Consider the following 72089-nt stretch of genomic DNA (forward strand, 5'->3'; position numbering starts at 1 on the left):
TAAATAAGCAGGGTGACAATATACAGCCTTTATGTACTCCTTTCCCTATTAGGAACCAGTCTGTTGTTCTATGTCCAGTTCTAACAGTTGCTTCCTGACCTGCATATAGGTTTCTCAAAAGGCAGGCCAGGTGGTCTGGTATTCCCATCTCTTTCAGAATTTTCCACAGTTTATTGTGATCCACACAGTCAAAGGCTTTGGCATAGTCAATAAAGCAGAAATAGATGTTTTTCTGGAACTCTCTTGCTTTTTCCATGATCCAGCAGATGTTGGCAATTTGGTCTCTGGTTCCTCTGCCTTTTCTAAAACCAGCTTGAACATCAGGAAGTTCATGGTTCACGTATTGCTGAAGCCTGGCTTGGAGAATTTTGAGCATTACTTTACTAGCGTGTGAGATGAGTGCAATTGTGCAGTAGTTTGAGCATTCTTTGGCATTGCCTTTCTTTGAGATTGGAATGAAAACTGACCTTTTCCAGTCCTGTGGCCACTGCTGAGTTTTCCAAATTTGCTGGAGGGCAAAGATGTGATTTTTTCCAAATACCAGATCATTTGTCTGGTCTACCACTGTATTCCACCAGGCTAACTGGCACACGGAAATCTCTCAATAGATATATCTAGAATAAATACATGCTGATACTCACAAATGAAGTAAGCATTGTTACTTTTGTTTTACAAATTTGTTGTCAAATAATTTCCCCAAACCTAAACAGTATGATACTGGTAGAGATGGGAACTGAACAAATCCTGTCGGGAGCCGCATTAGGCATTACTGACAAAATGGAGGCACGGTCCCTAGCCCCCTCTCCTCATTCCGCAGGCACAGCCCTGGGATGAAGGAGTTAGGCCTTGTAATTCTGACTTGTCTTTTCCTCTCTTTGGCTGAGTTGACTGAAAAGGAATATTAAGGTGCTTATTGTTCTTAAGAGGAGCATGAGAAGGCACAAAGCCTTCTGTAGCTGTGCTCAGAAAATAATTCATAAAGTTAATCATTGACATTTGTTCAAGGACTTTTACAAAAGAGTGTTCCAGGAGGAGCACATAGGCCGTAGCTTGAGGCCATGGGAGGGATTGCTATCTGAAGCCTATTTGTGAGGAGAATGTTTATGGCAAAGGAATTTACTGAATTTAGGGCTTAGAAATAATTAAAACAGTTAGTAAGATTTAAGGAATGTTGTAAAGTTAGCCTATTTTACTATGGCTTATAGAAGTTAGGAATTTTTAGAGACACTATAGCTAGAAGCCTTTTTAAGAGATAGTGAGCTCAAAATGTTTATATCTTTCCTTTTCTCCTTTGCTTTTTGCTTCTCTTCTTTTCACAGCTATTTGTAAGGCCTCCCCAGACAGCCATTTTGCTTTTTTGCATTTCTTTTCCATGGGGATGGTCTTGATTCCAGTCTCCTGTACAATGTCACAAACTTCATTCCATAGTTCATCAGGCACTCTATCTATCAGATCTAGGCCCTTAAATCTATTTTTCACTTCCACTGTATAATCATAAGGGATTTGATTTAGGTCATACCTGAATGGTCTAGTGGTTTTCCCTACTTTCTTCAATTTAAGTCTGAATTTGGCAATAAGGAGTTCATGGTCTGAGCCACAGTCAGCTCCTGGTCTTGTTTTTGCTGACTGTATAGAGCTTCTCCATCTTTGGCTGCAAAGAATATAATCAATCTGATTTCAGTGTTGACCATCTGGTGATGTCCATGTATAGAGTCTTATCTTGTGTTGTTGGAAGAGGGTGTTATGACTAGTGCGTTTTCTTGGCAAAACTCTATTAGTCTTTTCCCTGCTTCATTCTGTATTCCAAGGCCAAATTTGCCTGTTACTCCAGGTGTTTCTTGACTTCCTACTTTGGAAGGAATGATGCTAAAGCTGAAACTCCAGTACTTCGGCCACCTCATGCGAAGAGTTGACTCATTGGAAAAGACTCTGATGCTGGGAGGGATTGGGGGCAGGAGGAGAAGGGGACGACAGAGGATGAGATGGCTGGATGGCATCACTGACTCGATGGACGTGAGTCTGAGTGAACTCTGGGAGTTTGTGATGGACAGGGAGGCCTGGCGTGCTGCGATTCATGGGGTCGCAAAGAGTCGGACACGACTGAGTGATTGATCTGATCTGACCTGAGCTCAAGATGTTAGGGGCAAATAGGATTTAGGAAGATAAGTAGTAAACTGAGTAATGTAGCATGAGCTACAATGTAATCACAAGTTAACTATAGGTCACATTAGAGGAGGTAGATAATAGATGATAAGGCTGATTCCGAGAGAATCACTGAAGCAGGAACTCTGTTTGAAGAGCAACAATGATTTATGGAGATAATAAATCTGGGAGAAGGGCAACTGAAAATGTCAAACCTCTGGCCTAATGTTTTTGTAAAAGTATAAAAGAGAATCTTAAACTTGAAATAAACAGGCAGTCCAAGAAAAATGAGAGGCTGTCTCATTACTTGTCAACACTGTCCATCTCTTCAGGTTGAATCCCTGGCCGCTGGAGTTGGACTCCGGCAAAATCCATAGTGTTAACTTCCAGTGAGGTACTCCTAGAAGATTCTGAGACTGCAGCCTGCTGTCTTTGAGTATTGGAGCCTTAGGAGAAAGTAAGAGAGGAGTTAAAAATGTATTAGCTCCAGATGCAGACTTTCCTCTAAAAATTCAGAAAAAAAAATTTAATTGGACAGGGACTAACTTTTTAAAAGATATCAGTGTTATTTAATGCTATATCTTTAAGCCACTTACAATCATCTCCCATGCTACCACTTGTGTATCTTCCATGCTGGTCTAAGGCAGTAGATTTTACTCCCTATTCTGGGAGCCCAGGGATTTTCTGGGGTGAAGAGTGGCTGTGTCAAGATGGGGAAGTAGCTCAGCAGGTGGGGCTCTGAGGCTGCACCCCCAAGTTAGAGCAGCTCTGCTCTTACTCAGGGCTGTGAACATTTCATTTTTAAAAGAGTTACACTGCTAGAAAAGCAATACCTTGAAAACCACCAGCCTACTGAGTAATAGGGTCCACTTACTATATACCTGCTAGGGGCCAGGTCCTTTACATACTTTAAACTTCTCTCTACAAAGTAGCCTTTGTTAATAGATGAGGCAGTTGACAGTTGGAGAGATTCAGAAACCTACTCAAAGTCATCTGGATCATAAGAGAGAGAATTGTCATTCCCGCCTAGTCATTCTGCTCTCTTTCTGTTTTTATATCCTGCTTTGGAGTCCTTCCCATTCAACATATATTATTGAGAATCTACTACTTCACAAGGACTTGTTAGGTTCTGGGGAGAGAAACTCACAATCTATTGGAAGAGAACAGCATGTGAATAAATATCTACGCAGAGCATTTTGGAATGCGATGCTCCAGTGAGACAGGGGGTAAAGAGTGGTCACTTCTACCTGGGGGAGTGACAAGGTCATCATTTAGGTTTCTTAACAGTGGCAGTGCAGCAGTATCCATGACGATAGGAGTGGTGGAGAGATGACATTGGAGAGTTGGGGAGGCCAAATTTTAATGGATTTTGTGTGTCATGCATACAAACGTTCAGAGCCCTGTGTCTGGAAATTGCATCATTTAATTGATGGATAGTCCCCTAATCCTTAGTTGTTTTGAAAATTCCAGTCTTAGCTAAAAAAAAAAAAAAAAAAAAAAAAATTTGTAGATGAGATTTGTTGCCATTTTAGAAGGAAAATGGAAAGACAATCTGAGGAAAGAAAAGTATTTGGAGGAGGGGCCCCTCTCCCCCAAGGAGTATGGACTTTAGCTACTGGGGATCAGTGAAGGATTACAATGCTTAATTTATCATGCTGTGGCTCTGAAGTCAACGAGGGCCTCCTTGACCTACACATCCAGCTAAACTTGCCCTACACTTCCAGTTTCACAGTCTGTCTCTCCCAACACTTGTTCCCTGAGGACTTACTCTCTCATGGCCCATTTGAGTCTAGATTTTGTCTTCCTCCAGTCCTGTGTTGCATCAAGGATGACCCCAACCAGGCATGAAAGTCAACGTGCAAAAGAATTCACTCACACCAAAGCACATGAGCCTTGTAGATTTAACTAAAGATTTCTTAGAGGAGTTAAAGGAAAAATTTACAGCAGTCACACCAAAGTCCACTTTTAGACATTCCTGTTCTCTCCAAATTCCTCCTTCATGCAGTAACTGGCCTAAGGCACCCGTCCTCACTTCCTGGATCACCTGTTGAAACTTCGAATTCTTCTGTTAAGATGTTCCCCAGGCCCAGGAACAGAACTAGGCTGAGGTCCAGGGATTAAGATAGACTTCAAGCCCCAGGTGTTTAAAAAAAGCTTTTCCACCCCATATCCAACAACCTTCAGGCCAAAATACAATGTTCTTCATGAAAGGAATTCTAAAAATCCTAAATATCGTATGACATCCCTTATATGGGGAACCTAAAAAAAAAATGATACAAATGAACTGGGCTTCCCAGGCAGCTCAATAGTGGAGAGTCCACGTGCCAATGCAGGAGACACAGGAGATGCACATTTCTGGCTTGGGAGGATCCCCTGGAGGAGGAAATGGCAAATAAACTTATTTACAAAACAGAAGGAGTCTTAGAGACTTAGAGAACAAACTTTACAGACTTAGAGAACAAACTTATAGTTGGGAAGGTGGGGGGGGGGGGGGAGGGGGGTGAGGATGGGAGAAAGGGATGGTTAGGGAGTTTGGGATGGACCTGTACACACCGCTATAGTTAAAATGGATAACCAACAAGGACCTACTGTATAGCACATGGGACTCTGCTCATTGCTATGTGGCAGCCTGGATGGGAGGGGAGTTTGGGGGGAGAATGGACACATGTATATGTATGGCTGAGTCCCTTTGCTGTCCACCAGAAACTCTCACAACATTGCTAATCGGCTATCCTCCGAAACAAAATAAAAATTTAAAAAAAAAAAAAAAAAGGAGGAATCTTAGTGTATAGTTTCCCCTGTCTGGTTATAAAAGGATTAAGATAACAATAGACTCTTTGATCTGGAAGGATAAAGCCACACCAGTGTTTGTACTGAGATTGTACTGGGCAATCTCTCTTGAAGAATGAATCATCGTGTCAATCCTGGGCAGAAAATATGTGTCACAACCAAGCCAAGATAGGTATTGGAAGAGAATCTTTTTTGACCTTGTCAATGGGAAGAGTCAAGATGTTTAGGAGAAGATCCTAGGTGGTGGCCAGTATTACCCACAGGCAACAGGTGGGAGCTTTGAAGTGAGGTTGACTTCCCTGGTGGCTCAGACAGTAAAGCGTTTGTCTACAATGCAAGACACCCGGGTTCGAGCCCTGGGTTGGGAAGATCCCCTGGAGAAGGAAATGGCAATCCACTCCAGTACTATTGCCTGGAAAATCCCATGGACAGAGGAGCCTGGTAGGCTACAGTCTATGGGGTCGCAAAGAGTCGGACATGACTGAGCGACTTCACTTTCACTTTTGAAGTGAGGGCTTAGGCAGAGGATCTGGGAAGTGATGTCAGCCCTTTGGATGGCTAGCTCATTGACATTCACGGAGCTTGTATGAAACAGGAGCTTGTATGAAACAGGAAGAGGTAAAATCCCTGAGAACAATCCAGTTCAAGTGGAATCATCCTGTGCTTTGAAAATTGCATCATTTACTTGATCGATACTCATGTGTTTTTCTTTTGCTCTTCCCTAACCCTCGGTTGTTTTTGAAAGTCCATTTTAGCTGGAGAATCTGTGAAACTGACTTGTTGCCATTTTAAGAGGAAAGTAGATATTTGAAGAAAGAAAGAAAATGCTGGGGGAGCATCATTCTGTTGAGAGGGTTGGAGAGCTGTTGGAGAATGGAGGAAGTGAACAAATTGAGAAAATCCAAAGGGGAAGAGAACACTTAGAACCTAGAGGAACAGAAGAAGAGTTTCTAGGTCCAACTCCCATCCTTCCCCTTGAGGTCCTCCTTCCAGGCCAAATTTCAAGGATATGAGTTTTCTTTTATTGGGATAAAGTAACAGTAGATTTCTTTATCAAAATATGGTTGCTAAGCTGGGCCACTCTACCCCCTGTTTCAGACCCATAGTAAAGATATACATTTGTCAGTAAGGTTCCTGAAACTTGTGTACCAACACCTACTTTCAACCCCAACCACATACCTGCTCCCTCAAGGTGTACTTGAGGATGGAGGTGGGAGAGAGATGTTGAGATGTATCCTCTAGCTCACAGGTTTCAAATAATTGTTGCTAGCATTGGAATTCTTTCCCGAGTAAAACTGTAATTGCAAGCCACAAATATAGTGCAAATATAGTGCAATAAAATTAGACTGCTCTGGTTGAATTGCAACAGGGGGTTGGGAGCCCATCTTTCTTGCTCCCCCACTCCCACTTCATGCCAAGACTCCAAGTTTCCTCCTGGGAACTCTAGAGATGGAAGGAGTTCTTCGTGAAGGCCACCCCACTAGATAGCCATCCTCAAAGCCCTTGCCTCATGAATCTGGCTATTTCATGTGGGTAAAAGTTCATCTCAGTCCATTTGAACGTGCCCACTTTTCCCTGGAGACCCTTGTGTGTGCTAGGGGAGGCACAGAGTGCATTTGATCTGTGAGGTTACATGCCTGTGCTGACGTCTGCTGAGACGTCCAACAGCTCTTCAGGTCCTCAATCATCTATCCATCCAGGTTGCCTTTGAATCATTCTTCATTCACATCTGAAAGCTTCTTTTGTGTCTTTTGGCCTCTCAGGAATGATTCTCTAACTCCAGTGTCACACAATGACACAGGAAACTAAGTCTCTCTATAACTTCCAAAATCACTGCAGATGGTGACTGCAGCCATGAAATTAAAGGACACTTCCTTCTTGGAAAGCTATGACAAAGCTAGATAACATATTAAAAAACAGAGACATCACTTTGCCAACAAAAAGTCTGTCTAGTCAAAGCTATGGTTTTCCCAGTAGTCACATATGGATGTGAGAGTTGGACCATAAAGATGGCTGAGCGCTGAAGAATTGATGCTTTTGAATTATGGTGCTGGAGGAGACTCTTGAGAGTCCCTTGGACAGCAAGGAGATCAATCCAGTCAATCCTAAAGGAAATCAACCCTGAATATTCCTTGGAAGGACTGATGCTGAAGCTCCAATACTTTGACCACCTGATGCGAAGAGACAACTCATAGGAAAAGACCCTGATGCTGGGAAAGATCAAGGACAGGAGGAGAAAGGGACAACAGAGGATGAGATTATTAGATAGCATCACCGACTCAATGGACTTGAGTTTGAGCAAACTCTGGGAGATGGTGAAGGACAGGGAAGCCTGGCAAGCTGCAGTCCATGGGGTAGAAAAGAGTCGGACATGACTTTAGCAACTGAACAGCAACATAACCTGCATATAACAGGCAATCATTTCTTCTCAAACATCTTTCGAGATTTCTGGCACAGGTTTTCTTTATTCCTGAAACCTGCAAGCATTCTTATTAGGGTGTTTGAGGCTTCAAAACAGAATACCCAAAAGACAGTAACTTAAAGCATAAGACGAAATATTGTTTACTGGAACAAGAAGTCTGGAAGTGATGGGGAGTAAGAAGACTGACTCTTTTCAGCAATATAACAATGTCATCAAGGACCCAGGTACTTTGCATATTCCCCCCCACTGTGCCCCCCGCCCCTCCATTGTCAGGCTTGTTCCATGGTTGGAGTTGGCAGACACTGTCTCAGACATCACCTCCTTACACAACAATTCCAAAGACTGGAAAAAAGCCTCCCACATCTATCTTTATTTTTTAAATTGGAAAGTATAACAGACAGAACAGATTGTCGAGTAAGAAGATGATTTTATTCAAGCTATTGCAATAGGAAGAATGTTCATGAATGAGAAAGTTCTCTAAGAAAGGAAAGGGGGGCCTGGAATTTTAATAAGGGTAGGTCAGCAAAGGGGTCGTCCACAGTCTTATAAGAGTCATGAAGAAGACTAGAGATGAGTCTTCTTTTAGTGCATGGGAGAGCATTGCTGTAGCTGTTTCTTGGAATACAAAAAAGAAGAGAGATTTCAGAGGACAAATGTGGGGGGGAATTTCTTAGCCAGCTCTGTTTTCTTAGAGCACAGGCCTCAGGTAAAGTTCAACACTGCCTGCCCTTTTTTTGAAAAATGAATGAATATCACTTGTCACTGACCAACTCAGAAGTAATTTATAAACCCCTGAATGGAGTGAAGCAGAGTCTGAGAAATAGTCTCTTAAGGACTTTTTGTTGCTTCTATTCCTGCAAAACCAGTTCAACCATCTGCAGAGAAGTGGTGGCAAAGGTAGGTTATTTTAGGGTCCTGGAGATCAGGCATCTTAAAAGAAATATGTTTAAAGGGCTTCCCTTGTGGCTCAGCTGGTAAAGAATCCGCCTGCAGTGCAGGAGACCTGGGTTCGATCCCTGGGTTGGGAAGATCCCCTGGAGAAGGGAAAGGCTACCCACTCCAGTATTCTGGCCTGGAGAATTCCATGGACTATACAGTCCATGGGGTCACAGAGAGTCGGACATGACTGAGCGACTTTCACTTTAAAGTGAAAAAGGGAAAGAGTGATATAAAAGGTTGTATTAAAGAACCAGGAGTTGTACTCTAAGAGTAACCAGTCCAGTGGATTCCCACAGGCCAGTGGAGGAATACATCCAGTTATGCAGCACAGCTCCTTGAGTTTCTTGAAGTTCTTGAGCTAGAATGTCAGTGTTCTTGGTGAAATTGCTGTCCACAATCAAGGTCACCTCTCTAAGGGCATGCATGGCCCAAGCATTTCACCAGCCTTCCTTAGTAGTCCAGAGAGTGGCTTGTCAAGAGAGAATTCCAGCTCACGCATGCTCTGTGTGATGGATAGTGCTTCAAGCTTTATATCAAGCAATAGAGCTCCAGCTTCCAGACCTTCTTCAGGTCCTGGGGCCAATGGCCAGCTGCAAGGCAACCAAGAATCCCAGAAAGAATATGGACAGTGACGCTGTAGTTCTTAGGGATGCCACGAGGCAGAAGGCAGATAAATTGGAAAAGTTAGTTTGGAAGGTTGTAGCCAGATACTGAAGGAATCTGGAAGAACTGAAAATTGGGGGAAAACTGACTATTTGGGCAAGGTAACAGGATCTGGTTCAATTTGCAGGTACCCAGGTACCAAAACTGGTTTTTCCAGGAAGTCAGTTAATCTCTGCCTGACAAGACAAAGTTTGTGTATCCATTGTCTGCAGTTTATAGAGAGGTATAAAATAGCTCAAATACAATGACAATCTCATAAATAGACTCATTAAATGTAGCCAGCTCTGACCACAATTAAATCCCCTTTCAGGAACCTTCTACAACTTTCTATATCCATTGCATATCCTTTATTATAACTTCTCAAAGTGGCAAAACATAAACACATTTATTAACAGACCCACATAGCATATAAAAATAAGCAAAAGTATACAATCTAAATTATACTTAGTGACACCATTTCAGTATTCTGTCTTTTTAGAAATGATCTTAGTATCTAACATATTTATTAATGAAGTCAACTTAGTATCTGTCCAGGATTTTGAGAGTTGCCTAATGATCTTGGAAATTATCTTCAAGCTAACATACTAGAAAACATAATTACTATTGAAATAAAGCTTGTCAGAATGATTTGGTATGATTAAACAAATATTTGAATTAAAACATTCTAAAATTCTATATATTTAGTAGAAGTAATGCCAACTTAGAGCTTCCCTAGTGGCTAAATGGTAAAGAATCCACCTGCAAATGCAGGAGACTTGGGTTTGATTCCTAGGTTGGTAAGATTCCCTGGGAAAGGAAATGGCAACCCATTCCAGTGTTCTTGCCTAGGAAATCCCATGGACAGAGGAGCCTGGTGGGACTACAGGCCACCGAGTACAGAAGAGTTGGACACGACTGAGCCACTAAACAACAACGGCAACAACAAACACACACAGAGAGGGAGCCACCTCCAGCTTCAGTTGTAAATTTCAGCCATGGGTTAAACGGGTCCTCCTTTTTATACTCAGCCTTCTTTCTCATACTTGCACTTTGAAATCCTCCCTTTCCTCAAAGCTGATTCTCATGTGCCTCTCCCGTGAAGCCTTGCTTGAGCCCCCTGCAGGGGGTACTTTCTTACATACCCCTTACTCCTCCCTGACCACTTGAATCAATCAACCTGGATACGGTTATTTATGCATATTCCTCATCTTCTCTCTAAATCCAAACTCAGGGATGGCAAAGACCAGGTTATCTTTCCTTCAACAAGCATTCATTTTACACCCACTGTATTTCAGGTACTGTATAGGTACCTTTTAAACGACAAGTGACCAAAAGGTAGGATCCCTGCTTTCATGGGCTTCCAGTTTGGAACTGGATATATACATTTGCGTTCTCTGCAACATTTGCAGTGGTTTGTGGAATACATTAATAAAGGAATAGCTTTAGGCTTAGATTCACCCTGGTACTTGAAAGGGAAGTAACATTTTTTGAGGGGGGTGCCTATTATGTACCCTGAGCTCATGGGCACTTTGAACAAATCATTTACTTTGATCCTACTAATATCCAGAGTCTGAGTTGAGTGCTTTGTATACATATTTCTAATCTTTACATCAACCGTGTAAGGTAGATGATTTTTTCAGTTTTGTATTTATTTGGCTGTGCTGGGTCTTTGTTGCTGTGAATGGGCTCTGCAGTCCCTCTCTCGTTGTAGAGCACGGGCTCTAGACACACGGGCTCCAGTAGTTATGGCTCGGGGCTCCAGAGCACGGGCTTAGAAGTTGTGGCACATGGGCTTAGTTGCCCGCAGCATATGGGGTCTTCCTGGACCAAGGAATGACCTGGACCCGTGTCCCCTGCATTGGCAGGTGGATTCTCAACCATTGGACCACCAGGGAAGTCCCAGGTAGATGTTTTTTGCAGAGGAAACAACTAAGGCATAGGGAAGTTATCCCCCTTGCCCTGAGTCGTGATGATTGTAAGTGTCAGTAAGGAATTGGAACCTATGTCTGTCTGACTCCAAAGCTGCAAGTCAGACTACTGAGCTTAGTTGAACTGCCTTGCAGAAAGCTCAGGTTGTGTCTCCCAGAAGACAAGTCACAGGTTAAGTCCTGACTTAGGGAGCCTGTGCACAGCAGGCAGTTAAGGACAGGCTGGACCACACCAGTGACCCGAGGGCCCTTCCAGCCCACAGTCAGGTGAGTCCTGGTGGGAGCGTTGGCCAGTAAGTGGTGGCGTGGTTTGTGCAGCTGAGGCTGAGGCTCCCAGGGGGCAGAGGGCTCTCTCACTTGGGACTGCACCCCACTGGCAGTCAGGAGCCAGGAGCTACTGAGGAACAAGAGCTGTTCATGCCAGAAGCACACCCTTCCCACTGAGACCATACATCACATTCCTTGTTTTCAGATGAGTGCTCAGAGCTGGCTTTTCATGGAAGAGATGCTGTATGCAAATGAGCTTGGTGCTAATCAGTACCAAATGCATTGTCACCCCTCAGGATCACAACAAGTGACTGCAGGCAGTCTAATTGATGTAATGTTGGGAAGGAGTGGGATAAGGGTTGCTGCCTTGACCTGAAGGATGAAGTAGCTCCCTCACTCCCTGCAGAAAACTAGGACCAGTAGTAAGAGCAAAGAGCTTTTAGGACACATTTACTATGAGTTTAGGGGCTTTACGGGCTTCCCAGGTAGTGCAGTGGTAAAGAATCTGCCTACCAATGCAGGAGACACAGGAGACACATGTTCGATACCTGGGTCGGGAAGATCCCCTGGAGAAAGAAATGGCAACCCACACCAGTATTCTTGTCTGGAAAATTCCATGGACAGAGGAGCCTGGTGGGCTACAGTCCATGTGGTGTCAAAGTCAGACATGACTGAGCACACTACACAGGGGCTTAACAGATATAATCGTATTTATTTATCACAGTCAACCTCATAAGGGTTGTGGGCACTGTTGTTATCCTTCCCAAATTACCAATGAGGAATCAGGCACAGAGAGATTTAAGTCTCCTGTCCTATGTTACAAGTCAACAGAAGCAGCAGGATTTGAAACCAGATTGTTTAAATCCATAGACTGTGCCCTTAACCACTACATTATATAGCACCTCCAGGCAAAAATAACACGGACGATTATTACAATAATAGCCACACATGCACCGCACCTCATGTGTCCACACCCCTTTGCAGTCTGTCATTGTTGCCTCTCTTATCGGGAAGTGGAATCTCTTGCTCCACCCTCTTTTTTTTTTTTTTTTTTTTTCTATCTAACCTGGACACAATTGAAGCGACTTAGCAGCAGCAGCAACCTGGGCTAATCGCATGACTTGCTTTGATTAACAATTATGGTTGAAGTGACACTGTGGGAGTTCCAGAGCCTAGAGCTCAGGAGGCTATGCAACTTCCACTCTTACCTTCTTGGAATTTTGAGGCCACCAAAATTCCAGGCTATCCCCTGGAGGATGAGAGGTCACGTGGAGAGGATGAAGGCTCTCCAGCCCACAGCCAGCACCAATTGGCAATTGAGTAAGACCCTTTTGGATATTCCAGCTACAGCTGACTCCCCTTGTCTGCAGCCATACCTGTGAGCCCAGGAGAAACCAGTGCAACCTCCCAGTAAATCCACTGAATCAAAAATAGTAAGCCGTCGTCTTAAGCCACTAAATTTTGAGGTGATTTGTAATGAAGCAATTGATAACTAAAATACATAGGTTTTAAATTCATTGTCTATCTTGGGCTAGCTGCTTTTTAGTAAGGGTTACATGAAAGAGAATTATATGGGTAGTTTGAGCTAGAGGAATGAAGACAGCATGTAATTAAACCCTTTTATTTTATAGAGGAAGAAACCCAGCCCAGAGAGGAGAAGTGACTTGTCCCAAACCACAGTTTTTATAGCCTGAGTCAAGACTAAACCCGTCTTCAGAGTTCCACATCTAGAATTCTCTTTGCTACATGACACTGTCCAACTACACTGCATTAAGAGAGTAAAAGAGCTATTTCCAACTAATTTTAAGAATAAACATGAAAAGCTGTTTATAGTACCTAGTGTTAAATTTATAGTCTTAAATTGTGACATCCATGCAAAGAGACCCATATGCCAAGGACCCATAAGATGCCAGGAAAGAAGCAATTACTGGAAACAAGGCTGTGAATTGTCATAATTGAATGTATATATATATTGTCTCTGGCAGGATCTGTGCATTTACGGATATGCCAACTTCTTGGTAGACCAGTTGTTCTCACCTTGGTTGCACATTGGAATCATCTGAGGAGTTTTAAAGATTGTCTGAGGCTGACCCAGGCCTCAAAAGTTTGAAAATTGGTTCTGAGTGAATCTGTTGCGCAGCTGTGGCTGTGAACCCCTGCTCTGGACTGTGCATTCCTGGAGGGGGCAAGATTTTTATCTTTGTACCCCCTGGAGTGCCATGCCAGAAAACAATTGTTGATTGAAATTGGGGACACAGTGCTGAAAGTCCCTACAGAGAGCAGCTGTGGCAGAGTGGAAAGTACATGGGCTTTGACATCAAAAAAATCTGTCTTTGCCTCTCAATTTTGCTTATTTAGAGGCTGTGTAACCTTGGATACAACAGGCTGTCTGAGGCATCTATAAAATGGATATAAAGATGATACTAACTGCCTAGGGATGTTATAAATTCCACTGAGGTTATTTAGCTTTCAAAAAGCTGCTTGATAACAGTAAAGATATTTCTATTTCTATTCAGAAAGGAAATAGAGAAACTTTTTAAAGAAAATAAAATGGTAAAAGCAATGAAAGATGATTATAATAATTTAAGCAATACAGAGAGTTATTTTAAAAAATCAAGTACAAATTACCTATAATTCCTCCATGAAAAGTGAAAGTGTGAGTCACTCAGTGTGTCTGACTCTTTGTGACCCACATAGACTACAGTCCACCAGGCTCCTCTGCTCAAGGGATTTTCCCAGCAAGAATAGTAGAGTGGATTGCCATTCCCTTCTGCAGGGGATCTTCCCAACCCAGGGATTTGAACCCTTGTCTCCTGCTTTGCAGGCAGATTCTTTACCATCTTCCACCAGTAGCTTCATAATTCTTCCATAAGTACACGTAAACATTTTGTTATTTCTCCTTCCAGGTGTTTTCATTGCTGTCTCTGTGTGTGCCTGCACACACTCAAACACATCCACAAAAACATGATTGGAAAAATACAGGAAGACGTTGTGTTCATTTTCCTTGTTAATAACTTGAGTTCTTCATATCCATGAATAGAGTAGTTTTTGTGATGTACTTCGAACCTAGTGACTTGATGAACAATTGAAAGAGGTAATATGGCTATGATGAAATGGAAACAAGAGCAAAGCCAGTGTAAATTTGCAGAAAATTTACACATTTGGGGTGCCTAATGATTGTTGAAAATTATTTCCAAGGTTCCATTGTGGCTAACCATTTTCTCCTATGAAAAGACTGAGAAGTGTTTTCGCTCAGTCGTGACTCTCTGTGACTTCGTGGACTGTAGCCCACCAGGCTCCTTTGTCCATGGAATTATTCAAGTAAGAATACCAGAGTGGGTTGCCATTGCTTTCTTCAGGAGATCTTCCTGGCCCAGGGATCAACCTGGGTCTCTGCATTGCAGGCAGCTTCTTTACCATCTGAGCTACCGGGGAAACCCTAAAAAGACTGATGCTTCCTACAAAAGCTTGGGAATTGGCATAAATAGTCTCTACCCAGGAGCCTTCCCTCTCTAGAAAGGCCTTAGTCATAGCCCCCAGATCCTTTCGGCCAGCAACCATTATTTACATGTGGCTTCAAAGCCAGTGAGGAAAGGAATGGAAGGAAGACCAGAAAGTGCTTATTCAAGTAACTATTAATTTGAGGAAAGCAAGTTTCATACCCTAGCCAAACTAAAGTTGATCCAAAAGTCAACAGTTAAAAAAGCCAGAGCAAACACACAGGTCAAATCTCTGAGGGCTATACTGTCTAGCAAGAGATCCAACTTCAGGAAGGACACACAGATGACTGACCCCTTTCTGGCTCAAGCCTCCTTTTTTTCTGGATGTAATGCCTAATAGCATCAGAGTCTCTCATGCGTCTGCCGGCTGGCAGCCTTGTCCCTAAGGAGGGTGTTTACAGAATCGATGAGGAACAGAGGAAGGGCATCTGTGTATCTAAACAAGAGGCCTCTTTTAAGGATGCTTCCAGCATGGGCACGTGTGCAAGTGGCTCCATAAAAACAAGGCATTTGCCAGAGCAATGCCTTGTTCTGCCCAGGAACCCCGCTGCTCAGAACAGCCTTGGAATTTTTCTTTGCAAATTTTCTTTGGAGGCCCACAAGAAAAACCTGTTTCTTTCTTTTTTTTTTTTTGTACCTTCTGATTTTTGTTGTTGTTGTTGTTATGTGGATCTTGTTTAGAATAAAAGGAACTAAACTTGGAGAAACCTATGTGTTAATTCCAATTAATCTACTAATTGGTTGAGTGTCCTTAGATAATCACATATCCTCTGTATTTCTTAATTTCCTTATTGATAATGAGAGGAGCATGATCATTACCTGCTTCCCATCACTTATCACAAGGGAAATTACCATGTTGCAGTGGTAGCCTCTAAGGTCACTACCGGGCCAACTGGTACACCCTACCTGAGGTCATGGAACAGAAAGGCTCACTAACCAAATGGATTACAGAATCATTGTAAAACACATAAAGGAAGCAAGAAGAAAGAGATGAGCACTCGGGTGCCGTGTGATCAGGGCAGAAGGACCACAGCACCAAACCATGGGGCGGGCAGTGTTCATCTGCCCACCTCACCCTCTACCACATCAACCTTCCCCCTTGGGGACCTTCCCCACTGATGGTTCGGTTACAGGATGAGAGTTGAGGTTTGAGCTAAGGGGCTCCCCAGTGGAAAGTTCACTGCCAAGAACACACAAATTGTTGGAGAGACAGCACAAGTACATCAGCACAATAGCTGTAGCTTGCAGCTCACCTGCTGAGCAGGCCTGAGTTTCAGCCATGAGGTTTTGCAGGGGGCACACAAGTCAGAATGGGTGTCAATCAATGTGTGGCTGAATTATGGCCTCATGGATATTGATTGCTCATGTATATGTAGCACACCCAGAACATCAGAACCTCACAGGACGCATGCATATTTATGTGTCACTTATATTTAGTGCACAGGTGCCTCAGGAATATTTAGTGCCTCCTAAAAAGTAGATCGGAGAAGGCGATGGCACCCCGCTCCAGTACTCTTGCCTGGAACATCCCATGGACGGAGGAGACTGGTAGGCTGCAGTCCATGGGGTCACTAGGAGTCGGACATGACTGAGCGACTTCACTTTCACTCTTCACTTTCATGCATTGGAGAAGGCAATGGCAACCCACTCCAGTATTCTTGCCTGGAGAATCCCAGGGATGGGGAAGCCTGGTGGGCTGCAGTCCATGGGGTCGCAAAGAGTTGGGCATGACTGAGCGACTTCACTTTCACTTTTCACTTTCATGCATTGGAGAAGGAAATGGCAACCCACTCCAGTGTTCTTGCCTTGAGAATCCCAGGGATGGGGGAGCCTGGTGGGCTGCCATCTATGGGGTCACACAGAGTCGACATGACTGAAGTGACTTAGCAGCAGCAGCAAAAAGTAGATATCTTTTTAACTTTCTATCTCTTTCTATCTATGGTTAAATATGCACATGTCATAGTTTCTGTAATAACATATTTTATGAATTTCATTTGTCTAGTTTTTTCCATTTCTGTTTCAGAATTGAGTATTTTCAAACCAAACAATGAATATACACATTACAGCATTTTATCAGCGGGCTCAAGTGAAAAAGCAACTTGTAAACTGTAAAGTCCTCCATGATTTTAAAGGATTATTATTATTCCTGTTATTTTGATTACAGCCATTTATAAAAATCAATTTTATCTTCAAAGGGTGAAGAGGAGGCAGTTTAACCCAATGACTAAGAGCCGTGAACTCTTCCGATAATTGGCTTTAATAGTTTTGGGGAAATTGCATAACCTCCCCGAGACGGTTTTCTTATCTGTGAAATGGGAATAACAGTAGCGACTTCATAATGCTCTAGTGAAGATCCAATGAGATGATGTGTGGAAAGCACTTAGGAAATCGCTTGACCCACAGGAATAATGATGTCGTCTAACCTCTATTGAATTGTGACTCTATGCCAAACCCTCACTGATTACGTGATTCTATAGGTGTGCTTATCATGCCCACTTTACAGATGAGGATTTTAAGATAGAAACAGAATCCGCATCCAGGCAATCTGACTACAAGCCCATGCTCTTGACCATTTTGTAACACTGACGCTCCCACAACAAATATTCAATGCGTGTTTTGTCATCGCGTTAGTAAAACTTCCCACTAGAGCAGATGCTCAATACCACATGCCACCGGTGTGGGTATTTTGAACTGACTCTCTCAACCACAATTCTACCTTCCATCTAGTTAGAGACGTTGTCAAAGGATACATGACATTTTCCAGAATCCTTGGTGTCTAGGGTTATAATGGAAATTCTGCTTTGAGGTTAAATGCATTGGTGAGTAACATGAGAGGCAGAAGCGAGGTGAAGCCATCCTCCTGCTGCTAAGGCTGCTGGCAAACAAGGTGTGGCGGACAGACTCTCAGATGGCCCCGAGATTCTCCCTGCTGACATTCACACCCTTGTGAAATTCTTTCTCCTGAAATATGGGCGGTAGGACCTGTGACTTCCAGCAGCCCCAGGGATTTATAGAAGACATTATAGATTTATAATGGATTTATAGAAGGGTTTCATAGAAGACAATTTTCCTATAAACCAGAGTGGGGATGGTTTGGGGATGATTCAAGGTTATTACATTTATTGTACATTTTATTTCTATTATTACCTCAGCTCCACTTCAGATCATCAAGAATTAGATCCCAGAGGTCGGGGACCCCTGTAATAAGCCATGGGATGTGGCAAGGTGATGGAATTACATATACATGATTATGTTGTATGAGACAGCATCATCCATCTTGCTAGGAGATGCTCTTTCTCTTACTGATTTTTGGGAAGCTAGTAGACATGTGGCAAGAGGTTGAGGATGCCCTCAGCTAATAATAATCAGTAAGAAACTGAAGCCCATTCTCTGACAGCCTGCAAGAAGCCAAATGCCACCAACAGCCATGTGAGCTTGGAAGCAGTTCCTTCCCTGGGCAGGACTCAGATAAGACTGCAGTCCCAGTTGACACCATGATGGCAGCTTCACAAGACGCTGAGTCAGAGGATCCAGGTAAGCTATGCCTGGATTCCTGACCACAGTAACTATGAGATAGTAATGTGTGTTTCTTTCAGCCCCTAGGTTTATGATGAAATTGTCATGCGGCAATAGAAGACTAATGTGTGTGCATGCTAAGTCACTCCTGTTGTGTCTGACTCTTTGTGACCCCATGGACTATAGCCCACCAGGCTCCTCTGTCCATGGGATTCTCCAGGCAAGAATACTGGAGTGGGTTGCCATGCCCTCCTCCAGGGGATCTTCCCGACTCAGGGAAGGAACCCACGTCTCTTATGTCTCCTGCACTGGCGGGCGGGTTCTTCACCACTGGCACCACCTGGGAAGCCCTTGGAAGCGAACGCGTGAGGTTATAGCTGGGAGATGATTTGGCTGTTGTGGCAGCAACAGAGCCTCCTGACGTGGGCAGCCACCATGGACTGGATGCCCTTGAACTCCATAGTCCGTGCTGGGCCTGTGACGTCCATTCTTCTAGCTCCTTTGGCAATTTTACTCCCCTAATATCCCACATTGCGAGCAGGAGGAGAAGGGGACGGCAGAGGATGAGATGGCTGGATGGCATCACTGACTTGATGGACGTGAGTCTGAGTGAACTCCAAGAGTTGGTGATGGACAGGGAGGCCTGGCGTGCTGCGATTCATGGGGTCGCAAAGAGTTGGACACGTCTGAGCGACTTAACTGAACTGAACTGAATATCCCCCGTTAAATCACTTTCTTCTTGAATTACTCGGAATGGTTTCCATTTCCTATACTGAATTTTAGTTCCTATCATCACCTTGCTTCAAAATCATGGCCTATCTATCCCAATATTTTATTCTTTCATGATCCAAAAACATTTTAGGAGAGAACAGAGTAGTTTGCTTTCAAAATGTCAAGGAAGAAAGGAAATGATAGGGCTTGAGCAAGTCTAAACTGTGAACAGCCACAGCAACCCTTTCTTAAAGAAAGGTAATATTTAAGTTCTTTAATTCTTATTATTCCTTTTTCTTAAGTTGAATTACATTTCCTTTTATTTATTTTTAATTGGAGTATATTTGCTTTACAATGCTGTGTTAGTTTCAGCTGTACAACGTGAAATACCTATACATATATCCCCTTCCTCTTGAGTACCCCTTCCCCCATCCCACCTCTCTAGGTCATCCCAGAGCTGAACTCCCTGTGTTACACAGCTAAGGAAGGTAATAGTAATCTCATTTTTTAGAGGAAAAAACTGAAGTTCAGACCCTAAATGACTACCTTTTAAGGATAGCATCCGTGAGATATAATTCGAGGTCGAAGGGACACCCGATTGCACATTCTTTTCACTGAACTGTGTTGTTAAGAATATCCCGGGTCCCTGTATATCCCTGCACTCACTCTGTGGTGCTCACAGTCCCTTAGGACAGATCACGGAGAAAACAGACCATTGCAGAGCCGTGCATCCAGTCCCGTGATGGAGCCTGGCACAGGATGTGGAGAGGAGAGTGGGGAGGGGCATCAAATGACCCGACTTGGGGGTCAGAGTCCCAGAAGGAGGGGTCCCACGGTGGCCTGGAATAACCTTCAGTGCAGGGACTTCATGGATCGCTGACATAAAGCTGTGGGAACTCCACAGAGTGGTGCCGGGCAGGGACACGGGCGGAAAGGCTTCAGTGACTCGGGGAGACCTGGGGTGGCCTTGACCGGCCGGGAGCGGATCCCGTCCACGTTCCTGAGCGCAGCGCGCTGTCCCTGGAGATGGTTCAAGCCCCAGGCTCGTTCTTCAAGGCTGACCTGCTGTCAAGCTCCAGCAGGCCACAGGCTTGTTTTCTTTAGTTGCTTGCTCTTTGGCACAAATGTATTTTCCATTAATTGCGGTTTTCAAAAATTAAGTTTAAAGCCTTTGATTGAGTCTAAAGATAGATCTGGCTCACTTTCATCAAAACTTACCCAGCTTTCCTGTCAGGAGAGAAAACAAAGTTTGAGAGCTTAAATCTCAGACAGCTTAGATTAGTTCGGATGCCAAAATAATCTCAGCTCTAAGAGCCCATAGGCGATTTTTTTGGAACCCTTCTGAACTTCATTTTCCGTATCAGAAAAACGGGTGAAGAGGGACGCCTGCCTGAGCGTGTGACTGTTTCTTCTGAGGATGAAAGGAAGGCCAGCGTCGCTGCCCCTGGCGTGCTGGTCCCTGACGAGGTCTCACGGCCCTCCCTGCCTGGCCCGGCCTGCCGCGGGCGGCCCCTGCATTTCCCACGACCCGCGTCAGCTGGCTCCTCTCCGGGTGTAGTCAATTCGAGGTGCTGATGGGAGGTTATCAGGTGGGGGAAGGGAGACGCGGGGGTATTCCTTCTCCCTCTGTCTGTGGGTGAGACCTCCAGAGCAGATGCTGCTTCTCAGCCTGTTTCCTGCAGGCACACCCACCGTGGTCGGGCTCTGCAGGGGAGCCCAGCACCTCCGCTGGGGGACAAGACTGCCTCCCTCCTCCTCTTCGTCGGAAACCCCCTAGGCATCACCCCCTGTGGTCTTCGTTCTTCTCCACAGCCATTTCCTGGTATTAGATTCCCTGTTTTCTTTTTTTAATTGGAGGATAGTTGCTTACAATGTTGTGTTGGTTTCTGCTGTACAACAACATGAGTCAGTCATAACTCTCTCTCTCTCTCTCTCTCTATATATAATACCTACATATAAAGCATCAGCGTAACCACATGCCCAGGATGGTCCCTGGCACACTGGGAATGATGAGATGCAAGAACAGTCCTGAGATGCATGCTCTGAAACAAGCCTCCCTCTCTGGTACCCTAATGCCACTAACTACATCTATCTATCTATCTATCTATCTCCCGGCCCTCTTGTGCCTCCCTCCCTTCCCCCATCCCACCCGTCTAGGTCATCACGGAGCACCAGGCTGAGCTCCCTGTGTTATACAGCAACTTCCCACTATCCCTCTGTTGTACGCATGGTGCTGTATGTATGTCAGTGCTACTTCCTCTGATTAAACACTTGGGAAGGTTCTGTTTTCTGTTTGAATTCTGACGGCTGCAGGGAGTGACGTGCACTTGCCTGATGGGGGTCTATTTTCTCAATGAATGATTAGCCAAGATACCAGGCGAGAGGAGGGCAAGCAAAGCCTGAAGCACAGAGAAGACTGGTTAGAGATGTTGGGGTGTCTTCACTCCCCCTCTGGTAAGCAGGAGTTCAATGAATGGGGCTGTGCTAGGAGGATCGTTCCCTTTCTGCCTATGGAGGGTACCGTGAGAAACACGCCTTTGAGCAGAACAGAAGGGTAGGGAGAGCTGCCACTTCCATTGGCTGTTCACAGCCCCCCGCCCTCCGCAGCCTGTGCCCTGGGCTCTGGTTCCCTGTGCTGGTGAGAGCTGGCCTGGCTTCTCAGCACCCAGGCTGTCACCATGGGGTTGCTTGGGAGAACTGCTCCCCCTCATGAAGAACGGATTTTTCCAGCCCCACAATCTGGGGCGAGAGCTCCTCTCACCCTAAGAATAGACTGAGAATGTCTGATTATTTGCCTGAATGTCTGAATGTCAAGAATATTTGCCACAGCTATTCAACCAAGATCTTACTTTCACATTCCCACTGCCAGCTTCCCAGCTCCACACCAATCTGTTGTTTACATCCCAGAGCCATTTTATTTTCATTCCCAGCACAGCGCGAGTCAGAGGCATCCAGAACGGGCCCCACCCAGAGTCAGGAAGAGTCCAACACAGGCTGTGCCACTGGGAAGGAGACGGGATGGTCACTGGACTGAGCCCACTGGAGGGGGTAGAGGAGGTGAACTCCATGCATCAGCGCAGCCACGTGCCCAGGATGGTGCCTGGCAGTCTGGGAATGATGGGCTGCAAGCACAGTCCTGAGATGCAGGCTCTGAAATCAGCCTCCCTCCCTGGTACCCTAATGCCACTGACTACCCGAGCCCCTCTGTGCCAGGTTCCTCATCCGCACCGTCGCTCGTGCTCACAACAACCCTGTGAGGCAGAGTTACCAAGTCTGGTTTGCACAGGATGACACTAAGGCTCAGAGAGGCTGAGCGATTTGTGCAACGCTGCACAGCTGGTCAGTGTCAGAACGGGTTCAGAGCCACACCTTTCAGGTTCCAAACTCATTATTTCAACAGTTTTATGCTGCCTCCCTGACATCTTCATGGCGGATGTAGATGGACCTAGAGACTGTCACACAGACTGAAGTCAGTCAGAAAGAGAAAAATATCACATATTAACGTATATGTGTGGAATCTAGAAAAATGGTACTGCTGCTGCTGCTGCTAAGTCGCTTCAGTTGTGTCTGACTCTGTGCGACCCCATAGACGGCAGCCCACCAGGCTCCCTGATCCCTGGGATTCTCCAGGCAAGAACACTGGAGTGGGTTGCCATTTCCTTCTCCAATGCATGAAAGTGAAAAGTGAAAGTGAAGTCGTGCAGTCGTGTCTGACTCCTAGCGACCCCAAGGACTGCAGCCTACCAGGCTCCTCCGTCCATGGGATTTTCCAGGCAAGAGTACTGGAGTGGGGTGCCATTGCCTTCTCCAGAAAAATGGTACAGATGAGTCTTATTTGCAGGGTAGGAATAGAGAACAGACATGTGGAATGGGAAGTGAATTGGGAGATGGGGATTGACATCTACACTGCCATGGGTAAAACACAGCTGGTGGGAACCTGCTGTATAGTAGAGGGGACTCAGCTCCATGATCTGGGATGACCTAGAGAGGTGGGATGGGGGAGAGGGATGAGTGGGAGGGAGGTTCAAGAGGGAGGGGATATATTTATACACAGAGCTGATTCACTCTATTGTGCAGCAGAAACCAACACACTATTGTAAAACAACTATATCCCCATTAGAAAAAAAAGAATACTCTGTGTAACCACACCACATATTTTGCAGCTGCCCTCACCAAAAGCCTGGGTGGAACCCAGTTGGCAAAACATGAGGGAGAATGACTGTGAACCCAGCGGAATCCACTGCAATCAGTCCCCAGGGTCTCTCCTGCAACTCTGAGGCTAAATAGCAGCCGTTACCTGGGAAACCAGAAGCCATGTGCAGAGGGCAGTGGCTGTGGAGGGAAGGTTCACTGGGATTACCTGAGATTAAGGGACAAAAAAAGAGATGGTGGATGAGCTGCCCAGTGGCTGGTGTGAGAAACAAGCTGTCGTTTGGGAAAGCAGTTTCCATTGTAGGGAGGAACCACTAAACCAAAGGAAGCCTTAATAACAAAGCAACAGCCAGAGATTACCTATTTGTTGAGGGTTGTTCCCAATCTTATAGGTCCGTGATCTAAACATCCCACGTGTTACCAAGGCAATCACATTTACATGAAGAACCCAAGTCTCTAGGTCACTGAGGCTCTACCTGTTAGAAAGTCAGAAGACCAGCCTTTGACAGAAACCCCTCCGAGACGTTTCTGAAAAGCCCCCGGAGTGCTCGTGTATCCACGAATCCGTGCTGGGTGCTGCTTGCCGAACGCGGCAACGGCTGCCACCACCCTCGTGAGCTAGCCCTGCCCCTCTCAAGGTGCCCCATCTCATTCTGCCTGGTGTAGGATTCCACCTGTTCTTTCGAGTCTTAGCTTCCAAGTCTGCCTCCGAAACGTTTTCCAGGACTATTCGAATCCTCCCAGTCACTCTGTGGCCTTGAATCCCCTCACCTGAGCACGTCTAGTTTTTGTTATTTTGTGTGTGGATTGCTGGCTTCCCAGGTGGCGTGGTGGCCAATGCAGAAGACCAAAGAGACTCAGGTTGGATCCCCAGGTCAGGAAATGGCCATCCACTCCAGTATTATTTGCCTGGAAAATCCATGGACGGGGGAGTCTGGCGGGCTGCAGTCCCCTTGAGGTTGCGGAGAGGTGGACACGACTTAGTGACTGAGCATGCGCACACATGTGGATGGCCAAGTCGTGTCTCACATAATATGGGGTGCAGGCTCTACAGGGAGGTTCTTGATGAATGAATGTGTCCAGATATGCATGAGACAAATTCCAAAAATGTTCAATGTCAACATACACGCTGTTCAGCCTTGTATTTATCTCGAACCGCTCCCCAAGAACTTTTTGCCAGGCCCTGCAGATACAAAATGGACTGAATGAGGCCCTTGTCTCAAGGGTTTGTGTGTTCCAGCTAGTTTAGATCCTTCCGGCTATTTGACTTTTGGAGGGTGGTGGGGAAGAGGGGATATATTGGCACAGTGTTCTTTTTTTTTTGCCCCCAAGTAAGTGATAAATAATTACCTAACTTTGTAAGCAAATAGCAAATTTCTGAGGAAGAGAAATCCTCAATGAAACACAAATCCTTAGTAAACAATACAATATTTATCCAATTATAGAGTACTTACTACACTCTGAGGCTTCCCTAGTGGCTCAGACAGTAAAGAATCTTCCTGCAGTGCGAGAGATGCAGGTTCGATCCCTGGGTTGGTAAGATCCCCTGGAGAAGGGAATGGCAACCCATTCCAGAATTCTTGCCTGGAGAATTCATGGACAGAGGGGCCTGGTGGGCTACAGTCCATGGGATCTCAAAGAGTCAGAAGCAACTGAGCTTTCACTTCAGTTCACTTACTACACTCTGGGCCATTTAGAAACAGCATCTCTCTTATTTCTCCATGCAACCCTTCAAGTGCATTATCATTTCTGCTTTAATGATGGGAAAAAGAAAATGAAGCAAGTGCCTTGCTCCAGATCCCATCAAATGTGATGCCAGGTTTCAAACCCAGGTTTGTGTAATAAGTCAGGCTATGTCCTCAGCTGCTGTTCTGTGCCACCATCCTGTCCCCCGACGGTCCTTCTGTGTCCAGGGTCAGATAATGAAATGAACAGTGATGAGTCACCAAGGGCAGGCAGCAAACGTGAGGACATGGATGAACTTGTTTTCAGTAAATGAAGCAGAGATTACAGAACAACTTTAGAATCTATTGCACAAAACCCCAGGCTCCCAGAGAGCCATGCAGAAAGCCAAGGTGTGTCATTGTTCTCAGAGGGGACCTTGGTGTCTGGACCTGCCTTCCCACCCATGTATTCTGGGGCTTTCTCTCCTTCAAGGGTGGTTCTCTAGAGGCAGTCCAGAGAATTCAGATTTAAAACTATTGTCCCCAGGGCTCCTCTGCCTGACTCATTGTGTGGTCTCTCACTGATGAGTCACCAATCTATGACTCAGTTTTCACATCCTACTCAGGGCTCAGAGTTTGGCTGTTGGGCTCCTGGGGTTGGCTTTATATGGAGGTAACAGAAGGTTAGCGATATGCTGGTAATCCAGGGATCCTGGGCTGTACTTCTTTCCTTTTGCTCATGGGAGCATCTTCTAATCTGTCAGAGGTGCTCATGGATGGGCTAAGACCAAGGGTGCTGAAGTGGCCTCGCCAGTGAGGTCAGCCTCCATTTCTGCTGCTGCTGTGTAGACGCTGACTGTGGATCCTCCACTCCGTGGGTGGCCTTCTGTGGCTGTGGTCTGTCAGAGGAAGACAACACCCTGTAGAGGAAGAAATCCTCTGTGTGAAGAAACATGGATTCACTTCAACCCTATCCTTTCTCAACTACACTGCTCAGAAAACTTCAGTCTGTAGCTTCCTGTTTTAAACCCCACCCTGAAGTCCTCCAGGTAAACTCTGGGATGGAAAAAACTCACCTGGGTTGTGAGTAAGGAAATCAGCCAATGAGGAGCCTCTTGAAAGTAACTGGGTCTTTGAGAGGTCCCCTACTTCTGCATCCAAGCAGACCATAGCTTGGCTGAGCATCCTGGGAGATGCCATGTCCAGATGGGCTGCTACAATGATGGGACATTAACAAGACATTGAAATGGGATTCTTGCCACTAGTTCTTGCCACTGAGACTTCATAAGATGAAATCAGGATCCAACAATGAGTATAACAGCATACCCCGAGATGCAGATTTTCAAGGGGAAGGGCTCATGTGTCTTTATTCTTCATCCACATAAAAGATAGGGGAAAGGGTCAGAGAGGGTGGAGAGGGGAGAGGGTGAGAGAAGAGATTCCTTTGAGGGAAGGAGACTCCTCTTTCAGGGGAGCGTGCAGATGCTGCCAGAGAATGCAGAGAGCTATTTTTTGCAGTAGGGAGACACAGGCACTGGTGACCTAGCCAACTGTGACTAGCACCTGGCTCCTCCCAAGAGGTAGAGAATGAAGGAGGGGTGACTTTCGACATAGATGCAAGAGGCAGGATAGAGTGCTGGAGGGGCTTAGACTGCACCCGCAGAGTTTTTCAGGGTAAAGGATGCAACTGTTTCCTGCCCATGAGATGTGGGTCATGCCAAAAAATAAGTGTGTGATTAGGTCCCCTTAGATCTTGTCTGAGAGTGCCTGAGGGAGGAGGGAATAGGGCAGGAAGGTGAGATGTGCAGGTCCCAGTGCCTCGAGTGGCTCCAGGAATGGAGTTGCATTTGTCAAAGTCAAGGAAACTGTAGGACGGAGGCCTCTGAAAGGGGTCTTGGGAGCATCCATGGCATGACCCCAAGAGACGAGTCCTGCCCTGGTCCAACCAGGGATTCTTCCTTTGGCCAAATCAAAGCTCTCCAATCTCTTTACCTTTCCTCTTGCTCATGGCTTTGACCTCAAACAGCAGAGAGAGAGAAAGAGAGAGAGAGAGAGGGAGGAATGGGGAAAAACCAGGACAGGAGGAATCAGCCAAAAAGTTGCATTTCTAACGTGCTACGAGTCATGTTTGTCCAACAGACTAGTTACACAAACCATACTAGTTCAGTTCAGTTCAGTCACTCAGTCGTGTCCGACTCTTTGCGACCCCATGTACAGCAGTGCGCCAGGCCTCCCTGTCCATCGCCAGCTCCCGGAGTTTACTTAAACTCATGTCCATTGAGTCCGTGATGCCATCCAACCATCTCATCCTCTGTCATCCCCTTCTCCTCCCACCTTCAATCTTTCCCAGCATCAGGGTCTTTTCAAATGAGTCAGCTCTTCCCATCATGTGGCCAAAGTATTGGAATTTCAGCTTCAGCATCTGTCCTTCCAATACACATTCAGGACTGATTTCCTTTAGGATAGGCTGGTTGGATCTCCTTGCAGTCCAAGAGATTCTCAAGAGTCTTATCCAACACCACAGTTCAAAAGCATCAATTCTTTGGCACTCAGCTTTCTTTATATTCCAACTCTCACATTGATACATGACTACTGGAAAAACCATAGCTTTGACTAGATGGACCTTTGTTGGCAAAGTAATGTCTCTGCTTTTTAATATGCTGTCTAGGTTGGTCATAACTTTTCTTCCAAGGAGGAAGCATCTTTTTATTTCATGGCTGCAGTCACCATCTGCAGTGATTTTGGAGCCCCCAAAAATAAAGTCTGCCACTGTTTCCACTGTTTCCCCATCTATTTGCCATGAAGTGATGGGACCAGATGCCATGATCTTTGTTTTCTGAATGTTGAGCTTTAAGCCAACTTTTTCCCTCTCCTCCTTCACTTTCATCAAGAGGCTCTTTAGTTCTTCACTTTCTGCCATAAGGGTGGTGTCATCTGCATATCTGAGGTTATTGATATTTCTCTCGGCAATCTTGATTCTAGCTTGTGCTTCTTCCAGCCTGGCATTTCGCATGATGTACTCTGCATATAAGTTAAATAAACATGGTGTAATATACAGCCTTGATGTACTCCTTTTCCTATTTGGAACCAGTCTGTTGTTCCATGTCCAGTTCTAACTGTTGCTTCCTGACCTGCATACAGGTTTCTCAAGAGGCAGGTCAAGTTGTCTGTTATTCCCATCTCTTTCAGAATTTTCCAGTTTGTTGTGATCCACACAGTCAAAGGCTTTGGCGTAGTCAGTAAAGCAGAAATAGATGTTTTTCTGGAACTCTCTTCCTTTTTCGATGATCCAGCGGATGTTGGCAATTTGATCTCTGGTTCCTCTGCCTTTTCTAAATCCAGCTTGAACATCTGGAATTTCACGGTTCATCTATTGCTGAAGACTGGCTTGAAGAATTTTTTTAAAAATTTTCTTAATTAATGATAAACACCTTCACCTTTCTCTCAGAGCCTGCCCTCATCTGTACCTTCCATTTCTTCTCTCTGTATCTCATCATATTTTGTAGAAGCCTCTGTGAGTGCACACTGCCCTGCCCTGTTTACCAGTATCCACCATATAAATGGGGCTTTCCAGGTGGCTCAGAGGTGAAGAATCTGCCTGCTAAGCAGAAAATGCAGGTTTGATCCCTGGCTTGGGAAGATCCCCTGGAGAAGAAAATGGAACCCACTCCAGTATTCTTGCCTGGGAAATCCCAAGGGTAGAGGAGCCTGGTGGACTAGAGTCTATGGAGTCATGAAGAGTTGGACATGACTTAGCAATTCAAACAACAACCATCTAAAAAGGTGAATTCTTTGTGGGCAGCAGCCGTATCTTCTTCATGGCAGTAGTTCCTGTAAAATAGCATCACGATGCTGTATGGTTGGTTTGCCCTCAGTTCTTGTTAAGTGAATGATTAAATGAGTGTAAGGATGGCAAAAGGGAGATGTGTTTATTTAGACCTTTGGGACCTTCTCAGAGCTCATCAGCTGGGCTGTGCCCATTGTTTCTACTTACAGCTCCTACCAGGTTCCCTGAAGACCCAGTAACTCTGTGCCCATTTGTACTTTTGAGGGCAATCCCAATTGTCCCCATAAGACAGCATGTCCCTGAGGAGAGATGGAGATGAAGAGGGCCAGCTCTCCATCCGGGGAAATCAAGGATGGGAGCTGAGCCACTCCTGCCCAATTTCAACAGAACCCTCTGTTGTACAGGGAACAGTGGAGAAATTGTTCATCCACATCTCATTGCTCATGGAAATATTCCGACTGCAAAGTCAGCATTGGCTTTGATTTCCTGCCCTGGGAGGAGGCCGGGTCAAAAGGTGCCAAGGAGGCCTGTGCAGAGTCAGAGGGCTCGTGAGATGGGGTGAGCAGAGACCCCCACACCCCATCTGTGTTCGGTGGTGGAACTTCTAGCACTGGGGGTGGTCAAGCCAAGCCAGCCCCATCCTCGCCTTCGGCTCCTCTGAGAGCTCCAGCCCCTCTTGGAACCACCACAGCCGGAAGTGCGAGGGTCAGAGCAGGCCTAAGGGTCTGTGCCCGGGGCCTGCACTTGCTTCCTGGAAAGAAACTGCACGGGGAGGGTCTGGAGTACTGGGCCTCTGAGGGGCCCGAGGGTTAGGGAACCAGAGGCAAACCCAGCCATCTGAGTCCCTTTAAAGAGGACACCAACTGAAATAACCCGGGAACGGCACTTCCAGAGCAAAAGTACGTCCAGTTGCTGTCTCAAAGCTAATTTTAAGAATGTCCTTTTCTCTTGAAATTTCATCACCATGACTCATCGCACTGCAGGCCAAGATTCTGAAGCTCTGAGTCAGACTGAGCCCTGAGAGCTGAGGCTCAATGGGAGTTTTACCTAAATAAAGCCTGCAAGCGGGCCTGCTGTGATAGATGCCTTAGAAATTTGCTAATTCAGCAATGCACACGCCCTTGTACCTCTGCTGTTCACACAGTTGCCCGCAAGTTCCTGGGGCCGTTGGTGTGACCAGGCTTCTCTCAGGTGTGAGAACTTCCTTCTTGCTTGAACCCTCAGCTAGTTTGTTTCCGTATCTTTCCTGCGAAGGTGGGTCCTTTCCTGTAGTCTGCTCAGCCCCTCTGTATGTGCCCTTTTGATGTGCTATGGGCTGTGCTCAGTCGTGTCTGACTCTTCTTGACCCCATGGACCATGCCCACCAGGCTCCTCTGTCCGTGGGATTTCTCAGGCAAGAAGACCAGAGTGGGTTGCCATTTCCTTCTCCAGGGGATCTTTCCCACCCAGGGATCGAGCCCATGTCTCCTACATTGGCTGATGGATTCCTTACCACCGTGCCACCTAGGAAGAGCCTTTTTGATATTTGCAGCCAAAATGGTATGATGATTAAGCACAAATTCCAGAAAGGATCCAGACAGGGTGACCTTCTCTAAACACCATACACAGGGAATGGCATCTACGTTGGGATTTTTGAAAGTCAGAACTGGAAGGGGCCTCAGCTCATCACCTTCCCTATCATTCTACAGACATCCACGTCACCCAGGACTCAGATCGACAGCTTGCCCAAGGTGACCCAGCCATTAGGAGGAGGATCCAGACCTGAAGCCAAGGTCTGCTCACATCTTAACCTCTTGACTCAACTATTTATGCTTTTGTTTACTCACTATCCAGATTAATCTCTAGACTCTACAAAGCCTACATCTGGGTGTTGGGGGAGGAGGGGACATAGAGGAAAGTGAGGAGGCCAGTTCAAGGCTGACCACCTGCTTTGGTGCCCCTTGAGCTCCAGGTCAGGGACCTGAGAGGATGGTGGCTGTAACCATGGCAACAGGAGGCCTGAAGAGTGACCCTGGAGGGGAAGCTGGGACTGCTGGGGAGTGGCCCAGAAGCAGAGGCCCGGTCTTTACTCAGGGATGGTGGCCATGGAAGGTTAAGAAAAGTAAGAGATTCATGGAGCTCGGCCCAGGGGACCTTTGGCTTCTCAGCTGTCCCTGGGGCACATGGTGAGTGGCGCCCTTATCGTGAATAAGGGGGTGGGGTATGCAGTCACGTAGAGTAAGCACAGCTTTGCAGTCAGGCTGTTGAAGTCAGAACTTTGGCGGGGGGTTGCCACGGAGGCCCACTCTCCTGAGGTAGAAAGGATTGTCGTGGGGTCCCAGAGACATCACAGGAACCCAAGTTGGGCACCATAATGCAGCCAAGACTCCTGGGGCCTAAAGTCGGGGCTTTGGCAGGAACCCGAGAGGCTAACCCCGGCTCTCTTCCCTTTGACTCTGTGTCCCCGCCCTGATCTCTCCATCTCTGTGTCTCTCTCTGATTTTATACTAACTTTCTCTAGACATTTGACATCTCTTCTTCTTTCTGTGCATCCATGCTGTTTTCCCCTCCCTCTGCCTGTAGTTCTCCTCACTTTTGTTAACATGTGACCCAGAATGGCTGCTCCTATATTAAGTGCATCTTTCCAGCCTTCAGCTCAGCTTCCATGATTTGGTGGCTGTAATTTTCTAGACTCTAAAATCTAAGAGAGGAGCCCGATGGGCCCAGATCGCATTTCTGAGCCTGGCTGCACAAGTCATAGGCTGCTGGCCGTCCCATGAATTAGCTGCTCTTGTCTCAGACGTCCAGCCTCATGCCATCACCTATCATGGGCGCAGTCAGTCAGCCGGGAGTGAGAGAATAGATGAGGGAAGGTTCCTGACCCACAGAGGATCATACACTCAACCGAGCCACTTCCAAGACACATGACTCTGGGCAAGGCTTCCTTCTCCTCTGAACCTTAGTTTTCCTTGTCTATAAAATGAGGGGAATAATACCTACTTCCTGGGGTTGTTAAGTGAAAACTGAAAGTGTTAGTTGCTCAGTTGTGTCCAACTCTGTATGACCCCATGGACTGTAGCCCTCCAGGCTCCTCCATCCATGGGATTTCCCACCCAAGAATACTGGAGTGGGTAGCCATTCCCCTCTCCAGGGGATCTTCCTGACCCAGGGATTGGACCCAGGTCTCCTGCATTGCAGGCAGATTCTTTACCATCTGAGCCACCAGGGAAGCCCACGGTTGTTAGGAAGACCAGATAAATATGACATGTAATCCAGCCATGCCAGGCCCATGGTAAATACCCCAAAAATTATCGCTATTATCCGCCGGAAGTGATTTAGAAGAGCCGGAGTCTTGGGTACCACAGGACATTCTGGCCTATGGGGCCTTCTGAACTCCTCCCCCTTTTGTCTTTCTCCATTTGGAGTCGCTTTCTGTTTCCCCTCTTGATGTTGGTTCATTTCTCCCTTGTTGTCAGTGCTGGAACCCGATGCTTGAGGATTTCACAACAGGATGCGCTGGAGCCAGTGTTTTCCATTTGGATATGACTTCCATGTTCTTGCCTTGCTGTTGTCAATAACTTTAAAAGGGTGGAGGGTGTGGTTTACTGTACTGAATAAGGCTGTGATCTGTGTTTTTGAAAATTGCTCGGGCAAAGGAAGGAAGTTGTCCGTGAGGACAGTGCTGGCTTGTATAACATAAATATGAAGCTCTGTGTTGTCGTTTGGCAAAACGCCCAAAATTTCCCTCGAGAAGCTCAGGCCAAGTTGAGAGTCAACTTCAGAGTACAGAGATATATTTAATAAAAAGCAAAAACTACTCCAGATGCCAGAGATTGTTATAAACAAATACCTTGCCAAACATGCACAGCCTTCTTTCTGTCTCCATCAGTTCCCTATCTGTACACATTGCATAGTCATTGACTGGAACATTGAATGGGTGAGCTGTGTTCCTGAGAATGTCAGAGTGTGAGGGCGGGTCTGGAGAGTGGGGTAGGTTACTGGAGGTTGGGGGGGGGGGTGGGGGTTGGGACAAATGAGGGAAAGGGTCAATAAATGGAGACCGAGTCCTAAAATGAAGACCATAGCATCCGGTCCCATCATTTCATGGCAAATAAATGGGGTAACAATGGAAACAGTGACAGACTCTTTTCTTGAGCTGCAAAATCACTGTGGATGGTGACTGCAGCCATGAAATTAAAAGAACCTTGCTCCTTAGAAAAAAGGCTATGACAAACCTAGACAGCATGTTAAAAAGCAGAGGCATTACTTTGTTGACAAGTATTGTCAAACTGGTTTTTCCAGTAGTTATGCACGGATGTGAGAGTTGAACAATGAAAAAGGCTTGAGCATTGAAGAACTGATGCTTTCAAATTGTGGTGCTGGAGAAGACTCTTGAGGGTCTCTTGAACAGCAAGGAGATCAAACCAATATCAATCCTAAAGTAAATCAACCCTGAATATTCATTGGAAGGACTGATGCTGAAGCTGAAGCTCCAATACTTTAACCACCTGATGCTAAGAGCTAATTCATCAAAAAAGACCCTGAGGCTGGGGAAAATTGAGGGCAGGAGGAGAAGGGGACAACAAAGAATGAGATGGTTGGATGGCAACACTGGTTCAATGGACATGAGTTTAAGCAAGCTCCAGGAAATAGTGAAGGGCAGAAGCCTGGTGTGGTACAGTCCATGGGGTCGCAAAACAGTCAGACATGACTGAGCAACTGAACAACAAGAAGTCCTAACAGCCATGGTCAAAGCAAGCCTGTACTAGGTTAGAGCAGGGAGATAGATGCGTTGCAAAAACAGAGGGAGAATCTGTGGTGAAAAACTAGGTCATTCTAAAGATTTCAATAAAGCCTGCAGGACCCGGACTGACTTCATGGGCGTGTGAGCTGTCGGGTTGCACGGGGTCCCACCCCCAGAAGGGCCCCATGCTTACCTAAGTGCTTTGCTGTTGCTGTCTTTATATTCTTAAGAAGTTTTAAACATGAGACCCTATATTTTAATTTTGCACCGGGCCTTGAAAATTATGTTGCTGATCCTGGCCAGGGAGCATTGAACCGAAGACTTATCTCCAGAAATACAAGCTGGCATAAACAAGAGAAGCATGAAGTAGTTACCCCTCCTGGTTATTAGGGCAGGGGACGGGGGCAGTCATCAAGTGATTTTAGAACCTAATATTTAGAACCAAACAGAGGTTAGGGACCCAGCTTGAATAGGCAAGGACCTTGGCGGCAACTGACACTGCAGTAGAACTGTGTCTTGAAGCATGCCTCGGGGGAATTGACGCACAGCGCACTGGGCTTAGGAAAGCCGCGCTGGTTTCAGGTGTGTATCCGCCAATCAGCTGTGGCCCCCAGCAGAGTCTCACGGCCACAGCCAATCAGCACAGAGGAAGAGGCCACAGCCAATCAGCAGAGAGGAAGAGTAGTACAGGCAAAGGAGGTCTCCCGTAGATGGAGCTACGTGTAGATGCTAGCTTTGCCACTTACAGGTGTTGGGCTTCAGGTAAGAAATGCTCCTTATTTCTCTGAGCCTTAACTTCTTCATCTATGGAATGAGGAAAACAATACCTATTCACAGTTGATGAGAAGGTTAGATGAGATACGGTATATAAAATTTCTACTACCTCGCCTGCACCAGGTAAGTAATCTACAGTTGCTCTTATAGCCTATTGTTAATTTAAGAGAGCCAGAGTTAAGAAAAGTAGGTTTTAATCCCACTGGCTGTGACCTTGGGCAAACCACTTTGCATGTCTGAATCTCAATTTCTTCATAAGTAAAGGGAAATAAAAACCCAATGCCTGAGACAGTGTCTTGGACATAGTAGGTACTCACTAAATGCATATTAGATGTTCTGCTGCACTGCAACAAAAGATATGAGAGCTATTTGCAAAGCTGCAAAGGGCTTTGCCACTGTATTATCTTTTTGTTGACTTTAGAAAATCAGATTTATTACTTGGCAGGGTAGGACTCAAATAAGGTTGAGATCACCTCACTCTGAAAATAAAATAACTTTCTGAGTGCTTGCCTGCCTTGGGATTTGGGTCAGTCTTTTGTTACTGGCATCAGCACATAGCTAACTAATCCAAATGTAACCAAACTGGGCTGGGAGTCTTTGCATTGCTTTTTTTCTTCCAAGTTTTTCTTTCTAGAATAAAAGGGAAATGGTATTATCACGTGGGTTACCACAAATCAAAAAGTATAATTAATGACAAGACATTCAATCTGCATGCACCTACATCAAATGGATTCAGAGCATGTCATTCCTTTTCACGACAGCTCATGAAGCATGAAGACTATTTAGAGAGGATGAAAAAGTCTCATTCATTAGCCTCTGGGATGCCAAGAGGGGAAATGACTTATGTACAAATGACACAAAGCACATATTTTTCTTGTTCTGAGTTTACATATTCCACATGGGATTAAAGGAAACCCGGTGTCACCAGACTACGTGCCTTGGATGAGGAGAGTTCTGGGCTGCAAGGATAGAATAACAACCTGAACACTGAGACACCAAAGGTCAGCCTCACTGAACTGAAGTGACCTTGAGATTGAAACGATTCTTAAGGCATTATATACCTTCTGCCTCAAATGATGGAATAATATGACCGACAATTGCTACTGAGACCAACATGGGTAGACTTCCACCAAAAATCTATGTTCCTCCTTTTATTATAGGCAGCTGTAGCTTCTCTATCAAGGGCTAAGTTTCCCAGTCTTCTAGCAGTAAGTGTGACTGTGTCGACAAGTTCTCTACAGTGGAATGTGTTGTAATTGATGTGTGTATATATCTTCTTTGGAGAACTGTGCATATAAATCTTTGGCCCATTGCTATTTGAATTGTCATTTTCTTCTTGAATTTCTGGTTGAGTTTGATCTTTGTATATTCTGATAATAGTTTTCTGTATATATGTTATTTTTCTCTTATCAGATATATGATTTGCAAATATTTTCTCCCATTTTGTGTGTTGTCTTCTCACTTTCTTGATGACATTTATGAAGCACAAAGGTTTTAATTGATGAAGTCCATTTTTTTCTATTTTTTCTTTGTTGTTTGTGCTTTTGGTGCCATAGCTAAGAAACCATAGCTTAATTCAAGGTCACGAATTTTACACCTATGTTTTTTTCTAAGACATTTTCAACTTTGAACTATTTGAGTTCATTTTTGTATATGGTGTGAGGTAGGAGTTTAATTGCTTCTAGGATCATTCAAACATTCTCAGAGAATTACAGCACGCCCTTTTAAGCCACACGGTCCATTTGTGTTTTTATGAGTTTTGACAGTCTATATAATCAGTCTGTGTGTGTATATATGTTTTCAAAGCTCAAGAAAAACATATCTTCCTTAGGGTAGCAAGTATTCGATGAAAACTTCTGTATCTGTAGCACTCAAAACAATAGTTTAATATTTGTATACTGTACAAGAATTAGTCAGTACCTTTTTCTCATCTATTGTGCTATTTTATTTTCACTTAAATCCTAACATAGGTGATACTCCTGGACCTAGAAGCTAAGAAATGTTAACATGGCCAAGATCACAATATTACTAATAAGTGAATTATAGACGTAAAACCAGGTTTCCAGATTATGTGCTCTTCCTGTTCTATATATTTATTACTGTGGTGAAATGGAGTGCTTTAAAAATAGTTTCATTAATTTATTCATATATTCCAGAAATATATAGTGAGCCTCTGTTATTTGCTAGGCATTGCGCAAAACACTGACAAGAAATGATGAGCAACAATGGACATAGTTCTTTTACTTTTGAGATGGACTTGATGGAAAATCAAATGGTCACACAAATACATACATAATTACAATTGTGACCAGTGGTAGAAGGTGGACTTGCATGCATCATTATAAGTAAATAATGAGGTGATCTGACTACTAAGATAGGTCAGGTGACGATTCTCTAGGAAGTAGTACTTCACTGAGATCTGAAGTTAATAGGAGCTAAGTGAAGAGCAGGTAAAGAGCATTTCTCACAGAAATAATAGTCTGTGCAAATGTCCTGTGGCAGCATCAGCCATCTGAGAAATCTAAGGATTTTGTCTACTCCATTTAAAATGTATTCATTAAAACAATATATCACAACTGAACAGGAAAATGATTCAGTGTACACAAAAAGGCAAGTTAACCCTAAATTCTTTAAGACCTAATTTATCCATCTCTTTGCTTTTAAGCACCTACATTGGAAAATAAAGAGGAGAACAAAAAAGGAAATGATATCACTGTATACCCCTAAATCCATGCAATTGATCAACAGGAGTGTTTGTTGAGTATTTCAAGGACATGAGGATGTTCTTCTCTTCTCTGGGATGGTCCTCAGAAGAATAAACATCCTCATTCCTTTGAGGGCTTGTGAGGCCTGTGAACTTGTGCGTGCGTGCTAAGTCACTCAGTCAGGTCCAACTCTTTGTGACCCCACGGACCACAGCCTGCCAGACTCCTTTGTCCATGGGATTTTCCAGGCAAGAATACTGGAATGGGTTGCCATTTCCTCCTCTAGGGGATCTTCCTGACTCAGCAAACCCACGTCTCCTGCATTTCCTCCTTTGGCAGGAGTGTCACCTGGTAGAAGCCTTAACGCCATCAGGGCAGTCCCCAGGGTCCTGTTTCCAGGCAGTGTAAGCTGCTTTGCTCCAGGGTTATCAGGCACGTTCCCATATGTATCCATGCATTAATCAATTCAAGTTCTGGATTAAAGGCAATGAATCACCTTGAGGATTATCTGTGATGTTGGTGCTTGCAGGAGTTTTAACAGCCAATTTGGAATCCAGCACTGTTGTTGAATTTAGAGGGGAAAAATATTCGCATTTAAGAAGCATACTTCACCCAAGGAGGATTAATCATTATTAAGAAGGAGGAGACCTATGATGACTGGCAGGGAAGGAATGTCTGGGAGAAATTGTGATCTGCTAATTTAATTAGTATCTGCACTTCTATTTGATTTCCTTCCTTGTCTAGGAATTTTGTTTGGTGTTGTATATGCTTAGTCATTTGGTCATGCGTCAGACACTAGGGATCCAAGCACTGATGGGAATTGGGCTACATAGAAGCCTAAGAAACAGGTCCTGCCTTGTAAGGAGTAGCCAGCAGAGAATCTGATCCCAAGAAGTGCTTTAAAAACATCAACTGAAATGAATAGTACTTCATAAAATTAAATGTGCTCATTGTTTGGGGGAGAGTGAAAAAAGTAGTTATCCTGTAATATAACAGCTTCATTTCCCCCTTAGAGATGCAGGGTTTTATAGAGATTAAGGGCTCTAGATTTAGAGAAATTGACATGAAACCCAGGCTCAAGTCCTGTTTCTGTCAACAGTCATCAGTGTGACTTTGAGCAAACTGCTTGACATCTATGTGCCAGTTTCCTCATCCGTCCAATGAGATTAAGGCTAGTACTTACCTCAAAATGTTAAAAAATTTAAGGCAATGGCACCCCACTCCAGTACTCTTGCCTGGAAAATTCCATGGATGGAGGAGCCTGGTGGGCTACAGTCCATGGGGTCGCTAAGAGTTGGACACAATTGAGCGACTTCACTTTCACTTTGCACTTTCATGCATTGGAGAAGAAAATGGCAACCCACTGCAGTGTTCTTGCCTGGAGAATCCCAGGGATGGGGGAGCCTGGTGGGCTGCCGTCTATGGGGTCGCACAGAGTTGGACACGACTGAAGCGATGCAGCAGCAGCAGTATATGTAAAGCATTTAGTCGTATGTTTGATACATATGTTTAATATTAAGAGCATTTTGAATTTCAAAGGATTTAAAAGAGCTCAAGGATCACCGAGAAATAAGAGTAGGAAGTTCTCCATTTGAATGACTGAAGATCCGGATATGGTTTGTGGTGGACATGAAGATGGATAGGTAGATAGATGGGTGGATGGATGGGTGGATGGGTGGATGGATGGGTGGATGGGTGGATGGATGAGTGGATGGATGGATGGGTGGGTGGATGGATGGGTGGGTGGATGGGTGGATGGATGGGTGGTGGATGGGTGGATGGATGGATGGATGGATGGGTGGATGGATGGATGGGTGGGTGGATGGATGGAGGGATGGGTGGATGGATGGGTGGGTGAGTAGGTGGATGAATGAGTGGATGGCAGGATAATGGCAGCATATGAGAGGGGTTAGCCCAGGGTCTGTTGTTCTATCTGGCCTCAGCAGAAGCTGTTTGCATGTCCTACTGGTTTTTATGTCATCTATAGGATGGGCAGGGTGTGGCAAAGCACCAGTGTGAGACACTGTCTTTCTTTACATTTCTGCACAACCCACCATGCATGATTCTGATACAGTGAAACATCAACATACCAGGGTTTGGGGGTTTGATGAGGGAAGGCCAGGTAGGGAAGCAGGATGGTCAGGGAAGGCATCAGTGGTGGTGGAGACATTCGAGTGTCTTGGAGCAATGGTCATCAGCAAGGAGGCTACTGCAATAGGACAAGTTTGGACTCGTTCTTAAGTTCTTACTAGACTAGTAATCTTGAGAAAGTAAGGGCTTCCCAGGTGGTGCTAGAGGTAAAGAACCTGCCTGCCAATTCAGGAGATGTAATAGGTGCAGTTCAATCCCTGGGTGGGGAAGATCCCCTGGAGGAGGGCATGGCAGTCCACTCCAGCATTCTTGCCTGGAGAATCCCATGGACAGAGGAGCCTGGCAGGCTACAGTCCATGGGGGTCACAAAAAGTCAGACAGAACTGAAGCAACTTTTGAGACCTAGGGACTCCGTCAAATAAGAGGGGATCTTTGAGGAAGAGTTGAGATCCTGCAGGTGGGGCTGTGAGCTTGCAGAATTTGGGTGCTAGTGCGAATTTATTCATTCTTGCAGTTTGCTTGGGCTTGAGGACATTTTGTTGTTGTTCTGGGTTATACTAAGTCTTTAGCATTCACAATTATTTCTTCCTTTTAAAGCTTCTGCTATGAATTGGAATCATCTTATTTACCACTTTCAGTGACAATTTGAGAAGAAAGAAAAATAACATCTAAGTGTCAAGGAAGACATATTTATCCTCTTCCAGCTTGGGTCTAGTGATTGGGACCTGCAAATTAACTGACAATAAGCCGATTAACAGGAGAAGAGAAAAGGTGTATTTACAGGGGGTTAATTGCAGCTGTGTTTTGGGGAGCTGCTTCAGTTAGATATGAAACATTCAGATAAGATTTCTTTCTGCATCATTTTAGCTCAGATGTTTTCACTTTACAATAATCTTTATACTAATTCTGATGTCTGTGCAGTTCCGTACATACCTTATCAGATACTGTGCTAAATTTAATTGTATGCCGTTACTTTTCACAGGTTTTTCTGTAAGATGTCTCTCTTTTATTTTATTTTATTTTTTTCACAAACAAACCTAGAATTGAGGATCACATAGGTCAAGTGACTTGCCCACTCTTTATTAAAATGATGATGAATGCTATTTGGTGTGTGACATGCTCCCATGAGTTACACATTTCTTGCATGCTATGTATGACATGACCCCTCTCTCTTTTCTTTTTTAAAAAATATTTATTTATTTGGCTGGACCAGGTCTTTGTTAGGGCATGTGGGATCTTTAGTTGAGGCATGCAGGATCTAGTTCCCTGACCAGCGATCCAGCCCAGACCCCTGCATTAAGAGTGCAGAGTCTTAGCCACTGGACCACCAGGGAAGTCCCACGACCCCTGTGTTTTGACTGAAGAAAGTATATCAGTAAAGAGTGTGTGACACTCATGTTATTATCAGTATAAGCAGGTGCTTATATCCTCTGTAATGTATTTTTAAAGACAATGACTAGCAAGCATCATTTATCTGTTTATTATTTCTAATAGGTGACTTGTGATGATATCCACAGGCTTCTCATCCACCTCTACGTCCTAATACCTCAGCCGAGAATGCTGTCCTGCCCTGCGCCATTGCCCAGGTGTATAGTAGAATGCTGAGACCCATCAAATTACCCACCCCAGGGTATCAACCAGACTCCCAGGTGTTGTTTGGAAAACCTCCTCCACAGCCAGTGGACTGGCGAGCATCCTTTGTCAACTGATGCCATGTTCACATTTCAGGTCCAGGGGTGGGTGGACCCCCGACAGTGGATGGCTACTTGGTTAATGAGTCCCCTCTGAGCAAATGTCCTTAAAGTCAGTTAGGTTAAAAAAAAACACTGTACTCTCCATTCACTACTGCCCAGAGTACAAGAAAAATAGATTTAATACATATATCCAATTTATTTCTGCCAATGAGCCATCCTTAGGAAAAGAATGCACAGCCTGAATATGAGTTCTCAGCTCTGGGATTTCCCTTCCCAGGTCCCTTTGTCCTCACAGGGAGTTGAAGGGCAGCAGAGAGCCCTCCTCCAATTTTCTCTTCAGTTTCTCACCCATCATTCTCTTAGTCTCTTTCTCCCTCCCGTCTTTGCTGGAAACATGGAAGAAGTATATCCACTGCATGTAATACATAAATCTCTTCTTGCCAGGTTATGTGTCTGTTGCCCCACTGAAGGAAAACAACTTGAAGGCAAACACTATATTTTTCATCTCTACCTTCAGTTTGTAGTAGTATTCAAGAATAAATTATGCTGAATAAATAAACCAGAATAGCCCTCTTTCCTCATTGTATAAACAATCTCCCATGGCAGGCAGGGGCTTATTTATAAGTCATATAATAATAATAGCAGGCATATATTAAGAACTAACCATCTGAGAGTTTTTTTATATATTGAGAAATCCTGAATTCCCAAGCATCACACATGTCAGCCAAATTCTAGTTACTCATGAGCCAGGGCTATCAGAAATAATGTGGACGTTATGAGAAACATGGGGACTAAACCACAACATCTATCATCAAGCAACTTCAACTCTGACATGAAAGTCTGAAGAAACAAAATGCCCAAATATTTTATTTAATATAAAAATTGTATATATGTAAGATGTAAAACATGATAACTTGATATACATATATATAATGAGGTATTTAAACACATAAATATGCATATATGTGTGTGTGTGTATATATATATACATATATATTAATGCATATACATACACTGCTCCCATGGTTACTGTTTTTCTCTGTGTGGTTAAAGCACCTAATATCTACTTTAAGTGTATTTCCAGTATTCAATAGTGTAGCTAGCATGCTGTACATTAGATTTCTAGACAGACTCATCCAATAAAGCTGTCACTGTGTGCTCTTCTCTGACCAGCATCTCCCCATTTCCCCTCTCCCCTTCCCCACCCCTGGCAGCACCATCTGCACTCTGCTTCTATGAGTGTGATCTTTTTTTTTTTTTTTTAAGATCCTGTATATAAGTGAAATCACACAATATTTGTCTACCTCTGTCTTTCACTTAGTATAAGGTTTCACCCATGTTGTTGCTAATGGCAGGATTTCCTTCTTTCTCATCGCTGAATATATGTGTGTGTGTGTTTGTGTGTGTGTGTGTGTGTGTGTGTGTACACAGCATCTTTATCCATTCATCCACCGATACCCAAGAATATTTTTAAGAGTCCTGCTTCACTATGGATATCTGATTGCCTTGCTTTCAGATGGTAATTGCAGCCATGAAATTAAAAGACGCTTACTCCTTGGAAGGAAAGTTATGACCAACCTAGATAGCATATTCAAAAACAGAGACATTACTTTGCCAACAAAGGTCCAGCTAGTCAAGGCTATGGTTTTTCCAGTGGTCATGTATGGATGTGAGAGTTGGACTGTGAAGAAAGTTGAGCACTGAAGAATTGATCTTTTGAACTGTGGTGTTGGAGAAGACTCTTGAGAGTCCCGTGGACTGCAAGGAGATCCAACCAGTCCATTCTAAAAGAGCTCAGTCCTGGGTGTTCTTTGGAAGGAATGATGCTAAAGCTGAAACTCCAGTCCTTTGGCCACCTCATGCGAAGAGTTGACTCATTGGAAAAGACTCTGATGCTGGGAGGGATTGGGGGCAGGAGGAGAAGGGGACGACAGAGGATAAGGTGGCTGGATGGCATCACCGACTCAATGGACGTGAGTCTGAGTGAACTCCAGGAGTTGGTGATGGACAGGGAGGCCTGGCATGCTGCAGTTCATGGGGTCGCAAAGAGTTGGGCACGACTGAGCAACTGAATGGAACTGAACTGAAGAAGGTATGTTGACTCTACGGTTCCTATGACCTTCCTCACTTTCCCCCACCATGAATTGTTGGCATATTGAACTAACGAAGAGGTTTTCATATCTAAACCAAACACATTGCCTAGCATGCCTTAGTAATGGTTTTTACTCATCTGAAGTTCACAACAACCTTATGAGGCAGGTACTATCATCACCCCCATTTTACAAGTAGGGGAACTAAGAAGCAAAGAGGCGTTAAATACTTGCTCAAGGATACAAATCTGTAATTTCAGCTGCTGTGCTTTTAACACCCACCCATTACACTCCCCAAGTTGGGTGCACTTAATATGCGGTGCAAAAATAATTGCTAACTAGAATAATTAAAGAAAGGATTGTTCTTATTATGTTTCTCAGGCAGACAGGGTTCTGCTCAAAATCTTTAAAACATTTAACTCTTATTGAAAGTAGCATCGACATGTATACACTACCGTGTGTAGAACAGATGGCCAGTGGGAAGCTGCCGTATAGCGCAGGGAGCTCGGCTCAGTGCTGTGATGGCCTGGAGGGGAGGGGTGGGGTGTGGCAGGGAGGGAGGCTCGAGAAGGAGGGGATGTATGTATTCGTATGGCAGATACACTTTGCTGTTCAGCAGAAAATAGCACAGCATTCGTAAAGCAACTATACTCCAATAATAAAATATTTTTAATAAAAATAATTTAAGTCTTACTTTAGAAAGCCCAGTGGAAATAGCAATGGATTCTTCAAAGAGAGACCAAGCTCTGACCACAACAGTTGGTCCCTTTATTTGCCCTATCCTTTTCCTCTCCCCTACTTTCTCTTCAGCCCCATTAGGAGCTCCAGCCCTATGACTGCTCCTCAAAGTGTCACTCTTGTTCAGATCAGACAGGAACCCCAGAGCGAATCACTAATAGCACTCTTGCCATGCCCTCTGTGTCCCAGCAGGCTTGTCATCCTCCAGTCCCCAGCTTCGTAAACCCCGAACTTCAGCCTAATCCTGTGTTTCACCTTCTTCCCTCTGACCCAGCTCTCTAAGTGTCCCTGGAGGGGAGCCCTGGCCATGCTGGTGAAAGAAAGAGAGAGAGAGAGAGAAAGAGAGAGAGAGAAAGAGAGAGAGAGAAAGAGAGAAGTCGCTTAGTCGTGTCCAACTCTTTGTGACCCCATGGACTGGGGCCCACCAGGCTCCTCCATCCATGGAATTTTCTAGGCAAGAGTACTAGAGTGGGTTGCCATTTCCTTCTCCAGGGGATCATCCCAACCTAGGGATCGAACCCAGGTCTCCTGCACTGCAGGCAGACTCTTTACTGTCTGAGCCACCAGGGAATCCCGAGCATGTGGTGGGCGCTATGACAGATGCACAGCCTGTGACTCAGCTGGAACCCAGGAGCGCTCTGCAGTCTTCCCTGTGTCCCTGCTTTCTCTCAGGGACTGTCCAAGCTCTGCTCCAGAGTTTCTAGTTCTGTTCTTACTTAGTTGAGGCACTTGGACCAATCACTCAAGAGCTTTATATTTTACTCTCTCCATTTGTAAGAAGACTGATTTCGATCAGTACTCTTCTTCTCCTTTTTTAGTTTTGGCTGTGCTGGGTCTTTGTCGTGGCATGCAGGCTTCCCCTGTTGCAGGGCAGGGGCTTCTCCTGTTGGGGAGCACAAGTCCTCGGGGGCGTGGGCTCAGCAGTTTCGCTTCCCAGGCTCTAGTGCGCACAGGCTCAATCACTGTGGCTCAGGCTTACTTGCTCCTCGGCCATGTGGGATCTTCCCAGATCAGGGATCAAACTCGTGTCTCCTGCGCTGGTAGATGGATTCTTCACCACTCAGCCACTAGGGAAAGCCTACCCTGGGTTTTAAAAGAGAACTTCCACCAGCTCATCACTCAAAAACTAATGAAATTCAGTGCGTTACCAGCTAGTTTGAGCTCTGATATGTTCAGGTTTCTCTTACACAATTGCCCAAGCTCAGCTACTCTTCCTCTGTGGGTAGAGGGCCTGCCCTTGCCTCTTGCAAATCTGAGATGCTGTTTTTTGCCACCAGCACTCTGCACCGTGATGGTGCCAGCTGCGTCTTCACCTCTCATTTGGGGATTGGCTTCTCTCAAACCCACTCTCAGCCTTGGGAGCTGGTTAGGGTATATTCTCTGGCCCAGCCAGTACTCTGCATACTGCGTCATCCTCTGCTAGCCGGGGAAAAGAATGTGATGGAAAGAGCAATTTTGGTCGCTGGAAACGGAGACAATAAAAGGATCTGGCCTTGGGCAGAAACAAACTCCTGATACTTACTGTGCAGTTTTAAACCTCTAGGATGCAGATTCCAGTGGCATGTTTTCCTCAACTTTGACATCAATTATCATGTAAGTGGTTGGGGCTGGAGGGCACGAAGGGTGTTACAGGGAAAATCTCCAAAGAAGGGATCACAATAGTAAGGCATTCATTTTTACTTGTGGTTCTTCTGTAGCTAAGTCATGTCTGGCTCTCTGTGAACCCATGGATTCTAGAGTGGACCCTGGAGGCAACCTCTGCCATTACTAGCCTGTTTGTTTGTTCAGTCGCTAAGTCATATCTGACTCTTTGCAACCCCATGGACTGCAGCACGCCAGGCCTCCCTGTCCACCACCAACTCCTCAAACTCATGTCCATTGAGTCAGTGATACCATCCAACCATCTCATCCTCTGTCATCTCCTTCTCCTCCTGCCTTCTCTCTTTCTCAGCATCAGGATCTTTTCCAATCAATCAGTTCTTCGCATCAGGTAGCCAAAGTATTGTAGCTTCAGCTTCAGCATCAGTCCTTCCAATAAATATTCAGGGTTGATTTCCTTTAGGATGGACTGGTTGGATCTCCTTGACCCCAGATCTTTTCAGTTCTCTTCTTTGCTCAGTAATAGGAGAGAAGAGTAATTTAAATGCTACACACATGCATTCATAGCACTGTTTCTTTCTTTCTTTCTTTTTTTCTTCTTTGGCTGCACCCTTGGGAATTTTAGTTCCCCAACCACAGATGGAACCCACCTCCTCCGCAGTGAAAGGGCAGAGTCCTAACCATTGGACCAGCAGGGCGTTCCCCACAGCATTGTTTCTTTTAAGATATGAAAGTATGTTCGGGACTTTTGTGCATCTTAATTGCTCACCTCTCTTGAAAGCTGGTTCTTCTTCACAGCTTTCCATGGTTTTTGATTTTTCACTATAGTTTTTTCTCCTCTGAAGGATCTATCACTGTCTATTGTAATTGTCCATCCACTGCAAGACTGTGAGTTCTGAGAACACCTTATGTTTGACACAGTCACAGGTTATCTCTGTATCCTGCATTGCCAGACACAATAGGAGGAGATGATTTCTTAGGATTTTCTAGACAAACAATCATGTTGCCTGTGAATAAACACAGTTTTTAAAATCTTTCTTAAAACTGAAATATAGTTAGTTTGCAATGCTGCATTAGTTTCAGATGTACAGCAAAGCATCAGTTATATATACTTTTTCCAGACTCTTTTCCGTTATGGGTTATTACAAGATATTGAATGTATTCCCCTGTGCTATACATAGGTCCTTGTTGTTTATCTATTTTATATATAGTAGTGTGCACATGTTAATCCCAAACTCCTAATTTATCTCCTCCTCCACTGCCACCCCCCTCCCCTAACTATCCTCTTTGGTAACCATAAGTTTGTTTTCTATGTCTGGAATCTAGTTTTACTTTGTTATTTTCAATTTTTATGACTTTTTTTTTTTTTTTTTGCCTTTGACACTGGCTAGTACCTTTTGAACAATACTGAATAAAGGTGGTAAGAGCAAACATATTTATTTTGTCTTTCATTACAGGGAGAAAGCATATAGCATTTCATCATTAATGCTATATGTAGTTCCTTATGTAGCATTAGTATCTTCCTTTTCCTGTTTTGCTAAGTATTTTGAAAATAAATGGATTTATCAATAGCTCTGTAACACAGGAAGTCCAGCCCTGTATGCTGTGATGACCTAGAGGGGTGGAGTGGGAAAGGGGAGGGAGGTGATATATGTATAATTATGGGTGATTTGTGTGTTGTATGACAGAAACCAACACAACACTGTAAAGCAATTTTTCTCCAATTAAAAACTAAATGGGTGCTGAATATTGTCAGCTGTCTTTTGGCATCCATTTCATTGGTCACATGGTGTTCTCCTTTATTTTCTTAATATATTATGTTGACTGATTTTTGAATCTTGAACTACCTTTGCACTTCTGAGATAAACCCTATTTGATCATTATGTATTACCATTTTAATAAATTGCTGTGCTTTATTTGAGAATGTTTTGTTAGAGATTTTTCATATATGTTCATGAGGGATATAGATTTTCAGGTGTTTTTTTTTTTAATATAATATCTTTTTGATATCTAGGCTTCCATGAATATGACGGGAAAAAATAACATAAATGACTTAAAATTTACATAAGTTACTAACCATTTAATGGTGCTAAACTCTAGTAGGTCTGTTTAGTTGCAAGTAATGAGAAGCAACTGGAGCTAGCTTAAGCAGCTGGCTCTGATCCCAAGGTCAGACATGAGATGAGTCCCCCAGCCTCTGCAAGGAGCTGGAGCCACAGACCACCAAGCCTCCCACCTCTATCACTCTCCCTGTTCCACAGCTTCATCCTTCCTACTTTTCAGACTTTCTCTCTCTCTGCTTCTCTGATTCTTATGGTAATTCCTAAACTTATTAATAATAAATAAGTACATATATAAGGCCTAGAAAGGTTCAGGAACATTTTTAATGCATCGTTAGTGAGATCCATGCACAATTATAAGGTAATACATTAATCTTAGTCTGAGAAAAAGGAAGAATGATAGAATCAATGGATCCAAGTGAAAATTTCATTAGTAATGATTATAGCTAACACTGACTACGTACATGGGCTTCCCTGGTGGCTCAGTGGTAAAGAATCCACCTGCCAATGCAGGAGGCCTGGGTTCCATCCCTGAGTCAGAAAGGTCCCCTGGAGATGGAAATGACAGTATTCCAGCATGGGAAATCCCATGGACAGAGGAGCCTGGTGGGCTACGGTCCATGGAGGTCTCAAAAGGGTCAGACATGACTTAGTAACTAAACAGCAACAACAACACTAGCAACTACTATATGCTGCTGCTGCTGCTAAGTCGCTTCACTCGTGTCCGACTCTGTGCGACCCCATAGGCAGCAGCCCACCAGGCTCCCCGTCCCTGGGATTCTCCAGGCAAGAACACTGGAGTGGGTTGCCATTTCCTTCTCCAATGCATGAAAATGAAAAGTGAAAGTGAAGTCGCTCAGTCGTGTCCGGCTCCCAGCGACCCCATGGACTGCGGCCTACCAGGCTCCTCCATCCGTGGCATTTTCCAGGCACGAGTACTGGAGTGGGGTGCCATTGCCTTCTCCGTGGGAGGTTGTTACATTGTAGTGCTGCTGCTAAGCTAGATCCCAGATAAGCACTTTACTTGCTGTATCTTATGTGATCTTAACCATTTCCTTATGGATGGAAGGCGTGTTATCTACATAGTTTCAAGTTGAGGCTTAGCTGAAATAACTTTACCTAATTCTCTCTGAATTATAAATTTCAATATTGCTACATCTAAATGCAGTGAAGGCCTCTGGGTAGGACACAAATCTTTTGAAAAAAGAAGAAACCATAATGTAAAAACTTCTAACCTTCATATTGTATATGAGTTTAATTTATTGCATTTATGGCAATATAAGGATGTTGCTTATATAGAGAAGGAAATGGCAACCCACTGCAGTATTCTTGCCTGGAGAATCCCATGGACAGAGGAGCCTGGTGGGCTACAGTCCACGGGGTCTCAAAGAGTCAGAGACGACTGAGAGACTTCACTTTCACTTTCAAGGATGTTGCTAGCAATATGCTACGGTAAGACTTTTATCAAATAGTGGTGCTGCATAGTCAAATGATAAGACTAGTATTTATTTTATTTTTAATTAATTTATTTATTATAATTGGAGGCTAATTACTTTACAATATTGTGGTGGGTTTTGCCATACATTGACATGAATCAGCCATGGGTGTACCTGTGTCCCCAATCCCAAAACCCCCTCCCACCTCCCTCCACATCCCATCCCTCTGGGTTGTCCCAGTGCACCGGCTTTGAGTGCCCTGTTTCATGCATCGAAGTTGAACTGTTCATCTGTTTCACAGATGGTAATATAAATGTTTCAATGCTATTCTCTCAAATCATCCCACCCTTGCCTTCTCCCACAGAGTCCAAAAGTCTGCTCTTTATATCTGTGTCTCATTTGCTATCTCACATATAGGGTCATTGTTACCATCTTTCTAAATTCCGTATGTATGTGTTAATATACTGTATTGGTGTGTTTCTTTCTAACTTACTTCACTTTGTAGAATAGGCTCCAGTTTCATCCATCTCATTAGAACTGACTCAAATGCATTCTTCTTAATAGCTGAGTAATATTCCATTGTGTATATGTACCACTGCTTTCTTATCCATTTATCTGCCGATGGACATCTAGGTCACTTCCATGTCCTAGCTATTGTAAACAGTGCTGCGATGAACATTGGGGTACACGTGTCTCTTTAAATTCTGGTTTCCTCAGTGTGTATGCCCAGCAGTGGGATTGCTGGGTCATATGGCAGTTGTATTTCCAGTTGGGCTTCCCTTGTGGCTCAACTGGTAAAGAATCCACCTGCAGTGTGGGAGACCTGGGTTCAATCTCTGGGTCGGGAAGATCCCCTGGAGAAGGGAAAGGCTATCAACTCCAGTATTCTGGCCTGGAAAACTCCACAGACTGTATAGTCCATGGGTTCACGAAGAGTCAGACACGACTGAGCAACCTTCACTTTCACTTTATTTCAAGGAATCTCCACACTGTTCTCCGTAGTGGCTGTACTAGTTTGTGTTCCCACCAACAGTGTAAGAGGGTTCCCTTTTCTCCACAGCCTCTCCAGCATTTATTGCTTATAGACTTTTTTGATAGTAGCCATTCTGACTGGCATGAGATGGTACCTTATTGTGGTTTTGATTTACATTTCTCTAATAATGAGTGATGTTGAGCATCTTTTCATGTGTTTGTTAGCCATCTGTATGTCTTCTTTGCAGAAATGTCCATTTAGTTCTTTGGCTCACTTTTTGATTGGGTCATTTATTTTTCTGGAATTGAGCTGCTTGCGCTGCTTGTATATTTTTGAGATTAATTCTTTGTCAGTTGCTTCATTTGCTATTATTTTCTCCCATTCTGAAGGCTGTCTTTTCACCTTGCTTATAGTTTCCTTCGTTGTGCAAAAGCTTCTAAGTTTAATTAGGTCCCATTTGTTTATTTTTGCTTTTATTTCCATTACTCTGGGAGGTGGGTCATAAAGAATCTTGCTATGATTTATGTCAGAGGGTGTTCTGCCTATGTTTTCTTTTAGGAGTTTTATAGTTTCTGGCCTTATATTTAGATTAGTAAGATCACATCTTGTCACATGTGTTTCCATACAATTTGTGTAATTATTTTTTCTATTTCTCTGAAAAATACCATTGGTAGCTTGATACAGATTGCATTAAATCTATAGATTGCTTTGGGTAGTATACTCATTTTCACTATATTGATTCTTCTGATCCATGAACATAGTATATTTCTCCATCTGTTTGCATCATCTTTGATTTCTTTCATCAGTGTTTTATAGTTTTCTATATATAGGTCTTTTGTTTCTTTGGGTAGATTTATTCCCAAGTATTTTATTCTTTTTGTTGCAATGGTGAATGGGATTGTTTCCTTAATTTCTCTTTCTGTTTTCCCATTGTTAGTGTATAGGAATGCAAGGGATTTCTGTGTATTAATTTTATATCCTGCAACTTTTTTATATTCATTGATTAGCTCTAGTAATTTTCTGGTGGTGTCTTTAGGGTTTTCTGTGTAGAGGATCATGTCATCTGCAAACAGTGAGAGTTTTACTTCTTCTTTTCCAATCTGGACTCCTTTTATTTCTTTCTCTTCTCTGATTGCTGTGGCTAAAACTTCCAAAACTATGTTGAATAGTAGAGGTGAGAGTAGGCACCCTTGTCTTGTTCCTGACTTTAGGGGAAATACTTTTAATTTTTCATCATTAAGGAAAATGTTTTCTGTGGGTTTATCATATATGGCTTTTATTATTTTGAGGTATGTTCCTTCTATGCCTGCTTTCTGGAGAGTTTATATCATAAATGTTTGTATCATAAATGGGTGTTGAATTTTGTCAAAGGCTAACTCTGCATATGGTTTTTATCTTTCAATTTGTTAATGTGGTGTATCACATTGATTTGTGAATATTGAAGAATCCTTACATCCCTGGGATAAAGTCCACTTGAAGACCAGTATTTATTATAGTAAAGAAGCTTTTGTATTCTCAATAACCAACGGAGCACTTCTCTAGCAGAAGAATATCAAAAAGAAAGGAAAATAACTTTGGTGCTAAGGAGGAATTTTACAGAAAAAAAAATTTTTTTTATGAGAAAAAAATGTTTTTTTTCCCTCATAAAATTACTACATTATTAAGAATTTATAAATACTAAGTGCTAGGTGCTCTGATACATGCTTTATTTTCATTGGCTTATTTTCTAGTCACAACAACCCCCAAGTAGGTATTATCAGCTCCATTTTAGAGTTTCAGGAACTTTCCCAGGAATCACAGCAAGTGAGCAGCCAATCCATAGTCTGTTAATACCTTGTGTGGTGGCAGAAATTACAAGAACACTGATGGAGTCTCCACTTTGGATTGGTTGTGGCCCATTCATTACAGTTATTTTCAAAAAACAAGACAAAAGAAAACATTGTCTGGAAATTTCTCAGAATTCCTTGCTGTGTTCCAGAGTAAGACAAGATGGTGAATCCAGAAGTTCTGAGATACTCTCATTAGCTGTGAACTCTGGACATTGCTACATTTCCTTGACCAGAAAAAAATACCAGCTTCTACAGCAGAGAGGCACAGGGCCTTTCCTAGTTTTCTGAAAGTGCTAAAGGCTAGAATGTAAATAGTCCTTCTGTGTGACATAGAGCAGGGCAAATACATGCATCCACCAGCTGGAAGTGGGCTGCGCACGCTTATCTCTTAATGCAAACACAGCAAAGCAAACATGGCACAGAGACAAGGAACAGGGGCTGCTGCGGCTGCCGGGAGTTCCCTGATCACACCCGGAAGTTTATCCGCCCAGGCATCTGGTGTCCTGGAGAGGGCCAGGGTGGAACCCGGGAAGCCCTCCTCAACCTCCTTCCATCACTCACTGCACTGATTTTGGCTTACAATTTGAGCAGCAAAAGTCATTTGCAGAGGCTTTGCAGAGAGGAGGGGTGGTGCATATCACAAGTTGGCATCCAAGATGAAAACATCTTGAATGTTGATACTGATCCCAAGTGGGTTTAACAAAAAAAAAAAAAAAAAGGCAAATGTCAAATCAAAGTGCTTCTAACTGCTGAGGTCCACAGGCAATGCTCAGAGTAGCTTGCTCTGTACTAATAAAACCTGGACAAATGGACACTTGGGGACTCTGCCCAGGGGCTTCCAAAAGTGAAGGCTGCCTATATCATATGAAAGCTCTTAAGGGGAGGAAATTCTCCCCTCTCCTTCACCAGTACACATCACCCCCATGGTCTTCACACCCACTCAAGCTAATAAACATATGAATACACAGATGACTTCTTCAGTGATTGTTAGTTAATTGACAGTAAAATCTTGAGGGTAGCAAATTGATCATTAAAGGTTAGAACCCTCATTCCTTATAGTTTTCTATTTACTAAAATAGAAAAGACATCATCCATGAATAGGTCAAATACATTTATAGGCAAGTCTGGAAAAAGCCCTTCAGATGAATGGCCAGTGTTACAAAAAGGTAAATTCCGTAGGGTACTGTGAGACAAAGGTCAAAGCTTTGACTATCGTTTTTCCAGTAGTCATGTATGGATATTACCATTGGACCATAAAGAAGGCTAAGCACTGAAGAATCAATGCTTTTGAACTGTGGTGTTGTAGAAGACTCTTGAGAGTATCCTGGACAGCAAGGAGATCAAACCAGTCAATCTCAAAGGAAATCAATCCTGATTATTCATTGGAAGGACTGATGCTGAAGCTGAAACTCCAATACTTTTGCCATCTGATGGGGGGAGAGCCGACTCATTGGAAAAGACCCTGATGCTGGGAAGGATTGAAGGCAGGAGAAGAAGAGGACAACAGAGGATGAGATGGTTGCATGGCATCACCGAGTCAATGGACATGAGTTTGAGTAAGCTCTGGGAGATGGTGAGTGACAGGGAGGCCTGGCATGCTGCAGTTCATGGGGTCACAAAGAGTTGGACACGACTGAGTGACTGAACAACAACTGTGAGACAAGGTGAAGATTAATAAACAGAGCACTATCTCACAGTTCTACTTGTCAGTCTGTCTGTCTTGAGAAGTAATGTGTCTCCAGGAAAGGCAGAGACAATGTGTGAAAATTGTCAAGGGAGTCAAGCTGATGATAAGATTTCAGGCTTCCTTCCAGATCAAGAAAACTGAGATCCAGTGTTTCTAAATCATTCCAAAATCATCCTTGAACTTCCTTTATATTGCTGGCACAGTGCTGGGTGCTGATGGCATAAACATGAAGACCAATCCTCTTCAGAAACATAGGGATGGCTGGGGAGACACACACAAACAGACCATTTAGACTGGGTGAGGAGGTGCTGTGTCAGAGTTACATGCAGGGCACTATGGGGGCCCATCGCAGGCAAGGGCGGGAGTCAAGAAATGCAGAGATGATGCTTGAGCTGAATATTAAAAGAGTGAGTAGGAGAGGGCCACGTGGAGATGTGGAGTTGAGGGCACAACAAAGAGTGTGGTCTTGCCAGATCCTGCAGTGGCAATTGGGAAGGATCTGGAAACGAAGCCAGAGAGAGAGGCAGGGGCCTGGTAACAGAGAGACACGAGCATCCCCATTGGCAGATGAGGGAAGTGATGCTTAGGGAGAAAAGGTCCAATGCCCACGATTTAAAGTCAGACAGTCCTAAATTCAAGTCTCAGGTTTGCAGCTTACACATGGAGTGAGCATCTGAGTTGTTTATCTTCTGTGTCTTGGTTGCCTGATCTGCAAACTAAAAATAATGACAATACCCAGCTAATGGGGTGCTGGGCGGATTAAATGAGGCATGTAAAGCCTGTAACATCATTTCAGCACATTGTAAGCACTTGATAATGATAGAAATTAACTTTCTAAAAATGTATTACTTTGCTCAAGATTGCACAGTAAATGTCAGAATGTGGATCTGAACCCATCAGCAGGGAACACCTGGGGTGACGGTGGGAGGGACCTGCCCTGGGTGCTGGCAAGGGGGTGTGTGTGTGTGCAAGCTTGACAGAGAATTTTACAACTATCATCAAATTGAATAAATCATTCGTCTGCTTTTCATTATTAAAAAGCATAGGGCATTCCAAACATTGTCAGTGATAAAATACTTCTCCCTCCAATATTTTCTGTTGGTCTAAGAATTTCTAAACAATCGTTGCGTGGTTACTGTTGAATTTTAATAATACCTATGAAAACCACAGGGGCCTCCGACACACACTGTGAACTAGAATCTGATCCTTGCCTGGATCCCATTCAGCAGAGCATAGTTTTCAAATGATGGCTCCAGCCACTTCGTTTCCCCATTTTAAATGTTAGACAGATAAACATTCCAAATGATCACACAGGGTGACAGAATTGAAGTGACTCAGGTTCTGTGTCTTTGTCTTTCAATCTTTGCGCTAACATTGTTCATTCTGAAGCTATTGTTTCAACAAGGGAATGTGTACTCCCCCAGGGATGGGAACCATCAACTCTGCCCAAAGTGTGCTTGAATGATTGTCAACGATTAAGAAGCTTTGTAGACAAAAATTTTTATTAGAGAATAAGGAATAAAAATGGGCTAATCTAAGGCTATTAACTGCAAATCATTTTTTTTTTCATACCAAAGAGGGTATTTAAAAGTTATCTGCTCCAGGTTTTAAATACCCAGAAGCACTCAGCTCTGCAAGTCTGGCAGGCTTTAACACCTCTGCCAGTATTTCTCGTCTTCTACCCTGACTTCTGCAGCGCTCTGACCATCCCCCTGAATCCTGCTTTCTTATGGAATCTAGACACTCCTATCAGCGGGGTTAGTAGCTCAGGTTCAATTGTGTCCCTCTGAGGCTTTAATGAAATACAAAATTATCACTTGAGATGGGCAACAGCTTAGCGCTGAGTGGCCAGGACAGCTCAGGAAGGTGGGTGCCCTCTGGGGTGGAGAGCTCCAGATGAGGCATGAACCTTGGGGGTGGGAGGGGGAGAGAGCTGGGCTGCAGAATGAGGGCACTGATCCTCTAGGGGTAACATGGAGAAGATGGCCTGATGAGTAACCCGGCTCTCAGGGAGGCAGCCTTAACCATGAAGTTTTTCCACTTTACAGTGTCACCCAAAGAAGAGGAGTCTAAAAGTGCTCTTGGGTTTCTGCTGGGTTGGAGGGGAAAAAAAAAAAATCCCCAAAGCCTTGGAACTAATTACAGCAGATGATGGGTGCTCTTGTAAACACACTAGGAGAAGATAAGGGCTGCATGCTCTTGAAAACAGAATTCTAGTTAAGTAACCAAAAGCCTACGTGTGACAAGATGGTGGCCTCTGGATCTATATACCCTCCTTGTTGGAAGCCTCTGTGTGTGCCTAGTCTTCCAACTCATTGAAAGTTTTATTAGTGAAAGATCACTGCAGAGTTCATAGACTGTGATCTACAGAATGGCACTGGGCTCTTGAGATGGCCAGTTGCTACCAGCTCTTTTCATTATCTCATGGCATGAATGTTAAGTCAGTTGGTCACCTTGTGTTTATTGGGAATTTATTTTGCCTCAAGCACCTTGACCCTGGAGATAGTTATGAATGAGAAGAACACAGTCCCTAGCCTCAATGGGATTAGAGACTAGCAGTGCTGACGGACCTTAACTTATACATACAAATTAAATAATTTCAAGTGAGTGAAGTGCTTTGAAGGAAAAGTACAGGGTGCCATGGCGGGGTGCAAGGTGGGCTGAGGGTCAGCGAGGCCTTATCTGACCCCCTCATGAGTAGTTAGGGTAAAAATAGGATGGATTGGAAGAATTCAACAGTGGCAAATCTTAGTGGGAAAGCAAGAATAATGGAAGGCTAGGAGTAACATGGTGAGAGAGTTCACTAGAAATCCCTTACGTCAGGGCTCGCTATGGGAAGGTCTCTGGCACACTCAGACTAAGATATATGTAGGAGTGACTTACACTCACACGGCTTTATCTTAGGGAAACCAACATTTCTGGATAGAAATACGTTTCCAGATTGCACACAAGCAGTTAATACACACAGCAGTAGATAGAGTGGACAAACCAATACTGGCCAAAATTCCCTCAAAAAGGACTAGATAAAATTGGTGCTAACTTAGGGACCATAGGACAAGCCAAACATACTTGTAATGAAGAAAGACACAACGAAGAAAAAGACTTAACAAAAGGAAGATTTTTCAAGAAGGAAGGGAAAGGATACAGCCCGGCTTGACAATTTAACATTTGAAAAATGGATACCACAAACTCAACAAACAGTGAGACAAACTGTTAGATGACAGACATGGGCAAGAGTGTACACCAGAACTCAAGAAGAGCTATTCAGTAGACTCATTCAAATGGAAACAGAGGTAGCTACGCAAAGTTGGCCAGAATTTTGGCATCAGAAGCAGAGGGAATAAATCTGTGAGAAATCTCTGGTTTCCCTAATCTGTGGCCAATTGCAAATGGTGAAAGCACTTTACATAGGCACCCTTTCATTGCCAAGATTCCTCCTAAATAGAAATAAGAGATATTCAGTTGTACGGTTGGCATGGAATATAGATAGTTGATTAAATTCGACCGAGTGTTGTCCCTGGATAGAAGATGGCCTTTACTCCAGAGAAGAGAAGTTTTGTTTCCAGAAACAACTGGATCCATTGTCCACCTGGATCTTATTACTTTTCATGGTCTGGCATGATTTTTTTTTTATTATTTTACTTTTTATTGTGAAAGTCTCCCGTGTCTAGTGTTTATAGGTTATGAAGACCAAGACCTTGATCATGTAGTTCACAGGTACAGTGCCAGCTCTTACAGTCCTTGGATCAGAGGAGGCAGTGACATAAACATTTAAGGAATGAGTGGATGATGCAACGTGAAGATTGGGATGTAATGGACACACAGCTTTGGCCAGGCAATGAGGGAGGCACATTCCAGGTCAGTGATCACAGTTGAGGCGAATCTACTTTGCTGCAATCGGAGAAATCTCTCACATTGAACAAGACCCACACTGCAATTCTAAGACTGAACAGGAGATGAATAAAACATGCTGAAAGCTTTGCTCTTCCAGGATATAAGCTGAACCTTATAGATAACCAAAGCAGTATCAGGAGTTTAATTTTCAATGTGATGAGTGTGAGTGTATCTATTCTGCCTCCGGGTGGCATTACTAAAGTAGGCAGTTGGACATACAAGTCTGGAGTTCAGGAGAGAAGCTGAGACTGGAATTAAACTTGGAGAAGATACATATTCATTTAGCGGAACTGTAAAGTGTGGGAAGGTAGCAGGGTAAGATAGGGTGGGAAAGGTTGCTTGGGGATAGCATGTTCAAGGATTTAAAAGAGAAAAGATGCATTTTGAGCCTCAAGGAGTACAATGATAATGAGGATGACTAGTTTATCTGCTAGACCAGAATAGATGTGAGGGTCAGGACTTAGGGGTGGGGACAAGTGCCTAAGCCCTGTGCCTTCAGACATGGTACACCCAAGCATAAGGGCTCCCAGATGCCCCCATACACCCCAGCTCCCTTCCAATGAGCCTCTCCCCCCAAAAGAAAACAAAGGGAGCGACAACAGATGATGACATAGTACCCAAGCGGACCCCCAGTGGGGAGTGTCTCCTGCTTGGAAGGAACTGAATAAGAAATTAATTATGTAAAGACACAGAAGGTGGTCTTCAGGGGAATATCGTGATGTTGTGATGTAAGAAGAATTACATATTTGATCTTTCTCTCTGATTTTTGACGTAAAACTCTGAAAGCCCTTGGAATTTTCTGAGCCACAGGGGTGAAAAGAGCATCTTCTGTTATTCATAAGAAGCCTGGCTCAAGCCTACCTGAATTTACGCTAAGGAGATGGCTCTGGGGAGTGGGAGCTGGTTGCCAGGGAAGCCAGCCGGGTGATTGGAGGGTTAGAACTTTCATCCCTACGCCTCTTTACACCCGCCTCTGGGGAAAAGAGAGAGGCTGGGGATTCATTTAATCACCAATGGCCAATGACTGAATCAATCATGCCTGTGTAATGGAACCTCCATAAAAACCCTAAATGAAGAGGTTTGGAGAGTTTCTAGGTTAGTGAACACATGGGGCACTGGGAGGGTGATGTCAACACGCAACCTAAAAGTCGAGAGTTAAATTTTATTCAGCAGAAATTTTTAGGACTTAAGCCCAGTAGGCAGCATCTCAAGTATCCCTGCGAGAACTGCTCAGAGGAGGGGAGGGGAGGAGCCAGGTTATATAGAAGTTTTGCAGCAAAGGACGGGTAGTCTGATTGTCAGAAGTTTTTTCATAGGACTTCCTGGTGTCCAGTGGTTAAGACTCTGTGATATCAATGCAGGGGGGCCAGTTTCAATTCCTGGTCGGGGAACTAAATCGTACACAGCTCAATGAAGAGTTTGCATGCTCCAGTAAGAGCGAACATCTTTCATGAGCATGGAACAAACAAATAAATGTATTTTTTTTTAAGTTTCTTTAAATTAAAGAAAACCAGATACCTCCAGTTAAGGAATTCAGTGCTTTTCTATGTATGTGTGTGCTCAGCCGTGTCTGACTCTTTGTGATCCCATGGACTGTAGCCCACCAGGCTCCTCTGTCCATGGGATTCTCCAGGCAAGAATACTGCAGTGGGTTGCCATTTCCCTTCTCCAGGGGATCTTCCTGACCCAGGAATCAAACCCAGGTCTAAGATTCTTAGCATGGAGCCACCTGGGAAGCCCTTTTCTACGTATGGGGAGAGGCAAGAGTCTGGACTTGTTGAAATTATGCCTTTGATATGCACCTCTCCTATCTGGGGCCAGTGTCCTGTGGTTTTTTTTGTTTTACGTTCTGAGCTTCCTCAGGGCTCAGTGTAGGGAGTGGCTGCAATTTGACGGCTGTTAGAGGGCAGGCGTTCTTTCCTTCCCGAGCTCCCTCAGGGCTCACCAGCTCACCATCCTCTGTGGCTGCAGTTCTGGTGACTCCGACAGGCTTGTTTACTGATACGGCAGGAAGTACCCCATTTCTCCGTGGTGTGCCCAGAAAGGGTCTAAAAGCTCTGCACTTCTGTCCACATACCTTATGCCTTATGCATCTCTTCCATTTGGCTATCTAAGCTGTCTCCTTTATAATAAACTGGTAATAATAATTCAGCTGTTCCCCAACTTGAGTTCTATGAGGTCATTCTAGCAAATCATCAAACCTGAGGAGGGAGTCTCAGGAGCTCTCCAGTTGTAGCCAGTTGGTCAGAAGTACCAGAAGTCCAGGCTTGTGAGGAGCCCCTGAAGTGTAGGCAGCCTTATGACACTGAGCCCTTAGCCTTTGGAGTCTGCCCTAACTCCTGGAAGTTAGTGCCTGAATTAAATCCAATCACTGAACACCCACTTAGTGTCCAGAGAGTTAAAAGAATTGGTTGCTGGTGTGGAAACCACCCCCCTCCTTTGGTGTCAGAGTGTGTTGTGAGTAGAGAAATAGTTTTTCTCTTAGGTGTATAAACTTGTTCTCTCAATTAGGGGTAAGGAAGTATAAGGCCCTGTTACCATTTTGTATCTGAAAACTCCCGTGGACCAGCGGGCTACAGTCCAAAAGGTCGAAAAGAATAGGACACAACAGAGAGGCTAGGCGTGCGCCATTTTGGATGTTTCCTGCTGTGACCAAACACCAAGGGGTGCAAATAAAGCAAGCATTTGAGTTCAGGGATTTCTTTGCTTCAACCAAGGCTGTATTGAGGCAACCGAGCTACCCAAAATCCTCTGCGGTACTAGTAGCATCTGCGGAGCAGCAGCGGTAAAGGGCCAGCTGCCTCAGGAGAGTCTGCTAACATGACTCTTTCTTAAGCTCCTGCTGCATGCCAAACCCTTGCTAAAAGCTTTATATACAGGATCCCATTTAAATCCTGTAGCAAATATTTTCTGGCGGCAGAGCCAGCAGATACACATCAAATTACACTTAGGACTCCACGATTCTAAATGGGGGGCTATAAATTTCAACTTTATGAAGGCAATTTTTTTTTTCATTAAAAAACTTCTGTGCTTAAATCCAGTTGGCAAAACCTAACCCTTGCTGCTGATTTGTAGTTTGATCCATAACCCTAGAATTTGCTTAAGTGCTCCCTAAGGCTATGGAACAAAAAAATATGCATTTGAAAGCATCAGTGAAATAATTAATTGCAACTTTAAAGATGCTTGAATGTTATTTCATGATTTTTGGCCTGTTTCTTCTTTGTGTGTGGTATAGGGCAGGACGGTATGTTTTTCTTTTTCAGTTACTTAGGAGTGTTAAAGAGTCTTTCTTTGATTCAATATTTTACACCACTGGAAAACCAGTCCTTAGTTTAGTAACACTTGGACCTGGGCAGGCAGTGCTTTTGCTTGCCTGGCAAGCAACCTCATCTCTGTGAGTGACAGCATGGTTTTGAGTGAAAGTCGCTCAGTCGTGTCCGACTCTTTACAACTCCAAGGACGATACATTCCATGGAATTCTCCAGGCCAGAATACTGGAGTGGGTAGCCTTTCCCTTCTCCAGGGGATCTTCCCAACCCAGGGATCAAACCCAGGTCTCCCTCATTGCAGGCGGATTCTTTACCAGCTGAGCCACAAGGGAAGCCCATGACAGCATAGTTAGGCGAGAAGAATCCCATTACTTTGCCACCTTAAGTCTTATGACAGGACAAAGGCATCTCTGTTGCAGGTTTCTGCTGTTCTAGAAAGATCTAGAGGTTCTTCAGCCAGAGTCCAGGAGAATCAGTGGTATGTGTTTGTCATGTATGCGCGTTTTTCTAGAATGGGTCCATAGCTTTCAACTGAGGCCCAAAGATGTTCTTGACCTTACCAAAATTAAGATCACTGCTATTGAACTTTCTTGAGACACAACTAACTAAATACATGGAACAATAGAGACATTCTTTATAGCTGGATGTATTATAGTACTGTTGTACCTTGGTATTCACGGTGAATTGATTTTAAGACCCCACCGATAGCAATATCTGTGTATGCTCAAGTCCCTTATATAGAATGATGTCATACAGCCAGCCCTTTATATGCACAGGCCCACACATACACAGTTCAACCAACTATAGATAATTCTATTGTAAGATAGTAGCATCTGATGCAGAACCGTGGACACAGAGGGCTGACTGTAATTCTTCATAAATGTAGTGATGTAAAAGTGTATTTAAAAAGTTATATAGTCCATGTTTGTGATTCCCGTGCTTTTTTTCTCTCTCTCTGAGATTCTCCAAGTTCAGCCCTTTGTCATCAATATCCTATATCTTTGGGGGCTTCCCTGATAGTTCAATGGTTAAGAACCTGCCTGCCAATGCAGGAGACATGGGTTCAAATCCTAGTCTGGAAAGATCCTACCTGCCACGGAGCAACGCAGCCTGTGTGCTACGACTACTGAGCCGGCGCTCTAAAAAGCCTGTGCTCCTCAAAGAGATGCCTCCACTTGCCACAGCGAGAGAAAGTACACGCACAGCAGTGAAGATCCAGCATAGCCAAAAATAAATATTCTCTGCCTTTACTATTGTATGAAAATTCTGTCTTTTGTTGCTGAGATATAGTGCAGAGGTGGTATTTTGATTTTTTCTCTCCCAATAGAGAAAATGGTCTTGCTCTAATACAGTCACTCTCACTTGGCAGTTGCCCTGGACTATCAGAAAGCATTTTTCAGATAGTCAATGAGGCTAAATGGGCGTGTGCATTAAAAGCACATTGGTATGTACACAATAGCTAATGTTGAAAAAAATGCCTCTTATTTAAACATTCAGTATGTAATGCATGTAAGTTTCAAGAGCCCAGTGATTCTTTCCATGGTTTCATATTCAAAGAAATTTGGTCCTAATCTATAATAATTGAAAAGAAATGTACTTTTTTATTAAAATCTCTCTGCCTTAAGTGGGAAATAATCAATAGCAAAAATTATTTGATTTTTTTTTTTTTTTTTTTTTTGTATCTCATGTCCTTTTATCATCTCTCATGCATGGAACTTGCTCCAAAATACTTCTCCCCCACTCCAAGCTCTAAAATTTCCCTTAATTCAGTGCATTTAAGCTCTGATAGCTCCATTCCTGTCTCTATCTTAATTCTGTGTTCCATAGATCAATTTAATCTCTCTGGTTTCTTTCTTTTGCCTATTTTGTCATAACTCCAACTCGTCTCCCTTTCCCCTCCCCCCAGAAAGCTGGTCCAGCAAGCAAGAGTCCTTTCTGGGGGGGTGGGGGAGTAAAAGAAGGAAGAAAATTTATGTTTGCAATTTAAATCGTTTCTTTTGTCTCTGACACCAGTATAAAGAAAATCACCGAGTTTAAATCATGAGTTTAAAACTCATTTTAGGTTTAAACATAACTTCAATTTGGGATTGTAGCCTTCTTAATTCAGAGAAGGCAATGGCAACCCATTCCAGTACTCTTGCCTGGAAAATCCCAGGGACGGAGGAGCCTGGTAGACTGCTGTCTATGGGGTCGCGCAGAGTTGGACACGACTGAAGTGACTTAGCAGCAGCAGCAGCCTTCTTAATTAACTTGTCCAATTAAACTATTCACACTTGATTAATTTGATAAAAAGAACTGTTCATACATATTAGCTAATACCTTAGTTGTTTTTTAGCCTCAGCAAGTTCATTCACTGTATGTAATACACACACACACACACACATACACATATTTTCACCCATCTGATGTTTAGCTTTTCATTTTAATTGAACCAGTCTTTTACTCTAAGTGCCCTGGTTGAAAGTTCTGTCTAGGAAGGAAGAGCTCTAAACCCAGGCAAATGGAAAATTGATTTGCATAAAAGCATCTCTTCATGAGTGAAAGTCTGGCTTATTCCAAATCCTGCAAGTACTTAGCTTTTCTTTTCTTTCACCATTAAAACCTGGAAAACAAACCCCCAGGGGAGACATGCTGATGAGACACGTGGATGAGGCACGTTGGTGACTCTAAGTGTCAGCCTTTCTTATTGTTCCTGCAGCGAGGGAACTCTATAAATACCTGACGGCAGGCCTGGATGTTCACACGAGGGTTTCACGTGTGCCAGATGTGAGTTCCGGAAGCCAGGAATTCTTTCCGGCAAGATAAACTTCCCACTCCAAATGGGAAACTTGTAATGCAGCCCGCCTGGGTTTCAAAGTTTGGGTTTTGAATCATTTTGAATCAAACCAAGTTTGGGTTTGGTTCATTGCTGGAACCTGCCTGGGTTTCAAAAGCAGAGGTCCATCAAATCTCTGTGTAAATTTCCAACAGCCATAAAAACTACTTGAAGTTCGGAAGTCAACAAGTGACTTTGGATGGCTGCATTACAAGTTTCCCGTTTGGGGTGGTAAGTTTATCTTGCCGGAAAGAATTGTCACCCATCCCAAAGAAATCCACAATCAATCAGTTAGCTGTGACTGGAGCATCCAGGGGAGAGCCTGGGGCCATGCTAGAAGCACCTGACTGGGAGCTGGGAGTGCCCTTCCCTGCCCTGTCATCAGTGACGTGTGCGACTTTGGCCTTGAGGATGCCTTCCAGGTCTAATACTCTCTGATGAGAACATTACGCAATCCATGACTTGAAAACAATGTACACATGAAGCTGTGTTAGAAGCTGAGCAATGAAGACCGTTCTGGCTCTGGGCCTTCGGTTGGTTATTTGTAAAATGAATGGGAGCAGAAAGTGAAGTGAAGTGAAAGTCGCTCAGTCGTGTCTGACTCTTTGCGACCCCATGGACTATACAGTTCATGGAATTCTCTAGGCCAGAATACTGGAGTGGGTAGCCTTTCCCTTCTCCAGGGGATCTTCCTAACCCAGGGATTGAACCACATTGCAGGCAGATTCTTTACCAGCTGAGACCTTTACCCGAGAGCAGAAAACTGTCTCCCAAGTCCAGCTTCAAAATGTGGCTGTTTTTACAAAGAAAACACTATGAGAAAAGCCCTGTGTGAAGAAACATTAAAAAAAAACCAAAAACCCTGTCCAGAAAGGGTTCCCTTCTAACTAATGAGAGAAAATATATCTTCTGTTGAATGAAAACTTCCATATTTGTGGGTGTATTGGTATAGGATCTATACCAATCAAAACTTTTATGAACAAGAATTTTACAGTCTCATGTATGCTATTATTAGCGAGTATCTGATTGTTTGAAACAGGCTGCTGGAAATACTAGAAATGTATAGGAAAGGCAGGTGGCACAGTGATAAAGAATTCCCCTGCTGGGCTTCCCCAGGGGCTCAGTGGAAATGAATCTGCCTGCCAATGCAGGAGACTCGGGTTTGATCCCTGGTCCAGGAAGATGGCACATGCTGCAGAGCAGCTGGGCCCAGGGGCCACAGCTATTGAGCCTGTGCTCTAGGGCCCAGGAGCTGCAACTACCGAAGCCCATGTGCCCTAAGGCCCCGCTCCACAGCAAGAGAACCACCACAGGGAGAAGCCCAGACACCACAGCTGGAGAGCAGGCCCGTCCACCACAACCAGAGAGGAGCCTGGGCAGCAACCACGACCCAGCACCTCCAAAGATGAATAAGTAAATAAACAATTTTTTAAAAGAGTCTGCCTGCCAAGGCAGAAGACAAGAGATACACGTTTGATCCTTGGGTTGGGAAGATCCCCTGGAGGAGGAAATGGCAATCCACTCCAGTATTCTTGCTGGGGTAATCCCATGGACAGAGGAGCCAGGTGGGCTACAGCCTGTGGGGTCGCTAAGGGCTGGATACAACTGAGCGACTGAATACACACACACACACACGTGTGTAACATGGAAAATAATGTGAAAGATGGTAATCCTGCATTTTTTGCCTGGTTCCCAGCCCTACTGTACATTCATTTTCTTGAATGTTTTCAGGAGAATCCCAGGTCCCTTGTTTCCAATAGCTCCTGCACTGTGATCCATCTCCCTGGTTTAGGAAAATGTAAAATGCCATGGCAGTGGTTCTCTGTCTTTATGAGATGTCACTCCTGCTGCTTGTCTTAAAGTTACGTGGGTCCTTTTGCCTTGGACATCATTCGTTCATTCATCAGAGATGGTAGGCACTTTGTTCAGTGCTGGGGTGCAAAGGGAAGTACATCTCAGCTTAAATGTCACTTCCTCGGGGAGGCCAAATTACCCAGTTCCTCTGCGTAGGATCCCATAGCTCTTGTATCTGCTTTGAAGCCCATCAAATTTGTTGGTTGTATCAAGAGTTCTTTTTTATTGCTGAGTGGTGTTGCATGGTAAGGACACCCCAGACTGTGTTCCACCATTCACTCTTTGAAAAGCACTTGGGTTATTTTTAGTTTTTTGCTGTTATGAATAAAGTTGCTGTGAATGTGTGTGTGCGGGTTTTTTGTGTGAACATGAGTTTTCATTTCTCTAGGATAAAAAGTCCAAGAGGTGCAATGACTAGGCTGTATGGCAAGTACGTGTTTAGTTCTGTAAACAGCTGACAAGCTGCTTTTGAGAGTGGCTGTACCTTTGTTCATTCCCACCATGGGTGCCTGAGGCCCAGGATCTCTGCCTCCTTGCCAGCCTTTAGTATTTTCTTGCCTTTTGTTTCAGCTGTTTTCATAGGTTTGTAGTGATATCTCACTGTAGTTTAACTGACTTTTCTCCAAGGGCTAATAATGTTGAAAAATCTTTTCATGTGCTTTTCTTTTGCCATCTGTATTTCTTCTGTGGTCTTCCCTGGTGGCTCAGCTGGTAAAGAATCTGCCTGCAGTGCGGGAGACCTGGGTTCAGTCCCTGGGTTGGGAAGATCCCCTGGAGAAGGGAACAGCTACCCACTCCAGTATTCTGGCCTGGAGAAGTCCATGGGGTCACAAAGAGTCAGACACGACTGAGTGACTTTCAGTTCACTTTCCTCTGTAGTGAAATATCTGTCTATGTCTTTCTCCACTGTATAACTGGCTTGTTTGGACCTCTTTACTGTTGGCTTTTGAAACTTTATATATATACATATAAAACCTCTATTGGAGAGGTGTTTTGCAAATATTTTATTCCTGTCTCTAACCATCTTCTCACCCTCTATTAAGAAGGCCTTTCACAGAACAAGGTTTTTAATTTTGATGAAGTCCAATTTAGCAATATTTACTTCTATGAAGTATGCTTTTGATGACATTGCTAATAACTCCTCACAAAGATGTCCTCCTGTGCTTTTTCCTAAAAGTTTTATATTTTGATATTTTACACTTAAGTCCATGGTCCGTTTTTTAATTAATGGTTGTACATGGTATAAAGTTTAAGTCAAGTTTCATTTCTTTTTTTGCCTAAGGATGTCCAGTTGTTACCAAACAATTTGTTGAAAAGATGAGCATTCTTCCTCCATTGAGTTGTTTTGAACTAGCAATTAACATTTTTTTAAGTAATTAAAGTATAACATTTGATTTACAATGTTGTATTAGCTTCAGATGTACAGCAAAGTGATTCAGCTACATATATATGAATCTTTTTAGACTCATTTCAAATTAGAGGTTATTACAAGATATTGAATATTGTTCCCTGTGCAGTACAGTAGGTCCTTGTGTATGCGTGTATAATATATATATATATATATATTAGTGTGTATCTGTTAACCTCAAGCTCCTAATTTATCCCTCTCCTGTCCTCATATTTAAAAATCGACTTTCATGACAGCTGCGGTTTGTGGCCTCACAGAGCTGAAAATCTGCAGAGGGAAATAGTTCCTTAGGAGAAAAGCTAGAGTGAGGTGGGCACAACGTGCTAGGGAAGCGAGAAGTCTGTACCCCAGAGACTAAATGCATCCGTTTCCTTGTACCCACAGCACCTTGTGACTGAGCCCCAGGGCCCTGAGGTCTGCTTACAGACCTTCCTGGACTGGAACAGTCAGGTCCAGCCAACTGCACTGGAGCAGAGGTCCCTGAACCCGGCCCCAGGTTTTCATCCTAGATCTCAGTGTCCTCGCCCTGCAGCCTGACTCAGCTCACATTCGGGGTCTCTTCTTCAATCTTGGCTGTTCACTGTTACCTAAGACACTGTATTCCAGTGTATGAAACCCATTGTCTCTCCCCGGTTTTGTTTGGGCTTGCCTACCCAGACCAAGGATATCAGGATAGAGTGAAGCAGAGAACTGTATATTCTCCAGTGAACTGCTGCTGCGCAGGTAACCAGTCAGGTATATTCTGTCTCCTATTTAAAGGGATGGTGGACAGAGAGAGGAGAGGGGTGCTTCCTGATAGACTGACAGCTATTTGGGCTCACTGGCCCTCAGTGTATAAAAAATAAATGAATAACAACAATAATAGCAATAACAATAATTGATTGTGTGGTCTAAACTATCTGGAGTGTTAGTCTCTTAGTTAAATACCTTAGCCGCAGAATTGTTTCAGTCTCCCCATCAGAGGGTTTGTGAGGAGCTGGTCACATTTAGCTATCTCCGTTTCACTATTTTGGGCTTCCCAGGTGGTGCTAGAGGTAAAGAACCCATCTGCCAATGCAGGAGACCTAAAGAGATGTGAGTTTGATCCCTGGGTTAGGAAAATCCCCTGGAGGAGGGCATGGCCATCCATTCCAATATATTTAGGGCTTGATCTGTGAATCAAAGTCTTTGAAGAAAGCTCATCCTTGAATAAACAACTAGTATGGGCCCTAGAATGGGGAAGCTTTCCTTCTATGTCCACAGTGACTGCCAAAAGCCAAGGGATAATTTTTTCTTGCTGGAAATGTGATTAATCAGTTAAGGCCTGGAACACCGGCCTCTTTCATCTCTCAAATGCCCAGGATGCTAATCACCCAGAGTCATCCTATTTCCATGGCCAACCAGGCATATAGTCAAGATTTAAAAGGAAAAATTCTAAACATGGCCTGTTAGTACTGGAGAACTTTCCCTTTTTATAAGATCTATTAGTGAAGTTCTCCTGCCTTGGGATATGTGCTAATTAGTCATAAACCAAAGAGATAATCCTTGTTAAGGTAGCACTAGCTGCTACAACACATAGCTCCAGAATATTACAAGCTTTTAGCAAAGTGTGAATGTGCTTCTTGTTCACTGACATTCGAAGAGGTTTTCCATCTTAGTGGTTGGTTCTGCTCCAAGTAGCAATTAAAGATCCCAGGATTCCTCCAGCTTGAAGCTCCTCCATATTCAATATGTGGGCTCCAAGATCATGGACTTGGGAGAAAAAGCACAGAGGATGGCAGTTAGGTGTTTTTATAGACGAGGCCTACAAGTAGTTCATATCACTTCTATTAGCATTCCATTGGCTAGAGCTGGGTCTTAGGGCCACACTAACTTCAAGGTGCCTGGGAGATGTAATAAAACTCTGTGCCCAGGAGGAAGAGGAAAAAGGTTTTCCATAGTCCCTGAAATCACTACATGTTAGTGATCTAAAAATAGGTGATTTGCAAAATATTTGGAGACCTTTCAAGGCATGTGGTCCTATATAGCCTAGTTTGCTGACCATAATGATGATAATGATGATGAGAGTAAGGTTGTTGATATATCAAAGAGATCCTGAGAAGCCAATGAACTCACCACCAAAACTTTGTTGGATGTCTTGCCTCTTTACGTCTGTATATGACTTGGTGTATAAGTTGATGAAATCCTTCCTTTACCATTGAAATAAATTGATGGTAAGTAGTCATTAGCATGACCCTCATGTCTTTGCCCAGAATTAACATACTGTCCAATTGCTATACAGAGTTAAGCAGTTCTTTGCCTAGAGAGGAAATATAGTATAGTGGCTATAAACATGGCCTGGAATGTTTTACTTGGGTTCAAATTTTGTCATATGCTAGCTGTATTAATTAAAACTCTTTAATTGAAAGTAACAAATATAAGCCTGAGCTAGTTTATGCTAAAAAAAGGGTTTATTATAAGGACATAGTGGTATCTTATAGAAATTATGGGAAGAAATATAGCTAGAGCTCACGAAAGGAAGGAAATTAAGAACTGGAAGGCTATCGTCTATCTCTCTACTTCTCATCTCTGCTTCTCTCTTTGCAGCAACTTCATCCTTATTTTCTCTGCCTCCTGGGATTCTCTAAATATCTCGTTGGAATCTGCTTCCCCATGGCTGTCAAGTCTATGTGTTCCAGCCACAAGCAAGGACTTGTAGTTTCTGAATTCCAATTTCAAATTTCTAGGAGAAAGAATAAGATTAGCTCAGCTTTGGGTCACATGTTCACTCAGTTCAGTTCAGTCGCTCAGTCATGTCCGACTCTTTGGACCCCATGGACTGCAGCACATCAGGCCTCCCTGTCCATCATCAACTCCCAGAGTTTGCTCAAAGTCATGTCCATTGAGTCGGTGATGCCATCCAACCATCTCATCCTCTGTCATCCCCTTCACCTCCCGCTTTCAATCTTTCCCAGCATCAGGGTCTTTTCTAACGAGTCAGTTCTTCCCATCAGGTGGCCACAGAATTGGAGCTTCAGCTTCAGCATCAGTTCTTCAAATGAATATTCAGGACTGATTTCCTTTAGGACTGACTGATTTGCTCTCCTTGTAGTCAAAGGGGCTCGCTCTTAAGAGTCTTCTCCAACACCACAGTGCCAAAGCTTTCTTTATGGTCCAACTCTCACATCCATATAAGACTACTAGAAAAACCATAGCTTTGACTAGACAGACCTTTGTAGGCAAAGTAATGTCTCTGCTTTTTAATATGCTGTCTAGGTTTGTCATAGCCTTTCTTCCAAGGAGCAAGCGTCTTTTAATTTCATGGCTGCAGTCACCATCTGCAGTGATTTTAGAGCCCAAGAAAATAAAATCTGTCACTGTTTCCATCGTTTCCCCATCTATTTGCTGTGAAGTGATGGGAACAGATGGTCCCATCTGGTGGCTCCACGTGTTCCCTGGTGGTGCCAATAAAAAGTGACAAGGGAGGCAAGATTCTGCCCCAAAGTAGCTTCCAGAGGCCATCTCCTGTAGATGTAGGCTCAGTTCCACAAGGGGAGAGAGAGGCTGAGAGAGAGACACAGAAAACTCTGCTAACAAATGGTTACCTGTCAACCTCAGATTTCTCATCTCTAACATGGAGATAACACCATTATTCAAAGGATTGAAGACTGTATTCTGAGGACTGTATGTAAATTCTAGCATTGTACCTTTCACAAAGAAAGTCTTCAATAAATAATGAATGGATGGATGTAAAGTAATACATCACTCCGTTTATCAGAGGCTGCAAGCATTAAGGGATACATTTGAATAAACAGAAGTTCTGATATGAAGGTTACGAAGTTTCCATTTTATGCAACTATATTTTTCATTCTGTATCCTGCAAACCCGAGATTGTTATGCATAAACAATGAAAATGTTAGGAATCTTGAACCCTAATACAGATCTGTGGACTTGCCAAATTCCACATCTAAGCTTTTAAACAAGAATTCATGGAAGGGCAAATGAACTTGTTACAATAGAAAACTATTATTGCTAACTTACATGATTTACTGTGCAATGATCAAACAGATGGAGGTTTTATAAAAACAGTTCATTCCCAGGCTTCCAACCTGTCACTTAGTTGCACGTTCAGGCCCAGGGGCTGTCATTACCACCGTCTTTATTACTCTGGTCTTCCATGAAGTCAAAACAGAGTTAGCAGTTGAACTTCCCCAAACTCTGGGCTGCACTTAATTTGGCTCACGCTGTGCAGGGGCTAGGCCTCTGTCTCCCGGCCACCGCCACACAAAGGCTTCCCTGCATCTCTCCTGAGTCAGAGACATGGCTCCCAACAGTGATCCTCTTTCCATTCCCTGCCGCAAACCTTCCCAGGCTGCCCTCAACAGAAAAAAAAACCACCCTCAGTCTCCTCAGCTTGGCATCCCTGGGCCTTTACCTTGAGTCCAGAAAATTTTCTTCTAGGGTTTCTTCACTCAATTCCAACAGCCTGCTTTCCATTTTCTAAACACTCTTCAAAGTCTGGACTTGATCTGTTCATGCCTAACTTCTCATGGGAATATGTTACTTACTTGTTGATGTTTGTTTAGGTCCTAAGTCATGTCTGACTCTTTGTGACGCCATGGACTGCAGCCCACCAGGCTCCCCTGTCCATGGGATTTCCCAGAAAAGAATACTGGAGCGGTTTGCCATTCCCTTCTCCAAAGGATTTTCCCCACCCAGGGATGGAACCTGCATCTCCTGCATTAGTAGGCAGATTCTTTACTGCTGAGCCACCAAGGAAGCTTATTCCACCTACTACTTCCTGTTTATTGAAGTCTCATCCATCTCAGCTCAAATCCCAAGCTCTTCACAAGCCTTTCCATAATCTCTTCACATAGTACTTCCTCTCCTCATCTGTCCAAACACTCATTATGAACTGTGCTGAAACATATGTTTGTATTGTTGATTAAACTACTAAAAAGTTATTACAAAAATCAAAATTTCATTTTACATTCATTGGTAGATTGTTATTTCAGTAAAATTCTGCATGCTAATAACAAAATCTTGGCATGTTTTATTGGAGGATAGAAGTCAATGAGACTTCGGACTACAGATTCTAAAGATGAATTGTAAATGAAAGTTAGATTGGTGTTGGATTTCTCATTTGCAACATCTAGTAGCTAGTAGAACAAAGTTCACAGATAAATTAGACAAAAGGATTATATTCTACAATTGTGATTGTTAAGTTGTGCTCATGCTCAGTTACTGAGTCGTGTTGGACTCTTTTTGATTTCATGGACTATAGCCTGCCTTCCTCTGTCCATGAGATTTCCCAGGCAAGAATACTGCAGTGGGTTGCCATTTCCTTCTCTGGGAGATCTTCCCAACCCAGGAATGGAACCCAAGTCTCCTGCACTGGCAGGTAGATTCTTTACCAAGGTGTCACCTAGGAAGCCCACGATTGTTAAGAACAAGTTTCTTAGCCATGCAATGATTAAAAAGATATATCACCTGTTTCATCTGCATTGATCCAAATACTGGTTGGAACTGACAGAAACTCAACTGATCTATTTCCATGTTCATTGGGAGACTTCAGTCATAGATCAGTGATGTCATCTGGGCTCCGTTTCACCATCGCTTGATTTCACCATCTCTATACGTAGTAGCAGGAAGCCACCAACAGCTTGACTCACGTTCTGTAAGTTTAGAGATCCTCAAAGAGAAGTGGTGCCGTCTCATGTGTCTTGAAGAAAGAGCCCAGGATTTGGGTCACATGCCTTTTCCAGGGAAGTTGAAGGGTTACGTGGAGTGGGCCTTACCTACATCAATGAAATGGATTTGTCACAAGGAAGCAGAGCTCTGTAACTATAAGAAGGGAAAAAGGATGCTGGATAAGCAAAAATTCCAGTGGTCCCCCACCTGCAATTGTGTACAACTTATGTCCAATTACTAAGGAAATTACTCTAGAAATATTCAAGGAAATTGACTATCAAACGACACCAGAAATGAAGAAATAATAAGCAGAAAGAAATAAGTAACTTATCTGTTAAAAT

The sequence above is a fragment of the Bubalus bubalis genome, chromosome 5 (genome assembly GCF_019923935.1).
Source record: "Bubalus bubalis isolate 160015118507 breed Murrah chromosome 5, NDDB_SH_1, whole genome shotgun sequence".
Lineage (NCBI taxonomy): Eukaryota > Metazoa > Chordata > Mammalia > Artiodactyla > Bovidae > Bubalus > Bubalus bubalis.